At 42.9% G+C, this 71,018-nt stretch overlaps 3 protein-coding genes across 3 annotated transcripts; 2 read left to right on the top strand and 1 right to left on the bottom strand.

Annotated features, from left to right (window-relative positions):
• Positions 1–12,588: 12,588 nt before the first annotated feature.
• On the bottom strand, positions 12,589–28,213 carry RGR (retinal G protein coupled receptor; the record flags this gene model as incomplete). The annotated part of the gene is made up of 7 exons (XM_084289891.1): positions 12,589–12,732; positions 13,643–13,756; positions 15,287–15,404; positions 15,921–16,074; positions 23,344–23,465; positions 24,932–25,088; positions 28,135–28,213. 7 exons carry the CDS (start codon positions 28,211–28,213, stop codon positions 12,589–12,591), a joined length of 888 nt encoding a protein of 295 aa, XP_084146017.1.
• A 13,906-nt stretch (positions 28,214–42,119) lies between these two features.
• LRIT1 (leucine rich repeat, Ig-like and transmembrane domains 1) lies at positions 42,120–52,323 on the top strand (the record flags this gene model as incomplete). The annotated part of the gene is made up of 4 exons (XM_084290239.1): positions 42,120–42,241; positions 44,764–45,230; positions 48,504–48,809; positions 51,338–52,323. The coding sequence occupies 4 exons, from the start codon at positions 42,120–42,122 to the stop codon at positions 52,321–52,323; spliced, it is 1,881 nt and encodes a 626-aa protein (XP_084146365.1).
• An 8,574-nt stretch (positions 52,324–60,897) lies between these two features.
• LRIT2 (leucine rich repeat, Ig-like and transmembrane domains 2) lies at positions 60,898–65,082 on the top strand (the record flags this gene model as incomplete). Its single annotated transcript, XM_084290242.1, has 3 exons — positions 60,898–61,010; positions 61,333–62,114; positions 64,265–65,082. The coding sequence occupies 3 exons, from the start codon at positions 60,898–60,900 to the stop codon at positions 65,080–65,082; spliced, it is 1,713 nt and encodes a 570-aa protein (XP_084146368.1).
• Between the last annotated feature and the right edge of the window lie 5,936 nt (positions 65,083–71,018).

Raw genomic sequence — 71,018 nt, forward strand, 5'->3', positions numbered from 1 at the left:
GAGATCAGCTTTATTTCCCTTAGTATCCATATAAGGGAAAATGGCATGAAGAGACTTCATCCATACAGTGAAAAAGAATGTAACACCTGTAAAATAAGTCAGATGGTCTGTGATCAGAGCCAGTCTGCGCAGTGTAGTAGGCCATTGCTGGATACATCCTCCTCCTTCCCTGAGGAAGGGGCTGGTAGGGGAATTCATGCAGGTGATTTGTATTTTCTTGTTCAGAGGATGAAATTAATTTTGTAAAGGGCAGCCTGGCCAGGGCTTGTCTGTGCTGTGCTTGCAGGGAATGTGCCTCTAGTCAGTGGCCTGTAGAAATGCTCAGTTGTCAGGAAAGTTGTTTAATGGTAAGGAACGAGCCACAGATGTGTACGTGTAACTGCAGGTAATTTCATCTGCTACGGTCACATTTTCAGAGTCTGTCAGTGCATGTTTTGCCCTAATTTCTTCTGTTTCCCTTTCCAATAGTCATTCTACAAATGACTATGGAAAAGCTAGATTAAAATGTCACATAAGCTGCTTTAGCAGCCATTATTTTAAATGTCCTCAGTAAACTTTCATCTGCCAAACTGGTTCAGTAAACGGAGGCAGGTCACTGTATTAAATGGACCTACGGGTGCTCAGGACACCAGATCCTTCCCTGTGGGGACCATCCTCTCTTTAGCATTTTGCTCTTACTAGAAATGGCCTGGTGGGGTAATGATTTTATCATTATGTAGCAGTGGACTCGTTAGTAGTTTATCACAATTCACTACCTGCACAAACAGTTGTAGGGAACATAGAAACCATCAATACAAACCAGAATGGGCATACAGATGAAAACTGGTTTCCACCACAACTCAAATTTGCTTTATTCAGTCCTCTATTACTGTTACTATTACTAAAGAATACAGAAATGGCAAATTTTCACTGTAGAGACAATATTGCTGTTTTTGTTACTGGCATAGCTGGGAGTATTCCCCTGGGTAGATATGGGTGTCATTTATGGGATGGCACTACTTCAGTCTATCACAACTGCCCTTGGCAACACATTAACCCTCTGAGTTTAATCTCTTGTAGAGCTACTACAGCAATTTCTGTTCATGTTACAAATAGTGACATTTTATATCCTAGAAAACTACGTGCCAACTTCTTCAGGATTACAGGGAGTATCCCCACTTGCATGATAACATTAATCTCTTTCCACCAATTTCTAAAGGTGTTTTTTTTTTCTTTTCTTTTTTTTTTTTTTGTGATTGGATTTGCCTCTGGATGTCCCTGAAGCAAATTACAGAACCTGTAGGTATGATGAAGTCTGTTTTTCTAAAATAAATAAATGAAAGAGGGAGAGCAAAACATTTGGAGCTTCTTTTGTTTAATGTGACGTAATATTTTATGTTATAGCTATGCCCTATAGTACCATAATAGAGCCTAAGAAGATTAAACTAACCTGTATTTCATGAGGATATGATAGATAATTGCTTAACTTGCTAATCTCTTCAATGGTATCAATGTGCAAGTTTTAAAAATCCTGTGAAATGAAAGTAAACAAGCCTTTTATTTGAAAGGACCTAGTCTGTGAAACCCAGATGACTTCTTCTGAAGCATGTAACCTACCTGGGATGTTTGTCCGTCACCTGCTGTAGGAGACTTGATCTGAGTCAAAGAGGTTGCTGGAGCTGAGAACTGAATATGCTTCCAAATGCAAATATAGGGAATCTGAAGAAGTTTCTGAATGTGATCTTACCACTGTGCCCTTGTCCTTCACCTTTCCATCAACCTCCTTCCTATGGTGTCTGCTTCTTTCCTTGTGTCCCAGCAAAACGGAGTGCCCCTCAGGTAGCTGTATTCTTGCTGGGTCCATGAGCTGCTCACGCACTCTAGCTTCAGGAGGCTCAAATAATTGAAGCTTACATTTCCCCAGTATTATCTGTCTTGATTAATACCTCGCTTTTGTATCCAAGAGAAGCTGAAAATATTTTTTTCCTACTATGCAACTTGTCCAGAAGGCAAAAGAAATCTGATGTTTCTTTAAGGAAAAACATTCTGGAAGCAGCATGAGGGTTGTGTTCATTACTATGGGCTCTTGGTTTCATGCGTACAGCCACTTTGGTTCTGCTTTTGATGCAGAACCCCAAGACCACTTATTTCAGTGTGCTTATTTTGCAGGGGTGTCATTGCTCTTTGAACAGAAGCTCGTGAAGGCTCACAGTAATGGTCATGGCAGTTCACAAGAACATTTTCGGATTCATTATTTCTCCTTTGACCAGCCTTATCTCTACTCCCCTTCCAATCTGTGTTTAACAGATGAGTGTATCTCAGTAATGAACATTTGAGAATATCACAATCTGTGTGTGTGGCAGTTCTCCAAGTGAAAGAGGAAAACTCTGTGGGAAGAGCTCCTGGGTTCTCATTTTGCTGCTCAGCTTTAGGCATCTGTTTAATTGTTCACCACAAGCTGAAGCAAAATGGACAGGCAGACAATCAGATGTATTTTAATTTGCATTTCTATGACATTTCCCAGGGCAGAGTAGGGTTTGGTGATCATTTTCTTCCTAAGTATGAGAAAATGCCAGACTTGCTGAGGGCAGACTTCTCTCCATGTGGTGCCTGAAAAAAACAGAGTAAGATGGGGAGAAGCTTGCAGCCTTGTTAAACCCAGCTTTTGACACGAGCCTGTAACTTTAAGAGTGTTGCACCTGACAGTCATTTAGTTGGGTTAAGGTGATCTAACAATGGTCCTCCCCTTGCAAAGGGACATGTCAGCGCCTTGTGAGGGTCTCAAGTGCTGTTCTGGAAAAAAAACTAGCATGAATTTGATTCACAGGGAGGCTTTGTTCTGTTTAAGCCACTTGCAAATGTGGCCAGGATTAAGGAGCTGCATGAGCAGTCCCAGTTTGCTGTTGCGCTATTTGGGATGGCTGTTTGTGGGGTGAGTACTGTAACCAACCTACCCGTGCATAACAGTCTAACAGTTTGTATGTCCCGCGTTTCCAAAAAGTTGCTAGAGAATTTGCTACTGCTGAGGTGATCTGTTTACACGAACCGAGCAGCTTAATACCCTCTGAAGTGTAAGAATATTTCTAACTTGCTTAAAATGACAGTTCCTGTGTAGTTAACTGGAGTCAGCTTCAGGTGAGAGCTAATTTAAACTGGATGCTATATTTAGCATTTATGGCACTAAAGATTGTAAGAAAATAGATACTGCATAAGTGGCCATAATCTTCTCACTGTTTGTGATACTTGAGTGACAGAGAATGGGGTGCCAATGCGAGATTAAAAATCTAATTTTAGGGAGCTAATGAGTCACATTGAAGCAGAAAGGTAAAGATGGCTTACATTTTTGAGTACTTAATTTTTTAATTGGGCCTCAGACCTGCTTAAGACCTTGCAGTCAAAGCTTTAACAAAGCTTGTGATTCTAAACAATGCCAGTTTCCATACATCAATTTAGTAAAATCAGACCAGACACTTTGGTTCTACCCTTAATGGAACAACCAGGATGCATTTTCAGAGGTTAATTTTCTCCACTGCTTGAAGCTTGACAAGCCCGCTCTGTGCCATTACTCTGTTTGCTGGGGGCAGTACTTAACCAGCTCCTCCTCTGTGTTCCTGCCACCAGGACAGTGCTGAGAGAGCCCAGGATGTGTGAAGCAAATGCGGGCTGCAGCTCTGCAGCTTCAGCGCTGCCCCTGTGTACGGCACAGTCAGCTCACCTGAATGGACCTTGTTCGCTTCTCTTCCGTCACCTGGAGGGGGGGGAAAAGGGTGTGAATGGCAATGCTGTTGGCAGCCCTGGCCTTAGAGCCCTGTTAGGGGAGTGGGTTACTTCAAAAAGAGACACAAATATTGAAGTGGGAAAACCCCATCACTGCAGTGTAGATGAGCCTGCGGAGGGAAGCTGTCAGTGCTGCCGACAGGGCAGGGCAAACACTGCAGGAGCCTGGAGCATTGGCGGGGGGCAATGCACAGCGCTGGCTTGCTGGGGTTTGCTTACAGTAACTGGGAATTACTCCACCTTCTTTCAGTCATAGCTAATGGCTGCCAGCAGGAGGAGGGATGGATCTTGCATTCAGTGTGACCGAAATGTGAGGAAAATGGGCATCTGGAGGATATCTGAACCGGGCTCCCTTTTATTCCTGCTTGTCTGTAGGCTTTTAAATAACAATTAAACCCTCTTAATGGGATTTGTGTACCATATGGCACCTTCCCCCCAGGATTCTTTCTCGTTGCTATCCTGTCATTTGTCTGTATCTACATATAGTTTTCAGCCAGAAAAATTATATGCATCATTTCAAGTCACCCAAGGAGAGATCACCATCTCTTTGGATGATTATTTATATATGCTTTCTGGGGCAGAGTATTCTCTCACAGTGGTAGGTCAATGGACTTCAGTGGCAAGTGCAGGGTTTCTGAAATGTGTTAGCACAAGTAAGTTAATAAATGCTCAGTGCAAGAGCTAAACATAGACCACTTGGTTGTATGATGCTGACATGCTTTTAGTCCTGAATTCCTTCGTTTTGTTTGCAGTACTCTTGTTTCTTTTGGCTATGAATTCTCAAAGAACAAAAATACACTAATAGACCAGTTTTATAGTGTAGTTGATGTGATGCAAGGAAGGCTAATGGACTGCTTGTCCCAGTGATACTTGCAGTGCTTGCTTCTCTCTGCTTTCATCTTAATCCCATTTCCAAAGCACCGAGGTTCACAAAGCAGTAGTTACACAGCTGTTTGCTTATAGATGGACACTTTACCATGGGCATTGCTATGGGATTAATATTTCTAATTTCAGCTGCTGACTGGTTTTTCAATGGAATCATGAATGCTTTTTCCCCCCCGCTCCCCACTGGTGCTTCTGGTCTAAACTCCCTGCTGCATCACGTGTTGCACTTATAAGAGTTGCTGCTATGTACTTGAATTTCAGATGCCATATTTAGGTGATAGAGGTGGAGGTGCTGGTGCCTGCTGTGTGGTAGATTTGGGGCTGAGAGTGTCTCTGCAATGTCCTCCAGTGTGCAGCTCCCTTGCAGACTTGCTGCAGCCCACAGGGTAGCTGTGTGGTGCCAAGAGCAGGCTGCTGTGGCTGGTGGAAGGCACGGCCGTGGCTCGTAGATGGCTTGTAGAGCGTGTGGTGGCACTGCCCCAGGGGTTGGGCTGAGCGGTGCTCTGCAAGGACCTGCCCCTGAACAAGTAGCATGGCCATCGCGTTTGGTTCAGAACTGAACCACGTCCGTGCTGTGCTCTGCTTTCTAACTGCTCTCTGGGTGAGCTTGAAGGTAGTACTGGAATATTTCAAGGTAGTTTGGGGTTGCCCGTGATGGAGAGTTCTTGGCTTCTCAGGGGCTGAGCACTCTGCTGCTATGCCAGAACAAAATGTTACACTTGGTGTGTTTTGGTTTTAAATCCTGTCCCAGATACAAAATTACAACTTATTTTGGCAGATGGGCATAAAAAATGGAAAGAGTTGCTAATGACCACCCTGCTGCTGTGGCAACTGCTTATCCCTACCTTAGGAGTGCATCATGCTCTCTCAAACACCTGCCATCAAAATCCTAGCTGCCTGTCAGAGCTGACTGCCTGTGTCAGGCCAGGGCATAAGTGGAAAGAAGCTGGAATTCTCAGACAAGCAATTTTACTTAATTAACAGGGTTTCATCTTGTCTTGCTTACTGTCATGTAGCCTGGATGTTGCTGCATTCACTCAGCTACTCCAAGGGGACACCAGATTAAAACCTCATTCCAAACGAGCAACTTTTTATTCCATCTTTTCTTACTTCTGCCGCAGTGACCTGTGAGAGGAAGAGAAAACATGCTTGGAATAACAGAGGAAAGAGAAACAACTCCAGGAGCTGAAAGATCATTGTCTGACCTTCTCTGTCTAGCAGGTTAATTTGTTTTAAATTGTCATGGGATGCCTGATGCTTCTGGGACTGCAATATGGCAACACAGATGCATCTGTTAGAACAAGGAGGGTATAAAGAAATTTTTTCTTGGTCTAGCTTCAACTTTTACTTATTGAATCTTTGTCAGCAGGATTGGAAATGTCCTCATGTATCTTCCCAGAGTCCAATCACTTAGACAGTATGATCAAGGTATACCTATACTTTTGCCTCAATGAGCTGCATATGTGGCGCTCCTCACTCCTCATGTCAGAATTCTTGGGTTTTTCTGTTAAAGCCAGAGAATTCTCTTGTGACACTCACTTGAACTCTGTCTGGTGTCTTCAAATCCTCTTTAAAATGCAGACACCAGGATAGGATTCAGTAACCTAGCAGGGGGGTTGGCAGTGCTACTCAGACATGGTGGAATCCTTCATTATTTCTGCTTCATACTCCCCCACCCCCATACTCAAGAATCTCATTAGTCCTTTTTTGTTACAACATTGCCCAGACAGCTTACATTGAGGAGATTATCTATAATGACCCCTAAATCCGTTTCTGAGCGCTGTTTTTCAAAGCGAAGACTTCCATTGTGTAAATATGACTGACTGCCATTCTTTCATCTCAAACACTTGGTCTTATGAAAATGCAATGTCAAGTTACAACCACTAATCATGGTAGCTCAGATCATTCTGTGATGATAACCTGCTAATTTCTTAGTTTACTACATCACAGATGCTTGTGACATGTACCATAGAGAAGCAAGATCAAGAAAAAAATCTCTCTGGCTTTAAAAAAAAAAAAAAAAAAAGTACCCGTTCAGTGGCCTCTTCCCACCAACTGCATTTTAAGATCTGTCTGTGGCTTACTTTTTAGTCCATAGAATGTCCTGTGCTGATTCCATAGGAGGTAGAAGTTTCATCTTTTATTAATCCTCACAAGTATCTTGGAGAAATCAAAGTGTTCGATTAGCACATGGGAGCCTTTGCATTTTCATCCTGGAAGCAAAGATCATGATCCTCATGATCCAGATGTTTTCCCTTCTAGGCAAATACTCATGATCCCAGACTGCTCGTGCTTTTTTTTTTTGTTTGTTTGTTTAATACCTCTCTAGTTGGCAAAGCCTTGCATTATTTCCTGCAAAGTGTATATGGATGGTGTCAGTAGGCAAATGGAAGAGGTTCATAACAGCCTGATGTCTCTCCTAGAAGAGGTATGTTTCACTGTCATCAGACTAAGGACAAACAGTTTTGAATCCCTCCACTCTCACGTGAGTTACCATATAAAAGCATCTCTTCTGGTCATCACAGTGGTTTCTTTCTCATCTGAGAAGACATACTTCAGGTTTTGAATCCTTACTGAAAACAAGTCGCAGAGAAGTGGCTCAATATGGTGCCAAAGGACAGGCAGGATATGAGGCAAAAATACTCTTTTCAGTTTTATAGTCTAAGATAGTTTTCCTTCATATGTGGATGCCACTTTTGGGGGTAAGCTTATGTGTAGTCCTGTGGACTACCTGCCAGGAGCTGGACGTGTTGTACGTCTGTGCCAAGTGTATCAATATGGAGTCTCTTTGTAAATAACTCAGTTAATCGGTTCACTGTCTTGTCTGTAAGATTTTTTGTTAGCCATTTCAAGAGAGATGAGACCTTCCCAACAAGAAGAAAGCTGCTGGGCTCTCTGGGGAATACAACATTTGATCTATGCTTGGCGTGCGCCATATAATGAGGTATCTAGGACATGTTGCCACTCAACGTGTTGCTGGGTCAGAAGCTTAAGTACTGTGTGCCAGTTAGCTTTGCGGTTAGAACTGACTCTAAATAGCCAAAGAGTTGACAAATACTGTCATCAAAGTATTGATTTTTATCTCCCTCTCTTTTTTTTTTTTTTTTTTTTTTTTTTTTTTAGCAACACTTCCTTTCCCATCTGTGATTAATAGCAACCTATGCTTGCTAGCTTGCTTGCTAAACTTTTGCTTGTGCAGATGCTTCAGCACAACAGCCTCTCATCTACTCATGGAGCTGCCTGTGTTTGAATGATGGCTCATTCTCTCTTTTAGGGAGAGAAATCAAGAAAGCTGCTGTAGCACCTCCTTGTGTAGTTCAGTGGTACAAATCTTGGGGCAAGTGGGCACAAATCATTGAACACCATGAAGGAAAAAAATTATCTCACTGTTCACCAAGAAAATTCAGGCTTTTGCAGCAGTTAGAGCCTCCAACCGTTATCTACCAAAATACGGTTTGTTTTTACTATTAAGATCTAAAGCACATTGAAAATACAGCAGTCCTTCTGTTAGGACTTGAAGCTTTGTCCTCTGCTTCCAAATACATGATTTTCTCTGCTGGCTTTAAAGTATAAGTGAACTATTGCTTTCACTACTTCAGTCTTTTTTTTTATTTAAAACAAACAAAAAAACAACCAAAACTCTCCTGCATCTTCTGAAATAAAGAAATTTTGTAGCCAAGCAAAGTGCTTTCAGTCAGTCCCAGCTGTCCTCTGCTGACAGATCTACAATCTGATGTCACATTCTGAACCAAACCTGCTTTGAGAAATTTCATACATGGCTCGCACAGGGAAAAAAATATCCTGCCTGTGGAAATTCAATGCTGTTAAAGTGTTGAAAGCAAACACAACAATAACAATAAAAAAAAAAAAAACACAAACAACAAACTTGTCTTGCATGTACAATTTTAATTGTATTCATAATCATTCAAACTTGTATCTTACTGAGTTCAATAAAAATGTGCTTTTTAACTTTTATTACTGAATCCTTTTGTCTTCTAATGATACACAGGTGATTATTTTTGTTGTTGTTCAGCAATTTACTAGTATAAGGTAGATATATGGATGTGTTCACCATTTAGGAAGTTGTTTTGCTTAATCTTGATGGAACAGGAGCTTGCATACCCCTTTTTCACTACAAAAAATGGAATGCCTGTTTCCATAACAAAGCACCTTATGATTACTTATGGTTATCGTGTCTATGGTAGCTCATACAGAACCTCGATTATAAACTTCTGATGAATCATCTTGAGCTGTGAGAATGAATACAGTGCTGATGGTACCAATTATTTTTGGATTTTAACTCCAAAATGCAGACTCAGTATCACATGCAGGGGTGTGAGCCTCCACTCAGCCATCCCTATGGGTGAAACATGAGCAGAAACTTGTGAGTAACACTTGCCATCATCTTATCCTAAGAATCTTATACTGCATATTTTGTCTCCACATCTCAACTGGTTAAACCAAACCAATTGTTACTGCCTTCAATCCCTACTTAGGGATTTGGCAATGCTTTTTCTTCCACGTGACAAAACCAGCTCACTTTGTTGTTTCATGCTAAAGCAATTCAAAGTAGTATGATGGTAGACTGGGAACAGTGGAAATTCTTCACCTGACCCAATTCCTAAACCTGTTTGTAATGCCCCAATCAGATGTATGAGAGGTGCTAGGAAATACACATCAGAACCTATATAGAGCACATGAAGAACATGCACTGAAAAAAACTCAACTCCCTTTTATTAACTCGTAGAGTGTTTGTTGGTGTGGGCAGCACAGGAAAGTGGAGTCAGCAAGACCTTGATTTGCAGTGTTGTTGAGGACACAGTTAGTTCATTTGGAGTTGTGGGCGTTTAATGGCCTTGAAAACAGGACTGCAAGAGATGCTGTCTAAAGTGTGAGGCGTTTCTGTGCTGAAAGAAAACCCGAAGAATTTATGCTGGTTTTGCGTCTAGCAGTAAGAAGGAAAAAATACCTTCTGTTTCTTCTAAAGAAGTCTGTTTCTGATTAGTGTATCAAAACATTCACTTCTCTGACACAAAGGAGAAAAATTAGCAGAATTAGACTGTCAGTAATAGGGATAGAAGGGCGGTTTGGTAATATTGGGTGTAACGCTGCAGGCCACTGTGTTAAGAGTGGTTGGACACTGAACCAAATAATTGAATGCTAAGAAGAGGCATGCTTTCCTCTTTTGTTGAGATCATGGAAAAATTTCCAAACTATCCCCAACAAAGGACTGTGGTAGCTACCTAAGTAGCTACCTAAGTGCTACCTAATTCTTTTTAAAAATGGGTGGGTTATGGCCACTCTCATTTCTTAGTGACAGGTCTGGTATTAATAATATTCAAGTTACTTGTTCTAGCTTAAACTGAGTTGCTGAATGCATCCAAGGGTCATGCTTTTCTTTTTCGTTCTTCTGTTTTTATTTTGGATGATAGGCTGGATACTTGTATGGGAACGGTTTGTATGACCCCTGGGCTGTACTTTGGTTAGGATAATATAAATCCTGTATCTAGCCATCTGGGGCTCTCCAGTTGTTGAAAACATGATGGGATTTTTGTATGCATCAGCACACGGTACTTGAGCTATGGGACCTTGTTGTGACAGGTTTTCTTGGGATGGCAGCAATTACTTATTGGCAGGATCTGGGTGACCACAGGGCCAGAGGGCACCTGGCCAGTGCTGTTTTGGTGAAGGCTGGCTGTGGTAGGGATAACTGCGTTATTAACTGGAAATGTATTGGGCTTCTCAATGCTTGCTGTCAGACACTTTCCTGAAAGAAACACACCACACTTGTTGGTGCACTTGTTAGTGATTGTCAGCCAGTTCTGCTTAATGCTGGTATTTTAATGTTGAGAACTAATTAGAGCTAGAAGAGGATTTTTGGCTTGGTGCCCAGTTCCTGGAAACTTTCTTTATTTTATTTATTTATTTTTTGTGAGAGAGGGTCAGATTGTCTATATGATAACTGATCTGTGAAAAACCTCCTTTCTTCTACTCTTTGGTAGGAGTCAGCTTCTCACCAGCTACATCTCCTAAGTCAGCCCTCTCCCCCATCTCACCCATCAGGTAGAAGCTCCTCCTCATGTTTGATCATCCCCAGGGCACTTTTCTAGCTTTTCTATACCCTCTGCGAACCAAAATGCCCCAAACCATGTATCCTATTCAATAAGTCTGAGCATAGTGGCTTTCCTGTGGTGTGGGGATGTGTCCTCTTTTGTTTTCTATTTCTTTTTGGCAGTCCTTAGCGTTCTGCTGGGATTTGTCAATAGGGTCACAGTGACAAGTGAACTGATGATTTTAAGGTCTGTACAGGTCTCTTTCCAAACCATCCCCATGGTTTCTTTCTGAATCACAGATTCAGAGTCTGTCTGTAGATGCTATAGATACATACTTAAAAATAACTTCTGTGCCTGTACGCATTATTTTGCACTTATCAGTGCAAATATTGTCATCTACTTAATATTATGTGTGCTTAAGCTGTCAGCTAAGACTTGCATTTTAAGATGTGACTATTCTGAATAATTTTGTCACAACACTATTCTCTGCTCTGTCAGGTAGTTTGTGACAAGACTAAACCTCAGAAGTCCCAAAACACATCTCTGAATGGGATCCTGCTAGTAACTTGCAACAAAATGACATTTATTTCCTATCTTTAGCTAAGAGGGGAACATTTCTTCTATCCATTGATTTTTAGCTTCTGGGATTGCACCACCTTCTCTTTTGTAACCCATACACAACTGGCTTTCCATCCAATATGTTGGAAAACATGACAGGGACAGATCAGCTTTTTCTTTAGCTAGCTTCAAAAGCTCTTACACTGTTGGTATTCAGAAATGAACCATATGATCCATGTAAGAATTGATTAGGTGTGGCTTTTTTATACACAATCTCTCATTTTGTCATGCACATATTCTTTGCAAATGGGTTGTTCTAAGACAAATCTTGCAGTAACAGGCAATGCCAACTGACAGCTTTCCTTCCTGTATGCAATGTGAGCAACATGAGCAAATACAAACATTTAAAATGGATGTTATTGATAGTTTAAATATATATTAATTCTGATCATTGTAAAATAAATGGCTTTTTAATTGTTTAGACTCCTTTGTCACAACTGACTCAATGATTGCTCTCACTCATATAGAGCCCAGGGGAATTTAATAGCAGATGTGAAGTTAATTTTTATTCCTAGAACATTTTTAGAACAGAATCTGAGACCAGATCTCCCTTTAGTTTTTGTTCAGTGACTGATAAAAATATGAATGCTTCAATGATGGACTGTGAGCTTGTTGATTGTCCTGGTAAGCAGCAGCTGCAAAATATGATGGGGTTTATTGTGTGACTAAGCTGAATGTCACACACTAATTCACCCGAATGGGAGCCAAGCTAATATTTTTTATTGGGGTAAAATACCCACTGAAGTGTTTTGATGGAATTAGGATGGCACATTTGTTGTGGAAATTTGGGAAATCCCGTTTTGGGTACGTTGAAAATGCATTGTTCACATGGATGAGCTATTTAAACAGATGTGGTGTAATTCTGGATACTCCTTTAATCTTTTAGTAATCCAGACATTACCATACGGACAAACTGCACAGACTGATTTGGGGAGGCTTCACTGGATAAATGAATACCCTACTTCAGTTAATTTGCTGAGCTCTTATGTTGTTCTATCAGGGAAAAAAAAAGCACTTTCCAGCATACAGTTTATTTGCAGTGACATACAAAATGAACTGATGGCAACCAACACAGGCTTAAGGCAGCTTGTTTGACAAGCAGCTTGTGATGGTTTTGGCAGTTATCCATGGGGCTTCCTTCCATTGGTGTAGCCAATGCACGGCATTTCCAACGTGGAACTACCTTGGCATATACATATCAGAACGCACACGGGTTCCTCTACCATGTTGCTCTCAGCGATGTACCTGCGTCAATTTGGCTTAGTGCTGTAATGGGTTATTTAGCTTTGTTATCAACCTCTGCTTTCTCAATCTTCTGTCCTGTGAGGAACTGCCATATTCCTCCTCTGTAGTTCTCGTTGCCCAGGGCATATACAAAGGCATCCACCATTGGCACCGTCTTGGCAATAACAGCAGGGATCTGTTAGGAGACATGATATTTATTAACAGGGAATGTACTGGGGAGCCGATGGGCTGATTTCATCCCAGGCTCAGTTTCCATCTGTCAGATAAATACCCTTCTCTGATGCTGCCCCTGGAGGGATGAGAGGTAAAAGTAATTTTGGTAATTTGAGCCCCTTAACCTAAATGGAAGGAAATTGCCCCAGGAAAGGACAGTCTCTGGGAGAGAGAAGTTAGGCCAGCATCGCCTGAAACCAGGAGATTTCAGCCAAGAGTGAATACCCATGTGTGCTTAGGAGGAGTAAAAGGTACGCCATAGACACCTGACAGATACATGGGCTAGTATTGCTAATATGTTTTATGTGGGATTCGAAGTACAGCAATGTGGTTAGTGAGCTGAAACTGGACTGATGAATGAAAGCTGAAAGGTCCCTTGTGATATTAGTGAGTCCCAGAGGCAGCCTCAGAGTCAATACTTGGAGGAAAGAAAAGGGGGGGGGGGAAGGAAGCACCATAATCTTAAGAACGATCAGTTGCAGCTTCCCTTAGGAGAGAAAAGAATTATATTTTAAAAAGTCTCTTCAAAACTAAAAATTTTAAGCTGATATTTGACTCTGGGAAGAACACAAAAAGCTTCTACAAATCATGAAGAAGTGTAGGCAACAGTTCTCTGACTGATGAAGGAAAAAAAAATAACTTCCTAAAATGTAGTTTGATCAAAACACTAATTATAATGCCAATTATATCATTGTGCTTAGTTGTTTTGCCTTGAAATGGTAGACTAATTGAAGGCTTTGTGCAAACAATCTACTTGTAACATGTTTTAACAAGTGAAACTATTAGTGTTCAAGTTAGTATTGCTTCCTGGGAGTGGAGAGAAGAAAGTGAGAAGAATGCCATTTGAATTCCCTCGGGTGGCATAGACATACCATTCGGTACTTTGGTGAAATGAACATCACATTTTCAACTGCTGCATAGAAGCATAAAAGGCAATAGGGTCCCCAGCAAATGACCAGTGTCTTCAATGGTAAACTGGTGTTAAACTGGAAAACAAGAGCAACACATTCTTTTGTTTCACAACCACACACTGCAACAAGTGGATGGGACAGACCCTGTGAGACCCTGCTGGCTTGTGTCCAGCAGCAGGAGAGCATCACCAGCAGGACACGCGGTATCGTGGCTGCTTTGCTGCCAGTGTAGGAGGTGTGTGAGTACAGGTCCCTTCGTGCCAAGGGCTGTCTGTGCAGCCAGCCCCCAAACCCTGCCCCTGGTGGGGACTGGGGGAGGCCAGGCATTCCTGCGCCGAGGTGACAAAGCACCTTATGGTTGCTCAGTTAAATCAGCGTAGTGCTAAGCAGTTATTGCTGCTGGGGGGGGAGGGCAGCATGTAAATTTACAGATAAACAGATAAAAAGGAATGATGTTTTGTTGACTTCTTAGAGGGTCTTGCAGACACACAAACATGAAGCCACTGCCACCGTGCACCAGATGGATGTCAGGGAGTCTGTGTCATATTAGGATTCCTGTGCCCTTCATGCTAGGGCCTTACCCATGCTGTTATTGGCCAGCTGTTCCTAAGTATCGTGCAAATATTGATGAATAGGGAGGTGATATTTTCAGCCTTACATTTTCTGCATCGTAACTATTCTGCCTCGTAACTAGGCTGCACAACTGCAGCATTATTATAAGAAAAATCACACCATTGCAAAAACTCACCCATAAAAAGTTATAATAATGAAACTTAAAAACTTATAATAATGAAAACTGTCATTTGTTGGAGAAATATGTAGAGGGCACATGTATATTCCAGACAACTTCAAACCAGTCTGCCTGCCTGTCTCTTTGCTGTTATAATGTCCCCAGTGAGAACTGACAGTCCTTACTAAGTACAGGGGTTGGGCTGTGCCCATCAGCCATGCTTAGCACCCCAGACTGCACCTAAAGAAACAACTCATATAATCACCACATTACATTCCCATAAACCTGCCACACCAGAGCAGTTCCTTTGTTTCCAGCTCATAAAGATTTCTGAATTTCCTCAGCCAAGTGTAAACGTGGCACGTTTAGGAAGGCCCTTCTCCCCACAAAGCATATCTGTGTTTTCTTCTGCATGGCTTCCTCAGCCGTAAGCTAAGAGCCTGTAGCAAATAATGATCCTTTCTGAGCAGAGTTTCTCTAGATAGATATTGGTGTGGTATTAGCACATACTCTGTATGTCGTGTGTTAATTTTGTGAGCAGAATGGAGCTGTTGTTGATGGAGGCGAACCTTTGGGGTCACTACTCTGACTGCCTCCTCCAAGGGGGGCTCTTCTCAGCACTGGGGCAGGAGAGATGTGGTTGTCTCCTGCCAAATCTAGAAATCTCTAAGGATGGGGTTTCCTTGAGCTTTCTGGGAGGCTCCATGCCCTACTGTGCTACCCCCCAACTCGAAGTACCACTAAGGAGTTAAATAGCCCAGAAGGAGCTGAGCCAAAGCGTCTGGGAATGAAGCTGTGTTTTTGAGGACCTTCTCCCCTCTGGATGCATTTCTGTTTTAGTAAGGCAGTTGCAGGGGCTGAGGAAGCTTTCTTACCTTATGGTGACCAGTTTTCTTGAACTTCTGGTGAATGGACTGATAGGCTGTCAGCATGATGAAGCCCGGGATTACGAAATTGAAAATGGACAGAGCGAAAAGGAACGTGATATAGTTTCTGGAGAGGGTTAGAAGGGAAGAAAAAAACTTTGTTAATTCCTCCCTAACGCATCTCCATAAACTTGCTGTTTACTTATTCATTCACTTATATTTTTAAAATTGCCAAAACCAATTTTATAAACACACTTTAGGTTCAGCATTTGCTGAAGGTGGGCCGTACTGTTGCACGTGGGATGGACAGGATTGCAAAAAGTCACAGCAGGTGCTTGATTTCCAAACTCAAGCACCCCTCCTCAGACATCAGGCCTGGACTGCATAAAAAGAGCCATGCAGAGCTGCAAGTCCTAAACCCCCAAAGGTGCAGGTTATAGATGACTAAGGAGGAAGGGAGTAGCAAATACCCGAGTGCCAGCTTCTCCCACAGAGGAAGTTGCCTTTGGCCATCCCTGCGTGCTGCCACATGAGAGGGAGCAGCTTCGGGTTGTGCCCACCTTGTCCCAGCACGGCGCTGGGTGGCAGCTGGGCTCTGCTGTGCCCTGAGACCACCCCCTGGGGGCCCTGCCCCAGCCCTTACCTGTCCCCTTTGCTGTAGTCCAGCGTGCAGCAGGTCCGGAGGGGCTCGTAGCCATACTCCCCCCACCCCAGCAAGGGCATGATGGACCAGAAGGCAGCAAAGAGCCAGGCGAACACCATCATGGAGATGGCTGTGCTCCACTGCAGCTTGCTTCCTGCAGGAAAGAAAAGGGCTTGGGAAGGAGCTCTGCATGCCTGGCATAAAGGCACTGGGTGAAGCTGCCCGGCTCTGTGCGGCCGGGGCAGAGTCCCAGCCTTTGGGATATTAAATGTACTCTGTTCTAAAAACGCTGCTTGTCGATATATATGTGAATGTACATGCTCAACCTGACAACAGATCCTGTTCTAAAAATACTGCTGGTGAAATTACTTTGCCCTTAAGATCATTGCTTAGCCTGGAACAGGAAATGAGAAGCTCAGCATCAGTAATTTTTTTTTTCTAATTTCATAATACAAATTAACACTTGTGCCCATCTTGTCTAGTTCCATAAAGTACCACTGGAATAGGTCAATGAATGAAATGAAAGATTGGAAGCTTTGGACACAGGAAGTATTTCTTCATGGAGGAGGCAGGCAGGCTTCCCTGCTGCTGCAGGACATTTTGTTAGGCACGCTGCCTGCATGCAGAAAGGCCTGGATAATTTTGTTATCGGGGCTGACGTCCATCATCGTGCCTGGGCTGAACAGCCCGTGACGCCAGCTGTACCAGCAAGGAGCACAGTGCCTTTGCCCACTACTCCTTTCTAATCAAGTTTCCCATTAGAGAGAAGTAATGATGCAATTTTCACGGAGGCTGGGAAGCAATCTTCTCCTCTGCCCTTGACAGCAGCATCACGCCAGCAGGCCAGGAAGATTCAGACTGGCTCTGACCTTTCTTGGGAAGGTGAGGTCCTGGAGGCGAGGTGGAAGCAGGGGATCAGCCCGGCCACCTGATCGGACATGGGTGAGAGGGATGCACGTGCTTAGGACTGGTGATGCTCATAAGGCGGCAGCCCCAGGAAGGACTGCAAACCCTACAGCAGCTATTTTGGGTTGTGCTGTCCTTGCTTGTTTTAAGGAAGAATGATAAAGTAGGTGTCTTAGTGAAAATGCCCCTTTATAGGAATGGTGATTCTACCTCTGTTCTTACTCATATAAGTGGGTCTAATAACCTACTTATAAACTCCAGAGGTTCTTGAAGGAAAAGAGGGGTTTGAATGGCATTAAAGATCAGCTTGGAAAAATGGGTGCAAGTGTTCCAAAACTAGTTCTGAGAAAGAAAGGTATACATGTTGCAGTTTAAATAGAAAGGAAAAAATAAAATCCTTTTTATTAAATACTTTGTTTTGATGTGGTAGTTAGTAAAAATCTATTGATGTTTTTAGTCATTTAAGCATTTTTATAATTATTTTTGATGATTAATAACAATTAATACCTGTCTTTTGATTCCTACATAGAAGATTCACTTTGGCTGTAAAGGTCAAATCATGGTTTGTAATATTGACATAATGTGATTACAGATCACATCTGTTTAAAAAAGGAACAGCTTCTGATTTAGGGGACTAGAGATTTGAGTCAAACTTTTGAGAAATTTGTAATTATTCTTAGCCTCCCACTCCAACAAAGCAATGTAGCATTATGTGGCATTCATTCAGAACTGCATCTTTCTTAGGTGTATATTCAAACAAGCATGTTAGTGTTGTAACAGATCTCAGTTCCATTTCCATTTGTGTTCTACATAATGGTTCTCGTAGCTTGGCTTTACACAGTTGTAACTGGAAATTCAATCAGGATGCAGCTTATTACATGAGCTCTCGGGTTTGTTTTGTGCTTTACACGTTCTAGCAACTTTCTTAAAGGCATTATCAAGAGCAGCTAAAGTGAAACCTGGGTCTAAAACAAGTGTGTTTTAAACCAAGTTCATTGCAAAAGTAGCTTTATTGTTTTGGGAATACGATTTTGTAAATGGTAGGCCTTCTTGGTAGTCTTTAAAAACCAGCAACAGAACATTATTATTATTTTTTCCCTCAAGAAGTCCTATAAAAAAGTTAATGGCAATTATTTTTCATTGTATCTTGCAGCAGAAACTTTGCTCTCTCTGCACCCCATCCTTTCATTTTGTGGACTATCACAAACGTCTCAAAATATGATGGGCCCTGACTGAGGCACTGCAGTGTCTCTGGGCTCTAAACACATGGCAGGACCTTGGGGATCTCTGCTTTGAAGGAAAAGATCTTTGCACTGACAAAATTTGCCCTCGGCTGCTTGGACAGTGTTGGTGGTGCACTTAAGGCAGCTTGGGGGTGTCTACACCGCTAGAGGGTGAATGATCCTGCTGCATGCATGCGTGTGCTGGGTACCTGGTGGAAATTTTACCTTCCCCGCTGCCACCTTGCACAGAATCACAGGCGAAGCTCTTGCTCCACCAGCTCCTGCCACCTCTGGCATCGGTCGTGGTGCTCAGTCTCTGGGTGCCACGTCTTTCCTCTGGCCCCAAGTGCCCCCTGCCGGAGTGCATGTGGGCAACAAGAAAGTTGTGACGTCTCTTTCTGAAATGTCTTTTAAATATTTTCTATCAAGAGGGGCTTTGAAGAGGATTTCTGTGTTTATTTTTTCTATATTTTAAAATACCCATACTCAGGCTGGCTGTGTCCTGTCTTGGTAGCTAAAACTGTGTGGACATACAATTAAACAACCTCAATATTGTTTTAATTTTTTAGAGTGTGCTTTGCTTGGGAGCTCATGAACTACTACTTTCAGAGCAAGAATGGTGAAATTACTGCACTCGGTTCACATGGCAAAAATGGCTTCTGAGAGGGCCGGCAGCAAGAGCATGTCGAGAGCAGTCTGGTTGCTCTTGTACAGAGCAGGCCATTGCTTTACCTTAAATGCCTTTTGTGGCCTGATAAAATTCAGCATAATAGGCATGTAGATCCTAATTCAGTTAAATGTGTATATATGGAGTTCAGCATATGCTTAAAGATATAATTCGTAATTAGGGCTCAGTGCTAGCAGTCTGGTCCCATTAAGGCTAATCGGTCTTGTGCTTTGGCTTTCTCTCCTTGAAAAGCAAGAGGGAAGTTTCTCTTTTCCGTGCAGAGAAATATTAACAGGGGGTTTTAAATGTTTTCTGTAAGATTGCTTTGGAACAGAAAGTGCTCTTATAAACAAAACGGAATTGTTAAAAGATTATTAAAGTTGTAATGGTAAAAGCTTAAATTTTAGAAAGTGCTAGATAGAGCGTCAAACCTTAACACTTTTGATTATTCTGCCCGGTCTTTAGTGATATAATCATGAACTATTTCTCCATCCCTAGTCTGTGGGGACATTTATGAATTTAGATTTTTGGAAGATTTATAAATTGGCCAAACATTAAGCTGATTTTCACAGAAAGAGCAAAAAATACATCTCTGACACAGTGGCTACCTTTCAACTAGATTTCAGACTGATGTTCAAAGGGAATTTCTCAAACAAAAGGTCAACAGGATTTTCTAAGATGGAGGGGAAAAAAAACCTTTTCTTTGTTCTTGCAAATGATTCCATTGTAATAGCTGAAATATTCCAGAACAATACAGCTTGTGCCAGACTTCAAGCATGGCATGTATCCTTAAAATCAGGGAAATTTCTCAAAGACAAAAATATCTGAAACAGTCTTAGAAGGAAAAGATTTATCAATCATAAATGAGACAGATGTTGGTACCTGCTTCATCTGCACTGCAAAAAGCGCCAGGGACTGTTGCTCACAAGTATTCATTTGTTGTAGGAATAAGCAAGCTGCACTGCATAATGGCTTCTTTTATGCATATTATTAGAAAAAAACTCTTTAAAATAACTTAGTAAAGGGATTTTTTTACTTTTTTTTTTTTTTTTTTTTTTTTTGGCTGTGATTCTCAATGACTATAAAGCAGTCTTGGCAGTTATCTTCTGCTTCAGTGAAAATGCAAGACCAGTATAAACACTGGCATTTTGTCTGGCAAAACTGATGCAGGTGCAAGTCTAGATGAAGAAAGTGTGACAGGGTGGCTGCAGCAAGTGTGACAGGAGGTAAGGGCTTGCTCCTAATCCAGCAGAGCTGACAGCTGCAATTGAAGCAAATGACAGTTTGCTAATCTTTGAATACTTGCTATCACAACCTAGATTTCTCTGGATGTTCAGAATTAGATAAAAGCCTGCTGCAATCCTACTTCTTGTAATTGCATGCTGCTGCAAAATCCCTCTTGTCTTTTCTTTTGTAATATTGAAAAAAGTACTGACTTAAACCACTTCAGTTTTTCCATTTCCCCCTAATTCTAAAATGCAAATGTAAAATTGTCAAGATTTTTTTTCTTTTCTTTCCTTTTAAAACTGCAACCATTTGCAGTGGCAATGAAAGGAAGAAACTGCCTGGGATCCTTCCCACCCCCTCCAACTTGCTGACTCAGCTGCTGCTCTCTTGCCAAACAAACTCTGTGCCGGACTGAAACGGCTTCACCAGAGACATGACTAAAGTTCAAACCCTTCAAACTGCCCTGACTTTTCCCTTTAATTGCCTACATTAATTAAATCCTCAGAGATTTTTGTAGTCCTCCTTGCTGTGAAAGTAGTATCTCATAGTCCTTTAGAAGAAAATTATTTGCTTGACCAGTAACTTGGAAAAAGGATGGGCCTGCTTTCAGGCTACCTGTCTTATAAAATGCAGATGCTGCTGTTCTGGTTATGAACATACTTTGGTGTGAGAGAACCCAAATGGGATTACATCCAATTTTTAGCTGTTTTCTCTGTACTGGTTGGATATTAAAATAAGATTTCTTAATATGTTATATGTATCTAATATTTTAACTTAATAAATAGCCCTTTTAAACCAAAGCCCCCTTTAGGGGATGAAAAGAGCATTGTTTCCTAGGAGGAGAGAGGACATTTCCAAATGTCTCGAAACTCTAACTTCTCTCTCATATCTGATGGTCATGTTGTTTTCTTACATGTTGCAATTGATACCAACCTGGTTTCTGATGAATGAGCATGTGGTTATCAATAGACCCCATGGTCTGTCACTGACTTCCAAATTAATGCACCAAATTGTACCACCTTCCAAATTAAAAAAACTTGGTTAAATTTCTGGACATTGGTGAGCAGATTTATGTTATAAGAATCCAGAATGGTTGAAAAGTCCTTTTTTTTTTTTTTTTTTTTTTCTTTTTTTTTTCCTCCTCATCATAGTAATCTCTCACATTCTCATCAGCTCATTCTTCCTCAGAAATATGGATTTTTGATATTTGAGTGTCAGGCTGAGGAATGCCACAACAGAGGCTTTCTTGGAAACTCTTAGGACATAATAAAAACATTAGGGATGATGTAAGTGAGTGTGAGAAGAGAAACAGTTCCCAGAACGAAGATAAAAGATTGGTATCTTTGTTTTTTCTGGAAAAGAGGTTTTGTGTCTTCTGTATAGGCACGCTGCTCACACCAGTGTCAACAAGAGTTTCATGTATGGATCGAGAAGATGGTATAGCCTGCAGGCTTGGTATATCAGATCTATGCAATGTGATTTTATCTTTCTCACAACCAGCGTGTGCCGGTTGGAACTGGGAACTGGATGGGTTTACTGGAATAGCCACAGAGCATGAGATTTGAAACCACCTGTTCTTGTTTTGCCTTTTTTGTTCAAATCATCCAGTAATAGCAGCTTGTTTGGTCTGCAGTAAATAACAATTTGAGCAAAGTGAAGAAGTTTGTGCCCTCAGGATGTGTCTGCCTGTGCTCTTAATGTACTCTGCTCTTGGCTGGAGGAATGTGTGACACAAAAGCATTAAAGGCAATGTTGCAGAGAGTAAAATGTCTTTCCAAAGACATGCTTATTTTTCAGGCTCGCTCTCTTATACAATACAGATGCTATTGTTCTAGCTCCAAACATATTTCAGTGTCCAAAGGGTGTTGGTATGGATGTAGCTTACCGGCTGCGTTATTTGGGGCCTTTGTCTGGACATGAAGAAAAGCCATTTCCTTGCCTGAGCTGAGTTCTTGACAAAAATTGCAGAACAAGAAGTTGGCAACCTCTCTGACCTCTGCGATTATCAGATAAAACACGTTTGCTGTGAGTTCTGGGTGTGTTTTACCACTCACTGCTTTAATCAAATATGGAGGCCATGCCTTAAAGGCTGCATGAATACTAAAGGTGGATGGTATTGAAGCACTGCAGCTCAGCAGCTTATTTCCTGGCCAACTTTTACACTTTTATTTAGGAAATATTCTGTGAAGTAGTCTGAGCATCTTGTGCACTAGCACAAGAAAAGGAGAACTGCATTTGTGTTTCAGCACTGCCAAAGGAACACAATGGCTTCAGGAATGGTGTGGTCAGGTGGGGTGCTCCAGGCTTCTCAGTCCTCCGGAAAGGATCAAGCAGTAGCAGAAAATGTGAAAGCTGCCAGTTGCAGCTCAGCACCCTAATTCAGCCGAAATTTCCACTTGTGTTACATGAAAGTAACACAAATCCAGTACTGCCACAGTTAGGAGATAGCTTTGTGACACAAGACAGTGCCTGGCTATCTCCATAAATCCATATATTTGACATTCCTGTAAATCCCTATTTCTCACCTAACTCAAAATGATGTTTTCATAAGTCCACAAAAAAAGGCAAATTTATTTTCCTGTGTCAGCCTCACAGTGTAATATTAGATTTCCATTAACTGCAGCTAGGGCATCAGAGCTAGTTAACAACTGAATTGTTAAGAAAAGCAAAAAACATCCTTCACTAACAGAAGAAAAATAATATCTCCCTTCTGTTATCAGTACTTAAAAATATCTCTGCCACTTTTATTGAAATTTGCAGGTAATTCGTTCTTTGCTTAGGAACGGATGTACTGAGTTTCAGCCTCTGCAAGGGGGCCTGGAATATAGCAAAGCCCCCAGAACAGCTCGTGCCCCAAAGTGCCTGTGTGTTGCTCAGTGGGGCTACTGCGCTCTGTGTGCCCCTTCGTTCCTCTGTAGAAGTGCTTCGCTGTGGGCTCTGTTCCAGCTGCTGAATCTGCAGGGGCAGCTCTGTGGCTACACCGAAATTATCTGTGATTAGTAACCTATGTGTGGGCACAGAGCTCTGGCTGGTACGCAGCAGGATGTTGGATGGAGGCCCAAGGTGCATAGGTTTTTCTTCAGCATGAGGTGTTGGATTTTGTTTAGGATACCCTACTGATTACTTATGGAAAAGGTGAAAGCATGGCAAGAGGGGCAGGATTTGGATGTGATCTAGAAGAGCAAGTATCTCCTGAAAGTGGTTGGTTAGTGCCCCGTGTATGGGAACGCGTCCCTTGGAGAGAGGGTTTATTTATCTTAGACACTAGAGAGAGCAAATGTAAACATACATATAAAATACACAGAAAATAAATATCTGCTTGTTTGGATTCTCTAAAATCGAAACAAGCTGCTATCTAACATGCTGTGGGTAAGGATGCTAGGTAAATGATAACCCTTACTTGTACAGTAGTGATGATACCGGTCCCAGGCAATGGCAGCACTGGAGCTAATGCTGGCGAGTGCTGTCAAGAAGCCCTGGAATCCATGAATTTGACAGCCATCAGAGCCGTAGGGCCAGTACCTGTCAACAAACAAGCAGCCTGTTAAGAAAATTACAGAAATGAACAAAGGCATATTTGGAAATTGCATTAGTGGAGAGGGGAAAACTGATAGCCGGTGCACGTGCTTTCCAAGTCTGAGAAACGTTGTGAAGGACGTTACCGAGGTCAGTTTTAGGTGTCTGCCAATATTTATCTTTCTGCAGTGCCTGATATACTACCACAGCTATTTTTACTCTAAATTTGGAGAAGAAACTATGACCCTGCATTTATGTGTTGGAAAGCTATTTGCTTTACATTTGGAAGTTACATTTTATCCAGTTATCCATATCTGCAAAATTTGCCCCAGGGGGAGTAGCCAACTGGTCAACATGTGAAGGTAAGTGCTCACCGCTCGACACAGAAGAAAAGCTCACAACAATTAAAACCACTCCAGATAGCAAGTCTGAGGCCTCCACATATTTTTGCAGACATAGAATGAAAAGGAACACAAGGTGGTCTCACATAGCAGGCATCTGCTGGCGTGTACCTTCAATATCCTGGTCACTCATAGCTTTTTTTCTCTCTGCCTTCATCTAACCTGACTCTTATGCTTATAAAGTTGTCAGTGAGTTGGAAATCTTCAGCAATCTCTTTTCTCACGTCTTATACAACACCGGCATAATTCATTTGGAGATTACCTCTGCAAGTCCCTTTGAAAAGGAGATAGCTGACTTCTTTGGAGACTGGGAAACTTCTGCTCCCATTTTTTTAAAAAAGGGCCTGGAAGGGTTAAAACCAAGCTCACTTTGATGTACTGACCTCAGCTTTTCAGCTTCAGTTCAGGAAAGGCATCTTCACTAACTTTAGAGTGACTTAAGTGCCTGAAAGGAGAACAAGCTGTACACGCGGTAAACCAGCTTTGAATAAGGCCTCACTGAAGTGTATTGTTGACTTGTTAATTGGCAAAAATGTTTTCATATCCATTAAAAGGCAAGTAAATTGTCACAATTCTTGAAATGTTTTTGTGTTCTCTATTACAGGTATTTCCAGAGTTTAAAAATATGCTAGTTAAGTGGAACTATTCATCATCTGGTTTATAGGGTGTATGTTTCTAATACAGTTTGCTTATGATTTGTGTGTTGTAATTACGCACTGAAATGCTTGATATTGGTTCTGCCCTCTAATTAAATGACTGACGTGAGAAAGTGTGGAAAATAAAATGTGTCATAACTGAATTGAACTCCCTGCACACAGATCTGCATTTTTCTTTTCCACAAACTTCTAAAATAAGAGCCTTAATGGGAAAGTTCATTAAAAAACCTGAAAGGCTTGCAGATAAATTTGGGGTCAGTCTGGAGGTTTAGTCATGTAAATGTACAACTACTGCATTAGTCAACTACTTTCTACTGTAACTACTAGTAAAGCTCTCTGGTTAAATGGCTAAGCTGCAAACTTTTCTGTGGTTCTTCTGAGCATCCTTTAGGAAAAAAAAATAAAAAATGCATACCTTAGGAAGCTGGAAAAGGCAGCGATGAATGCATTGATGCAAATCCCGCAGTCAGCCAGGGCAATGCTGAGAACCAGCAGATTGCTGGGTGTTCGGAGCTCTTTGATTTTCCGGAATGAAATAATTGTCAACCCATTCAGACAGAAACCAAGCAGGGCTGAAAAACAGAAGTGTATGGCATGATTCAACTGGAAATGGAAAATATCTACAATGCTGCTGCTGTTTTCTTTAATGAGAACAATAATTACCGTGAACACTTATGCACAGGAAATATAGCTGTGGTGCTCACAGTCTGCACGCAAGTTACGAAGACTTTCAGGAGAGCAGTTATAGGTGCCAGCTGAAACCAATGCTTCAAACTGCATCAGGGATGTGGCCACTCATGCAGAGCAGAGATGGTTTAATTTTATTTGTACTTCTGCATTTTGTGTTAATGGAGAAACCTGACTGCCAGGCTCTGTTCAAGGACCCCTGGGTCAGAGTGAGGGAGCTGCAGAGGCAGCTTCAGGGGGGCCCACAGACAGCACACGCTGCCGGCACACATGTCTGCAGGCCTGTTTATGGGAGAGAAATGGGTCGTGTTTAATATCGGTTGTAACACACTTTTGTGTTTAAGCACAGAAATCCCTCAGCCATCTTACAGTCAGCCTGCCTCCCTTTGGGCTTCTGCCTAAGGTTAACCTAGACAGAGCTTGAATCACACCAGCTCAATCTTATTACTGCCCTTCGTCAATAGACTATACATGGAAAGGGAAGGAATAATCTAATTATAAAAGCAGTCCCTGATAGATTTAAAAAAAAAATAAGTTAATGCTAGTTGTCAGAGAGGAGCATTCAAGCAACCCCAGCTATTCACTCAGAGCTGTTCCACCCTGAACCCCATCCTTCACTGCTTTAAACTCAAGCTTTGTCCTTTGATGTCCTTTTCAAGATGACCTGAATTATTATGGCTCTGATGAGGCTCTGACTCAACTTCCCATCTCTAAGTCTCAGTTTGATGACAGGCAGTATGTCTTTTTCTTTGTGGTCTTCTTGGAAGAAGAAATGATGTAGTGCAGAAAAAATCCATATCCCCTAATTCTGTAAAGCACTGTTGTTACTTGCTCTCATTGTCTTAATTCTGTAGTTACATAAGATGGATAATTTTGTATAGTCAGAAATTCTGCTCCTACTTTAATTACGTTAATGGCTGATGGCATAACCATAGTAACAGCTGATGTGTGTCTTTCATTACACAACAAATAACAAAATATTTCCAGGAGAAATATTTGGAGCCATTTGAGGTCAGCTGTTCTCATCCCTTCCCTGCCGGCTTACCTCCCACCTGCAGGGTAAAACTGCTGCCAACTCTCCCCAGTGCTGTCAGGCCTTTAGGAGAGGTATGTTGTGGCCATATTTAGAGAAAAGCTGAAAAGTTATTACTATATTAATTTTTTTCTCTCTCTTCCCCTCTTTTTGAAGTTCCAGGCTTTAGCGCACTCTGCTTTCTTAAAGGCTAGCAGGAGTGTACAAATAGAGAACTTACTAACTTATAGCTTTGAGTTTTAATTTTAAAACAGCCAATGTTTGACACTTTTATAGTTAGTAAAAGTGAATGCAAAGTTTTCCTCTTCCCCAGCACTTTTTTGCAAACTGCACTCACAAGCTGCAGGGGAAAAAAAAAAAAAAAAAAGGAAAGAAAAAAAAAAAAAGGAGACCTTCATTGCTTATCTCTCAGAGTCTCTGAGAAGGTGAATTAATCTTTAATTATCTGGTTTGATCTTTTAAGTCAGATAGCAAAGATTACTGGCAATCCATCGGGCATGTTCAGCCTAAAACCCTACAGAAAATACCGAGCAGTCAGATTGCCCCTAGTGCTTACTAAAATGTAAATGTGCTGGGCCATTCCTAGCTGTAAGCGAAGGTTGCCAGCAGGTACTGAGCCTGGGCTTCAATAGGTGCGGGCCTCCAGCCCGTGGGTGGGCAGGTGAGGGCCAGCATGGCTGTGGGACCAGCACCGGCCATTCCCCAGCAGGAGCCCAGCTGCGCGCCTCCACCAGCACATGCCAGAGTCCTTGTTCTGCTGCTTCCCGCTCCTCAGTACTGAAGGGCAAGTTCACACTGGGAACCGCCAGGCCCTGCAGATGGCTCGATGGCTGCTGGCCAGGTTTAGCCCTGAGCTCTCTGTTTAGGCAGCAGCTGGCCCCTGGGCCAGGAGTAGAAGCTTCTTCTTCTCTCTCCCTCTTTTAAGGAAGAGTTTCTGGCACAGCTGTTGCAGGTTTCCTTTGCAGGCAGATGTGATGCTGCGTCCCAGCTGAGCTCGTCTGCAAGGAGAGGGCAAGCATCCTTCCTTCTCCTGTGCTCCAAATCCATGGGGTGAGCTGGTGAGCATTTACCCCCTTCTGCTAGTGCTTCTTGCTCCTTCTCTTCTGCTGTTCAGCCCCATGATCCCTGCACCCCAGCTGGGCAGTGCAGGGATACAGGGATGAGGCCCAGGCCCTGACTGGGATGCAGCTCAGAAGGGAGGCCAGTGACTGACACCGATGTATTCCTGGCTACTAGCATGTCCTTCCCTAGCGCAGTACATACAAATTCCCAATTTTGTTTGTCTCACAACAAAGTGGCACTTATTAAGAAAAGCCTGTGCTGGCTAAATTAAATGAAGACTGTCTCCTACCTCAAATTTTATTTCTTAATGCTGTAAAAGCTTTTGAACCTCATGCGCCTGTACTTCAGTTTGTTACTTTTACCCAGCAGCCATTAATTTCAGTGCTAGCAATGCAATTTGGATGTATGCTAACAGTTAACAAGCTATTTTGGATCTATCATCTTTGATTATAAAATGGCCATCACAGCCAACAAAACAAGCAGCCTGGTTTTATTGAAGGATCATGAGTCATTTCAACATCCTTCCCTGGGGAAGCTGAAATTGCCTTTAAAAGTTGTCAGCAAATTCTTGCATCCCAAATTCTCGATAAGAAAGCTAAGTAGCAAGTCCTTCCCTGCCACAGAGCAGCTCTGGATGCGGAGCAGATCTTCACTGCCAACAGCTCACAGCCCACCAGAGGAACTGGTGCTGTAGCCGCAGTAACCACCAAAGGTCTGGGTCAGCATACCACAAATGCTGCTGCTTGCTTCAATTCCCCCCCCACTGCTGCCACACCAGGAATAATAGAGGCAAAAATCTTTTTTTTTTTTTAGCTGAGGTCCTAAACCAAGCTTACCTTCTACCAGTAGGGCAGTGCCGATGGCAAACACTTCTAGTTCAGTGAAGCCTTCAGGGAGAGGGTATGCAGTGACCATACTTATGCAGTGACCATAAAAATGCCAGCAGATTTAACCTCTGCCCTCTGTTATAGCCGTGGGGCTGCCTTTTCCCTGGATCACTCTTCTTCCACTAGCCCAAGGCTTCTTAAAGGAGTAGCTCACGTGCAGACACATGCTCATTATTATATAAAAGCTTTGGGGTTTTTACTCCCACCAGTACAATCCCTGCAAGAATGTCATTAATGATGGGACTAGCATCAACCCATACCCCTCCTTCCCCTGCAAATCTTATTTCAGACACCAGCAAAATGAAAGCATTCATTGCAATTACAACAAGTTCTTTGTAGAGACAAGATTAAGAACCCTGTCCAGTTAATTCTGCAACACTGAAAAAGAATTAAAGGTTGTGGAACGAAAGAAACATGTAATATATAATTGGGGAGTGACCTGAAAAACAAAGGGGCATTCATTGAATTGGTAATTAGGGGAAAAGTATGAACTGTGAATTTCTGAGGCATATAGGTGACCTCTCACCCTTTTTTTTTAGAAAATGGGCAGCGTATTTTTCTGGCAATGACTATTCTGTACATTAACATCTCTTCTCTTAGTAGCTGAGGCTTAAATTAAGGTGCACACTGGCACAGCCTGACTAAAGGCAAACACTGACTGCTTTTGGGTCCCAGACATACAAGGACATGTGTGAGTTGCCCAGTGGTGAGTGCTTGAAGAAATTACCTTACTGGCCTTTTGGAGATGTTTGAGGATTGGCACCCTGGTGTAGGCAGGCTCTGGAGTGTGTGCAGCTTGTCCAGACTCCAGGTCCTTATCTGCCAGCACACTTGTCCCCCTGCCCCGAGCAACCCACACAACTGATCTGAGGTGAGCACAGGCCTTTACCATATCCCAGAAGCATCAACAATTTTCCTTTTGTTTCTTGTCCTACTGATCGATTAGCTCTCGGGGAATTTGCATGCTTGTATACTGCAGAGTGGAAGTCAGCTGCTTTCAGAGTCTAAGTGAAACAGATGGATTTTTTCTTTACCATGACACAACAAATGACACTATTCTTTGTGTCATTTTCAGTGCCTGTCCATTAAAAGTGAGCAACTTGTTCATACTTCTCAAATTTTAACCTACATTTTGAGTAGCAATAACTATAACTGTTGAATATATATATATTAATTTAAAGTTACTTTACTCCATTCTTTTTCATGCATTTTTTTCTTCTTTCTATTCTTTCTTTTTCTTCTTTAATTTTCTTCACTCATTCTTCACTGCAGAACAACTAGTGCTTTTCCACAGACCTACCCATCTCCCTGACTAACAAGCATGATAATTTCTATTTTGATGCATAACTTTCTTCATTGTCATAACCCTGCGAAAAAGGGAGCTGAGGCACAAGGAATGGTGGCTTTCCCCAGCTCAGGTTCTGCACTGTGCTGACCTGGCTCATGGATGGTTGAGACATCAGGCAGAGAGAATTTGCTCTAGATGTGGCCAGTGCTTCTTTAAAGATCTCTTGAATACACAGTGGAGGTGCGTTTACAATCAGGGGTCTTGGCTGAAGCCAGTGGTACAGTGATTTTTTTGCAGTTTTCCTGCAAAAAATCTGAAGCAATCAGAGCTTCAAGACGGTTATGAAACCATTTTGCTGTGTTTTGTGATCTCTGTTATTCAACGTACAGCTATTTTTGGTGGACGTAATTGCCTTGATGGATATGCTCTTGGATTTTGAAGTAGCATTCAGGAGGGCAAGATATTTGTTTGGGTATTCAGATGTTTGGCTTAAATAGAGTAAAATTGCATTGCACCACATAAATCCATCGTTATGTTTGTCTTTCACTCACCTACATGTCTTGATGAAAAAGAAGGTGACAGCCCTGCTTCCTAGTGTGGCAAATGACTGATTTAAGCCCGTGTTTTTAATAGTGATCCATTGTGCATTCTTGCAAAAAATTAGTGCTAGATCTTGCGAATGTGCTGTAAATCTTTTTAGTGTGATGGTTTTGAAAATAGATGGCTCATTATAATGGTTGTCAACATAAAGCTGCACAGCTCTTCCAGACTAGGGATAAAGGACACGGGTGTTGTTTGAACTGCCTTCATGAGGGCTGTCAGGTGCTTTCGGTTGCTTGCCACTGTACCTCACCCTCTCTGCCAAGCAAATGTGATATGCTGCTGGTACTTTGTGTGCTGTGTATTCAAGTCTGTGGTATATTGTTGCTCATGACAAAATTATTTTCTCCAGTAAAGTAGGTTCCTACCTGAACACCTTTGCATTTAGCAGGCCTTTATTAGAGTGAGTATTGTGAACATGTTTTTCTGCTTTTCTTTAAGTGCCTTAAATATTCTCCACAACTAACCTTGTTCACTTCATCAGTGATGAATCAGTGCAAATCAGTCACAGGCAAGCTTTCCAGCAGTGGTTCAGCATCTGACTCAGGTGCAATTGGTATAAATAGGAATCTTATGCATCAAACCCTCAATAGCCATTTTGATGTTGAGTTAAGCTGCCTTTCTAATAGTTCACTGGGACAGTATGGGGTGATGTATGGCTGCTAAGTTTAGTTAGCGATAACCAGTTCTCTTCAAGCAAAGAGGAGGTGAAAATGGGGAATAATGTAATAAGTTTAGTAGAATTAAACAAACCTGTATTCACTTCCTTTCCCTCTTTCTTATGTAAGACACGACCTCACATCATGTATTCCAGTAAAGTCAGTGAAAGCATGCAAAAGATACGAAGTTTATCAAAGGCATTTATTAGCTCCTTAAATTATGAAGTTGTTTAACGATCCCTTTCTATTTTATGCACTGTTTCAATAGCTACTTGCTGTTTCAAAATCCAGGGAAAGGTCTTTCATTCAATTCGATGTTATCTTACAGCCTCACATTTTGAATTCCCAGCAATCTCCTCTCTCCATCAATAAAACATCCATGTCATTATACCTTCTCATTTAAGAATAATTCACTAGTTACTAATCTCTTTGCAAGGAACACACAGAAACAGATCTGATGTATTCTTGCCAGATGTCCCTATGGATTTCATAAGACTCTATGGATTTGGTAGGAGCATATTAATCTTTGTAAAATATGCATTGGTACAAGCACAACAAAAAAGGTGCAGTGCAAAGATAACACAGCACTCATGCACTCTGAATTTTCTCCAAGCAATCAATGCAGATTACTGACATACTTTTTTATATTCACAGCAAGAACTTCACTAAATTGACATATTATTATTCCTTTGCCTTCCTAATCCTTTCTTCTGATTCAGGTTTACCCAAATCATCTTTGACTTCTTATATTGAAAAACACCTTTTAAATAAATATATCATTTCAGCATAAGCAGGCTCGGAGTATCACCACATGGGGCTCCAGTTCAGCATCACAGAGATGTGGGTAACCTTGGTTCTCACTGGAAATACTCCTCAGCAAGTGAAGGAAACCAGAAAGGATGCTGTCTGGAGACCTTCTAGTTGAACTGCTGCACATTTGTTTTGATCTGGAAGCAGTGACTGGGAATACATCCCAGACTGTAAATAGGCACTTGGTGCTGGCCACAGGAGGCATGATGAAGGGGATGAGCCCACAGAGCAGTTTGCTTACAGGTGTTAGCCCTTTGCCTGCAGCAATGTACCAACCTTTTTCCCAAACACAGTCCCACAAACATGCCCCAGAATCTAATTTTCTTGGCAGCACTGTTCGGACAAAGAAGCGGTGATGAAAGCCTGGGGATGGCCAAGGAAGCTTGGGGCGGAGGCAGGAGACAGTGGCCATGCTTGTGGCAGCACCAGGGCCGGTGGGGAAAGCCAGCATGGTGCTGAGACAAAATCCATTCAAGAACATACAGCTCCCTTACGTCAAGGGTGCAATGTTCCCTGGGTGGTGCAATGTTCCCTGGGTCTTTCGCACCGTGCCATGGCCTGGTCTCTGCACCATGCTTGGGACCAGGCTGTGGCTGGAGCCTGCACACTGCTGCACTTCAGGCATTAGAAGGATAAAAGTCGGTGAAGAGTTGCGAAGCATCACCTTTCTTTCCTGCGGTTTGTGTTGTCTCTCTAGAGATGGGTAACTTAATTCATAGCAAATTGAATACATATTTGATAAACATACATGTATGTATTCACTTAGGCTAGAAAATTAACAATGTTACAAAAACATTAATCACGTCCTATCTTTATGAATCTTTGCTGGATACAACAATCATGATCCTTACCAAATATATGTAATTGCTGCCTTGATCTGTTGGCCATCTTTCAAAATGCATTTTAGGCACCAAGAAATTATATATTTTGTTTTCAGTTAGTGTGCAAATTTTAGGGTCATATGCATATTCACAATATAATGAAATACGCTATCGCTGCATGCCGAATAGTGGCAAACTTCAGGGCTTTGAAGGAGGAAGCAGTCCTACACAGTATAGGATATACCTAACACCATTTTTTAAGCTTGCCCTGCAGATCTCAGGCCTTCCCGCAGCATGCAGAATAATAACTCTTTCAGGAATTATAGCTCAAAGATCACTGCCCAGTTCTCAGAAGAAATTTGGCTTTCAAGAAGGGCTTTAGTTGTATTGAGAGGATTTGCACACCAGCTCTCCTTCTGCATACTGTTGCTCTTGTAAAGGAAAAACAACGATCTGTCTGGATCATTCCTCAATGAGTTTATGCAGGTATGTAAGTGGATTTCTAGGCCATGTATGGCAAAACCACCTCATTTTTTCTGTCACTGTGGTCTTGTATATCTTGCCTGTCTTATCAGTCTTCTACCAGCGTGTCTCTGTAGGGATGTCCCAAGGGAACATGCTTGGGGGGGGGGGGGGGGGGTTGGACCTGATGATCTCTTGAGGTCCCTTCCAACCCCTACAATTCTGTGATTCTCTCCCAGATTAAGCCTGAATTCTGCATAGCTTTCCTTGACTTCTCTATAAGACCTTTTTACAATGAGAGGGATTCATCATATCTGAATTCTTCCACATAAGAAAAAAAAAAAAAAAAAGAGGAATCTGCATATCATCTAGTCTAAACTAGGCTTCCTCTACTGTTACCAAAGGCAATGGGCAGCTCCCAGCATCACCAGTCTCAGGGCAGGACAAGATGTGCTCTGGAGACAGATCTTCCTCTTCACTAACTGTTGAGAGGGCCCAAGGGCTGGTTCAGATTGGTGCCTACCTTTCAGAAGGTTGTTTTAAGGAGAAGCCCAATCATTTGTACCAAACCATAAGAGATTTGGGGCTTTCCACTTCTTTTGAAGCCTGAGGTTAACTTCAGTCATTGCCAGCTTCTGTCTTCTTTAGGCTTCTTTCTTCTCCTGGAGGTTCCTGCAGAAACCTGACCAAATATGCATTCTTTACAATGGATGTATCACGGCCTTTTGTGTTATCTAAGTGCACTTTTTAGTGCATGTTAGGGATGATCAATAGAATTATTTGTAAACCACGCTTGTTTTCTACTACATTTCCCTAAAATAAATGTTATAAAAAAAAAAAAAAGATTGCCTGATTGTTTTACTTTCTGTTATCCAGTCCTTTGAGCTCAGTCTAATAAGCAATTTCTTCAAGTTGAGTTCTCTTTTATAATAGAGTGGAACAAGACATGTAAAAACTACATTATATTATCTCACAAAACTGCATTAATCATGATGAGGACATAGCCTTTACAGGATCATTTGTGCTCTTGTTGTCATCTCTAATGTGAGAACATTGCTGAATTGTTTTTTGGTTTTTGAAAACTTGGAGATTTCAAAATGTGCCATTTCAGAATGATAGTTCCAGGCCCTCGTATTCAGCTTTTGGTTGCTTTACTCCTGATTTTTTACTCCATCTTTTTATGGGAAAAGACAATTCCTGAACTGAATCTTTAGGTTGAATCTCTCCATGAAGGGGAAACCTTGATTGGGAAATTACTTTTCAGACAGGAGAAAAATAAAAAAGAACCATAGAGGTGTCTTACAGGTAATCTATCAAGTCGGAGCAAGAGAGAATGGGAACAAATTGTTTTGCTTATATGCCTCCAGCAGAATGAAATAACCTGCCAAACACTTTACATAAGGCATTAAAGCAAACATAAATGTTGATTTTAATACTTTAATGGATGTGTTTACTTAATAGTGTAGAGTTGCCTGGAATTGTTGATATTAAAATACAGGCTCTGAGGAGTAAACCACCAAGAAGACCAGAAGAGGCACTTCGTATCTTTTTCCCTATATATTGGTAAAAAAGCTTAATGTCCATTATTACAGATGATTAAACTGTCCCCGGAGGACAGGGTCCTTCCAAAGACCTTGCACGTACCTTCACTCTTGTGCGAATTTCTTAGGGAAAGCCCTAACTAAAATTTCATCTCATCGTGTATTTTCTGCAGTCTGACGCACTACTACTACCTTCTGCTGTTGTCCTTGGAGCATCAGCCTTCCCCATGTTTCTTCTGGTCTGAGTGCGACTGTAGGGACAATTGCCCAAGCAAAGATCCTTGAAAATAAAATGAGTTTTTTTCTGAAGACAGATCTGCACAGATTTAATAGTACTCTATCTGTGATTGGTGTCAGGCTGAGAAAGTCAATGCTTAGAGGAAGCTCCTGATCATTGTAGGCTTTCCTCATCTTCTGAGCTTTCTTTCTCACTCTTGTTTTGGTAAGGATAGGTCAGCACAATTAGGCTGGTTATATATCTTCAAGGGTTTAAACAAATGAAGGATGGGTCATAACAGAAATCAGAAAGACCAAAGTGCGGTATTTTTCCTTCTGAGCTGGTACCTCCCCCTGTGGGTCAGTGGGACAGTTGTGGGAGTGAGGCACTACCTGGGGCATGCTCTCATTTTCTGCTGTTATCATCCAAAGACTCCCACTCTTATTTCATACAGCTGTAGTAGGTAGTTAAATGACTGTAATGACTGTATTTGAAAAAAAAAAAGTATATAATGAAGTATTTAGTTCAAGAATGATCAGAGTACTGTAATTACATGAGAAATTCTCCTGTTACGATCCCACCAAATGTGTATATATAAATACCTTGCATCACTGAGTAGACTGAGTGGAGCTTATTGCTCTGAGAGGAATAATGTGAATAAAATAGAATACTCCAGGGCAGAAGCTTTTATTTTCCCTTTCCTCCTACCTTTTTTCCCTTCTTCTGTTTTCTTCTTCCTTTTTTTTTTTTTTTTTTTTTTGTTTTCTCTTCTATTTTTCTTGGTCCTTGTGTGTAAGACTCAACTTACAGCTTCCAAGAAGTTTACCAGAACTGCCGCAAGGGCACGTACTTGGCCTGTGAAATCTCAAGACTGTAGGCAGGTAAATCAGAGTAGGAAAGCTGGTGTTTATCAGACTGGAAAGAGGGCAGAAGGTTGCTGTGTAAAACATATTATGCTCCATCTGCATTCAGAAGCCAGATAAAAAGTGCAGGAAGTTTAATTCTTTTTGCATGCCTGAGGAAGCAAAATAAAACAGGCACTGTTTCCTAAGCAGAGGTGACTCTGCAGGGCTTAGACTAATGCTATTAAGATCCAAATCAGAAAAGGTTGTTGCAGTCAGCAACATTACTGCAAGACCCTCTCTGTCATGCAGCTAAGGATACGAAGTCCAAAGTTAGATGATTTTGTTAAACTTCAGGAACCTTACTGGATTTTAGGGAATGCATGTACAAGCTAAAGAATGGGGACCAGGAACATAAACCTAAAAAAATTTACTTATTTTAGATACATATGTCAAATACAATTATGGTATGTCCAGCCATCAAAACAGACTAATGTGGAATGATACGTGGCTGCTTCAGCTCAAAGAGGAATAGTAGGGTTTTTGTGAGGGAGAATAATGCTGCTAGACATCACACTTATGCCATTCTAGGTTTATGTTTTGGTTATTCTATATAGAGCATTTCTATTGCTTTTTCCGTTCATGATAACTAGAAAGAAGATTTAAGTCTAGATGTTTATACTTTTGTGTGTATGCATATATATATACAAATATATCTATATATATACATGCAATCAGACAATGATATATTTGATTTGTTTGTATCTTTCTTTCCTTAATTTTGGTGTCACGTGCTTCACCAGAGGTACAGATACCGATCTTAGAGTGCCTACACCTCGCTGGAGCTCCCGGGCATTGTTTCAGTATAAATGTGAAAGAGTTAGCACTTTGTAAACTATAAATTCCAGGAGGGAGAATTTGCTGCAATACTTCTCTTTGCCTGTTTTTCTCTCTCCCCTGCTGCTAGGTGTAAAGTCAACAAGGCTGGCATAGCAGAAAGCCAATAGATGCCTATAGCATGTATGCTCATTTTGAGATGCATAGGTCTTCCTGTGAGCTTAACAAACTAATCAGAAACACTGCTATCCCCAGAAAGATTCACACTGTGCAACTCAGTTGTGTTGTCACATTTGGTGTTTTTCTGTTTGTTGTTTTTGACAGTAGGTGGGTGGGTGGTATAGTAGCTGAAGCTTTTACTGATACAGAATTATACATACTTTCTGGCTGTTTGTTTGTGGGTGGAAACATCTTCCAGCTTCCATCTAGTGGACAAGACAACACATTCACTCTCTCATCAGCTCTCAGACTAGTAGCTTTGAAGACAGCCTTGCAGAGGGCTTTTAAGAAAGAAATACTTAGTTCATCTGGAGTTCTCCCTCAGCGAATGAGTTCACAGTTTCTCCCTGAGAATTTTGCTCTGGGGTCCTGTATGCCTGAAGCAAGAAGCATTTGCCTGTGCCTGTGGAGCCTTTGGAGAAGAGGAGTAGAAGAGCCATGGCTGTAGTGGCTGGCCCTCTCCTCCCTTAAGGTATCACGTCCTCCACACAGGGCAAAGCTTGCCTTGCGGGCAACTGAGGGCTTGAAGGAATCAATTTCCTGTTCCCAGAGATAATGCGTGTGACAGGGACAGGGACGCCCACCACAGTAAGTCTACGTCATGACAAGACTTACCTAGGTGTGCGAGCCCAAAGTGAAGGGGGAGATGCAAAGTGAAGGGGAGATGCAAGGTTTCTTGGTGAGTCCCTCCATCTTCTGCTGGAGTTCACTTCACTGAGCATTGCTGGTTGTGATGTGGCCTTGTGAAGCGGCTTCTGCACAGACAGAAACGGGTCAAATGCTGCCTTCATGAGGGAGGTCCCCCCCTGTGTTTATGTCCCCCTTGGGTTAGAGGTCTGCTGCTCTGTACTGGCCATAACACCCAAGCCAAACATTCACAATAGAAACACCACCAGGAGACTTTTATCGCCCAATGCTGGAAACCATTTAGGTTTCTTTTATTTCTTCAGCAAGCCTAGGGATCTGTTAATGACTTCAGTCCTATAGGTCTGGAGAAGCTGCCTTCATTGGCATTAAGTGCAAGATCCAATTTAGAATGACGTAATGCATTAACATGCTTTCGACTTGCATCAGTGGGGAGGATTTTCCACTTTACAAGATATGCCCTGCCAGAAGCTTCTTGGAGATGCATTTATCTAATGAAATTGATTTAGCATCTGGCCTGTGTTGCCTGCTAATAAAACCTTTCAGACAAAATCATGATAATAAGGTATTTTATGGCTTTCATTTATGATAAAATATGCTGTTTTATTTGCTTTATGCCATCTTTCTCTGAGTATATGGAGAAAAGAAATAAATTCTGTCCAGTGGCCATATTAAAAAAGAATGACTCAGTAGAGCATGCTGAGCTTGTCACTTGAGTGTTGCTCTTGAGCTCCTGAGCAAAATCAACTGGTAAAACATTTCTGGCTTCAGAAAATCTATATGGGGAGAAAAAGTGTAAACTGTAATATCAGGTAATTAATTTTACTAAGAACAAAACCAAAACTATTCTCTAAATTACACCCCATACAGTTTTGAAAGACAGGAAGGATTGACGTATGCTGAACTTCTCTGACTGTTACTTGCAGTAGGTTTTGACCCCATTTGCTCTGAATTTACTGACACCACAAATTTAAGCAGGGGATCTGGCCATTCTCTGGTGAATGCAAAACAAATTCTTAAACCTTTGCAGAATGACATCTGCTGCTTCTTAGAACATTTTTTTTTTTTTCCTAAACCATATTTTTAGCTTGAAGCAGAGAGGAAACTCTTTACTTCCTAAGTAGCAGCAAGGATAACTATTTCTGTCAATTGGAGAGCATAACCGTGTCCATGGAAGTGAACAGCCATCGCCTCACCTGATTAACTTCTGTAGTTTCCTTGTGGTGAGGCCCATCCTACTCTCTTGACCACTCAGATCAAGGCTAACGGGGTTGTATCCATGGCTTGAAGTGTAAACCATCATTTGCATAGTGGTCATGTGCCAGTGAAGGAATATAGGGGAATGTAGCAAATGGAGAGGAAGACCTTAAGTGTGATAAAACAGAACTATGTTGTTAGTTGACTGGTCCTCTTCTCTCCCTTTTCTACATGTCTATGACATACCTGCACATACACTCCAAGGTGAGAAACATGCTAATATTATCACTTTTATTTATCTTGTTTTACTAATCTTTCAGCCTACCACCAGGTCTTTCTCTTTCTTGTTCAGAGGCAAGTCGGTTGTGTTACCTAAATAGCAGCTTTCTTGACAAAGTACGTGGCATTAGCAGTTGCTAATGCATGCTTTTTTGCTTGCTCTTGTTTATTATAAATTAAGTTTACTTCTACTGCTCCCAGTATCTCGTTGTAATTTAAGGTGTTTCATTTGTGAGGCAAAATTAAGGCTAATGAAAGCAAATCTTAACCATACAGTCACTGGTTACTATCTACAAGGTTGTTATTCCAGAGCTGCAGTGGAGGGAAACCACTTTGTCAGATGCATGGAAGACACTAGAGGCAGGAGGTTAATTATGTGGTATTGCTTTTTCAAGTAGAATTTAACTTCAGTGGGAAGAGAGATGTTTCAGTCAATGCTGCAAATATTGAGCTGAGGCAGTCCTGGGCAGCAGGGCACACTGACCAATGAGTGCACTAAAAAAAACAATGAGCTTGGTCTGAGCTTGGAGAACATTAAGGGAACTGAGAAATCATTAAATCTAGAAATGGGACCTAATGGAAATAGATGAGAAAACAACTATGGATATTTAAAGAGCAGCACTGCATCACATTCCTATCTCTTCAGAAATAAATAATGGGACACTTGAATATCTCTTTGAAGAACAATAAATGTAGAATGTGAAAATAGTATGGAGACAAATAATCTTTTGGGCCATCCTCTTAGTAAATGATTTCTACAAGCCTTAATTAATTATTGGAGTTACTTGTGAAACAAGCTTATGTGAAACTATGGCACCATAAAATGTCTGTTTAATATTTAGCCCCAAACCACATCTAGATTACCTTGAAACTCTGAGAGTTCATTACCCAGAATTATTGAAAAATTGCCAGTGTAATTTCATTCTAATGAAAAACACGGGATGAATTCTGCATAACAACAATACGACAAAAATCATGGTAAGCAACCTCTGTTAGGACCAATGCCTTATTCTGCTGCTGTAACACTCAGATACTCGTTAACTTTCGGGCAGTTCGTACGTTGGAACAGGTATGTGCAGGTTGCTGCACTTCTGACTGTTAACTTCTGTTCCTGTATTTGAAAGGAAAACCAAATCAACAGATCTGCAACAGGGAACAGCGTTGGAAAGGACAGGTGGGAGGCGAACTCTTGAGCTGGAGCTACCTCAGCCAGTTTATCCTCCATGCACAGGCGGATCCTCAGCCCAGGCAGGAGAGCAGGTGGCGGTGGGGAAGCGGCAGAGACTTGAGGGTAGTTATACCATGTAGCCTTCTGCAGCCAGCTTAGTCAAAGAACTGGGCTCTTTCAATTTTATGTTTCCAGTGGGAACAGAGACCAACTTCAGCAACAGGCAGCTCAGGTTGTCCATGTTGCACTTGCTCGGAAAGATCCTGACCATCTTTACAGCTACCTAGGACCAGTCAGCCTAGTTAGGGATCTAAGATGGCTGCACAAGGTTGGGTTGCATGAGTGCCTTACTTTTCCTCTGTGGGACTGCAAGTTAGGAAGACTAGAAAAAATCTACACAGAGATCTGCGTGGTTGGCAAGGAGATTTGAGTTTTGAGGAGTAACACCCACAGCAGATCTTCAAAACACATCTGTCTCTCATAGCACTCTCAGGTGGAAGCTGTACCAGTTGAAATTTCTCCCTCCCTCCTTCCCTTATAAAATGTATTTTGAGATAGATTGTTCCTATTTCCTCCCTGGCTTTTTGGCAGTTCATATGATTTGATTCTTCCGTGCATCTCTGCAGAAGGGCAGCTGTATGTACAACCAGACTTTTAAAAAAGTGCAGAGCTGTAGTTCTTGCCCTGGGAAATCTGAATTTGGATAGTCACCTATATTAGGAGGGCAGAAGAATCTGTGATGGGCACTTTTTCTGACCAATTTGACTATAATTAAGATCCAAGAAAGCCTAATCTTTAGGGAAAATCTTTGTGGTTGTAATTTCTTTCCCTTTCTCCTCTGACCTTAGGTGAAGAAGAGGAGGGAAAGCAGGAAGTGGCTGGTGCTGAAAGGCCAATGGGTTGCCAGGTGGTTTCTGCCTCAGCCAGCTACATTTGATCTCACCCCCCCATTTCTTTGGGAGAATCTGATAGCAGAGCTCCTATTGATTTAATGGGGTCCAGGATTTTGGTCGAGTTGCGCTTGTTCTGTGCTGGAATGAGGCACCTGGGGCTCTCCCCTGGAGCGGTGCTGCGCACTGTGGCTTTCCTGCACTCCAGAACTATAAGTGAAACATTTTCCTAAAGCATCTCTGAAGAGCTGTGTCTGGTTAGTGCTTTATTGCTAGCTGTTCAGCTCCATTTAATCACTCCTCACTTCTGTTATGTTTTTAACCTGTGCTTGCTGTTTTGTGCTTGACGTAGGGGTCAGTTTTTCTGCCAAAGCTGTTATGCAGTCTGACTGGGAAGAGGGGGAGTAGCAATCTGATCCGGTTGAAAGTAATCAGCTATTAGTTTCTCCAGAGGTTTTTACTTTTAAGGGAGCGTTGTGCATTTGTGGTGTGAGTGATTTACATACGTTCACACTCATCAGAAAATAATAGCCCTTGTAAGCGTTAGATGTCCTTGCTAGGATGAATTCTGTTCCCACCTCAAATAGCAGCCTCTTAAGCTTTACATTTTTGCATATTTAGGCTCCATTTTTCTCACACGTAGTGGGTTCTTTGGAGTCAGATGAAGACTGCTGAAAACATGGGTCATCTCCATCAGGACAAAGTAGTTTGATATCCAGACATGGGTTGTCATTAAGATAGTGCTGAGTTTTTCTTCCTATTCCAGAAGCTGTGCCATGGCTCTGCATTGGGTGGCATTCCTCAAAATGGTCATCCAGGCGTTGCTGTGTCAGCATGTCAGAGCACAGTGCTCAGCCCTGCAGGCCTGATAGGAACTGAATTATGTGGGTTATTCATTGTTTATTAACATCAGGCATGTTGCCAACAGCTCAATAATTGTTTGGTCAAACTCAGATTTTTGAAAAGAAAATAAAAGCTTTTAACAGTATCACTGCAGAATATTTTCAATATTCTTCTATGCGAGACTTATATTCCATAAGCACAAGAAACTGTTCTTACATATTCCCAAAGACACTGTGAGGAAGTACATTATTCCTAATTCCTGGTCAGATAGCAGTTATCTTGCCACTTCTGCAGGTCCCCAAAAACTATGTTCGCTTTTTTCTCAAGCAAGAGCCACAGATTTCCTGAGGAGTGTGGTTTGATGGGGCTTCCTGAGGGAAGCAATGCTGTCAGTACAGTTCCAGGAAGCAATAAGCACCTTCATGAAAATAACTCAAGTCCCCATCCTTAATCCCTGCCTATCCTTTTTTATCTGATGGACTCAGCGAGGGCTGGAAGATCACAGCGTGGCTGAAAACGAAAGGGAGTTAACAAGATGTGAGCAGTCAATGGATACCATAGGCGAAACCCTGCATATTGCCTAGTGCCCAGGTGTCCTTCCCATGCACAGGTAGCCATGTGGATCGCGGTGAGTTTGCTCTGCTGCTTAATGCTCGGAGGGCTGCCGCGGGCGGGTGGCTTGTGCCCATCACAGTGCAGCTGCGCCTTCCACAGCCTCAGCGAGGGGACGAAAGCCAGGTATGCCAATATTCTCCCCAGGGGGTTGCCGCTGTCTTTGTGACTGTTGGGGGTTTTATTTCTTCTCTGCAAGGATGCTTAGAGAAGAAAATATTGCGTCCAGACTTTGTGTCCATTATTTTTCCAGTTGCTTTGCGCTCTAGCTTTATTTGCAGAGGATTAGCTTCTGAAAACGCAGTAAGCTGATTTCAGAGAAAGCGTTTGGGCATCTCCTCTGTGAGAACAGAAGCGACATAATTACTGCTCGTGCAACAGCAAAAAGAAATAAAATTTAAGCAACGTTTTATTTTTTTTGCCCGTATGTTGAATATGCTGGGTAAGGCTTTATTCTGCTCTGCTGGTCTGTTTCTAAAGTATAACCAGATTTGGTTTATATTGGGTACCAACAACTGCAATCCCTTCCATTTACTTAAAAATCCTTTGGTTGAAGATTTTAGGCAAAGTGATCAAGTCTAGATGACAGTGAACACAAAAAGTAGATAATAGTTATAAAAATAAAATAAGACTGTTCTCAGATTGGAAACTTTCAGTTAAAAAGATAAGACCAGAAGGGCACCTGCTTGGAATGCAGTGCCATTATACAGAGATTTCACTGGAGGAGTGTAATTAAAAAATCTTTCTGAAGTGTAATCATGAAGCAATGATCTGACTTAATGAAACACAGGCTACATTTTTATAAGGTGTGGTTCACAGTAGAGAAGGTTTTGTGGCAGAGTATTTGATAACTCCTTTGGAAGAAATATTTTTTCTAGGCAAACGACAGTACAGGAATTAAAGGCTGTCCCCTTTATTTTGGATCCCTATGAAATGGATGTGCTTTTTTTTCTCTCTTTTATGGTGTTATAGATTCAATGCCAGAAACTTTCCCAGTAAGAAGCGTGGTAGAGACGCAAATAGTCTACGATTGTTAAAAGGGAGTATGATAGCAGGAGAGACTATTATTGCTCTGTAAATGTCACAGTTCCCCAGTTCCCTATGGAATTTTCTTTCAGTGACTGGAAAAACCTAAAGTGTGTTTTGGTAAGATACATAACAACACAAATGCTCATTAGTCCCTTAAGGAGCATAATGTCACTTTTTTTGTTTTGTTTTGTTTTGTTTTGTTAATTAAGATTCCTATTTCTCACTGATAAAAGGAGATTATCCTATAGATTAATTGTTTAGTGCTCACTGACATAGTTTGGGGACACTCAGAGCACACCGTTATACTGTGCTAGTGGCTCTGATATCAAATACTTTGTGTCATGCCTACACAATGTTTTACTGAAAGAAAATTTCTGGCTTTTCCTTACTGGATGTCTTTTTTTCTTTCTCAAAATCTCAGCTTTCAGCTGAGGCTGGGCAGGATTTAATGCCACAATAAAAGTGCTGGATGACAATGATATTTTGATTATAAATTAATAATTCTAACTGGTGGCTCAAATACCATTTAACTCTGGGATGTTATTTATTTTTGCTGATAGTAGAGGAATAATTACTTTCAGCCAAAACCAATCAGGTTTTGGCAGTTTTGTAAAATACTGTTTATCAGCCAAGCAGTGTGATAAGAAAATGGTACTTGACTGATCACATTACATTTCTTGAAGTATTTTGTTTAGCATGTGGAGTGAGACATGCCTGTCTAACCTATTACCTTTTGCGAGGTGGTTTTGTGTTTTGTTAAGAACTTGCCTTACTCTTTTTGCTGGTAGGCAAATTAAAGTGCAGGCTGAGACACCTATTTTGTCTCCTTTCATATCTCATGGTTATTCACAATACCATATCTTAGCAAAGTCAAAGTCACAATTTTTTCTTTGAAGACTGCAAAATGGTAGCATGGGGTTTTCGGGGACATTCTAGAGATGTGAAATGGGAAGGAATGATTAAGACCCGTGAAGCTGTCTTGGTTTTAGTATAGTATTTTCCAAAGAGTTAATTTTCTGCGCTTTCACTCTCATAAATTGTACATGCTTGCAGTGAAGTGACTCTTGCCATCCCTACAAATCTCCCAGTTTCACAGTAAAGCAGAACTTGCTGTAGTATATTACCAGTGAGTTGACTTTCTTATCCTCGCTTCATGAGCAGAGATCCTATGCTGTATTTAGACTATGTTACTTCCTTCCATCCCATACTTTATGCACCAGCGAAGGCTTCTTTTCATATGTCTTTTAATGTTCAATTTATGGATCCTTGTATTTTAAGATACATTAGCATCCTCTGTTGTGCATGACTGTTGACACTGCTGTCTATCATAAGGACCCTTGAAAAACGGAAAGAGAAAAAAGCAGGAACACTACATGGGCCAGAATCAGATTCACAGCACTCCAGGAGAGTGCTGCAATCTCTGCAGTCAAAAGCTGTGTGTACATATGAATTACTGCAAGCTGATGTACTTATGGCGATGGCTTAGAGATCAGCAGCAAGTAAGAAATTACAAGAAAAAAGCTTGTGAAAAAAAGGCAGATAAAGTCTTGTTTTATAATAAACTTTCACAAATGTCTCAAAATACAAGAAAGTTGCATCTGTGTTTCTTTCCCCACCAGGACAGTGCTGTGTAATGACCCAGAGATGACTCTCACCCCCGTGAACATCCCTGTAGATACGTCCAAGCTTCGAATAGAAAAGACAGCCATCCGCAGGGTGCCGGGGGAGGCTTTCCATGGGCTCCACAACCTGGAGTACCTCTGGATGCCCTATAACTCCCTGGCCAGTCTCAGCAGGATCACCTTCAAGGGTCTCCGTCGCTTGCAGGAGCTGAGGCTAGATGGGAATAACTTAGTATCATTCCCCTGGGAAACCCTGGCTGACATGCCACAGCTAAGGCTTCTGGATTTACACAACAATGAACTTACCTCAATACCCCCGGATGCTGCTCGTTATGTAAAGAATGTTACATACCTGGACCTGTCTAGCAATAAACTGATGACTCTTCCTCAGGCTCTCATTTCTACCTGGGCCAACCTGCAGGCTGTTCCTTACTTCCCCAACGATAACTCCAAGATCATCTTAGGTAAGTGACTGATTTTGTAGGAAGCAAGATGATAAGAGCTCCACATCTTACCATAGCGTTTTTACCCGCTGTGGTTACTGCAGCATATACACTGCTAATTTAATGCTCTATATAAAGTGTGAAAATGCATTTACACATTAACAAAATCACTTCATTACACCCTAAACTTTATCACTGGCTTGAGTCTTTCTAACACAAAACCGCTGACCCTTTGTCAAGACTTTTTATTTATCAACACTGCCTTTTTTTGGCAGGCATACAAATGTGATTAGAGCTCCACATCATTCATGTGCTGTTTTCTAGTAACAGCTAGTATGGAGTTGATCAGTTTTATGCAGCATTAAATAAGAAGATGGATACTTATTAAGTCCAAATTAAAAAGGAATACTGCTGAGCATAAAATCTGGGTCAGGACTGCCAGTTTGCCCTAGCGTGTGCCTCCTTCCAGAGTCTCTTTTCTCTCTTCACACAGAATTAAACCCAAGTCTCCCCAAAGCCACAAATGTAGTGCTGCCTCCGAATACAGTTATAAAATCACAAGAAAACACTCTTTGGTGGCAATTCTGGGCTCCTCAGAAGTATGGCTCCAGGGCAATAGTGCATTTTTGTGTCAGAGGGTAATACAGGTGACTGTCTTGAATCCTCTGAGTTGCAGTATCCCCAGATGAGGTTTTTAGTACATTTACTAGTTCAGGGGATTACTGCTCAGCCTTTTAGCCATAGTATGCTATTTCAAATCCATGTCGGGTTGATGATGATGGTTCAGAGTCGTTGCCATCTGCTGTCTTCATTTGCCATGAGCTGACCCAGTTCCACTGACTGCATTTGATCCATGGGGTGTGTGCAGCTGCAGGAACTGCCTCTACAACTATGGATCTGAGTTCAGGCACTTGCTGATAAGCTCATCAGAAACGTTTTCTCTCATTCTAAAAGTACCCACTGATCATGTTCTCTGGATAGATTTCAGGGAGGTGCAGTTTTTAAAACTAGACTGCAGTGGAAAGAGATACAGGACTTAAAAAAAATAATCTTTTAGTGTCCTGAACGGATGTTGTTTAAGATTTGACTAGTGTCAGGAAAGAAGCAGGTGTTTCCCCATTTTGTTTTGCCAGGTGTGGTATCAAGATCTTTAAGCCAAAGCTGGCTTTTTGAGATTGCCCATTTTCATCTGTGGCATGTCAAGACACCGCCTAGATTATAGTATTTTCTTTGTTTATTTTTCAGAATCAAGTTACATGTAAAAGCATTATTCCTTTCAATATGGATGACAAAAGTATTTTGTTAGGAAGCACAGATCATGATTTGATGTTCATGGCCAACCTGAGTGTTTGCACAGCCAGCTGCATACAGGTTGTCTGTTCCAGAATCCTAAAAATTTCATGTGGGCAAATGAGTTTAATGCTAAGCTTTGTACGATAATGTATAGACATGGCACCTCCTAGGTCCCATCCAGCTGACACCCACAGGGACCATATGAAACACATGTCCCTTGCAGGATTGGATTGGGAGGCCACAGCTGCCTGTTTCCACTTTGATCTGCTTATGACTGTTTCTCATGGAGGCATAAAAAAATCCATGAATAATAAAGAGTCAGCTTAGTCCCTTCCTTCATCTAAATTGCATCATTGTGAATCCTCTTCAGGGACTGCTTGTAGACTGCTTCAAGAGAAAGCAGTTTCAGCAGTAGCTTGCTGGCTGATAGTCTGTGCCAAGACTGCAAGGTTTTGTGTGTGAGAATTGCCTGTGTGAGCCGCCTGTGAAAGAGGAAAAGTAGATCTCAGAGTTAATAATGTAAAGTGTTGTGATGGATGGCTCTCCTGATTATTTAATCCATGATGAGTTCTGCACAGTAACTAAAGTGGCAGCAAAGAAAGTTAAAACAATTATTTCACCAGAATATCTGGAGTAAATTGTTATCTAGTGCACAAAGTCAGAAGTAAACAGCTAGCAAAAATGCCATAAAATAACAAAGCCAAACTCTTAATTTTAATTCTTTTTTTTTTTTTTTTTTTTTTTTTTTAATTCCCTTAATATGTAAATATATTCATTTATAAGTAGTATGCTCCTGCTAAGGCCCACCACTTTCAGACTGCCTTCTAAGCCAGGGGAGGATGGTGTGCAATGGCCTCAGCAAGAGATTTTTGTCAGCAGAATCTTTAAAACTATTTGAGGCATCAGGGGTTTTTATCTACCCTGTGTTTCTGTTGACTAGCAAAATTCAAGCAGACTCTCAGTGCTCTTGGAGCCTTGTGCTGCACCCACTGTGCTTTTGTCAAAACTTGTGTCTTTCTGAAAAGCTAGAGCTTGTGTGGCTACTGCTGCTGTGCTCCAGGGGCCAGCAGAAGTGGGCGCTGTAGTGTGGGCAGGTGTTTCTGCTTGCTGGGAATCAAGGGGATACATAGATAGCAGTGCTCCTCACTTGCAGGCAGTTGCCAGCCCTGTCCTTGGGCTGCCTGCAGAAAAGAGGGCGTGAAGCCCCCTTGGAGGGAGGCCTGGACGCTGTGCTCCTGTCTTAGGCTTCAAGCACATACCTGGCGTCAGGCAGTCTAAAATCCCTAGTGCCAGTGCTGCTAGCTGAAGTCATTAGAGGCCAGAAACTGTCCACGAGACTGGCAACTGCAAATATTTGTAAGTAGGTTGATGTACAGATTTAATCAGAATGCAGCAGCTTCTCTTGGTGGATATGCATTGCTCCAAGCTCCAATCTCGCTTTTCCAGTACCATTCTTCACAGATTTATTTTTATTTTAGAATTTGAGTTCAATAGGCACACACTGAAAGAGCACAAAAAAGAGAAGCATTGTGAGACTCTGAAACAAGAGTATGTTCTTTAATACACCCACCCCTTCCTATGTGTATATTCTTAATATAGGTATTGTCTAATAAGTGTCTATACACCTATTGTAGGCCTGACATTTGGCCTGGCTATATTTGGCTAATATTTTAAAAATACCTGGTGAGAGGGATTTTCTAAACTGTGTAAGGAAGAGATTGTGTAGTATCTTCCTGGGAAACCAAACCAAACGAACCCATCCCCATGACTCCAGATTTTGAGATGCCTTGACAAGCCATATTTTCTACCCTGTACTGACCAGCTACGGGGGTGCATCAACCTTGGCCAACAGCAACGGGGTGCTATCGTACGACCCTCCCTGCATTCCCACAAGCAGTCTGTGCAAGGGGCACACCAGGAGCCTATTGCAGTTTGTCCTGCTGAAAAACAGAAACAAGAAGTGCTGTTGGAGTGACTTAGTGCTCTGGTTTCTTTTGACAGGTTTGCAAGACAATCCTTGGGTGTGTGACTGCAGTCTGTATGAAATGGTCCGTTTCCTAAATTTCCAGTCTCCTAACATAGCATTCATCGAGCCCAGGCTGAAATGCTTCACCCCCCGCAGCCTTGCAGGAATCTTCTTCAGCCAAGTCGAGCTAAGGAAGTGTCAAAGCCCTGTTGTACACACATCTGTAGCCAAAGTAAAGACCATCCTGGGCAGCACCGTGCTGCTGCGATGTGGGACAACAGGAGTGCCCATTCCTGAGCTCAGCTGGAGGCGGGCTGATGGGGCACAACTAAATGGCACAGGTATGTTTGGCTTAAGCTTTTCTCCCACGTGGATTGAGTGACATAGACCTGCACCTTTCTTATCTACAGGCTGCACAGCAAATGGAAGCTTCTGTGACAGCAGCTCCTTCCTGCTGATAAAAGACCTGAAAAATAAATTAGTTCAGCATTAAGATTCACTATAGTAACGTGTGTAATTCACTATAGCATTGTGATTTTCTATAGACTATAACATTTTCCGTGTTGATGTAAATCTTATCAGATAAATATATGCTATTGCATTAGATGTCAGTTTTTGTTGTTGTTTTTTGTTTTTCTTCACAATTGTGGTGGTGGTGAGATAACTCAAAGGCTTTTCTGCAAATCTGTCAGACCTGAAGAAATGAAATATGTCCAGCTGTAATAAGAAGCTGTCCTAAGTTAATTAGTTATTCAGTCACTGAGAAGAATTCTCACTGACTTCTTTCATCGGTCTTTGAGAGTAATGATGAGCTACTATTAATCAGTTGGCAAACATCTCTGGAGGAGGGATATATGACATGAATTCAGCAGGGATTCAAATCTTCTGTGGCAAAGAAAGAAGGTAGCAAACAAGCAACATTAAGGCATAGATATATTAAAAACAAAAACACCACTGAACTGCTGAAGGACACAGCACCAGTAAAAATGTCATGCTTCTAAGAAGTGATTAATTTCTGATGGATGGACAAGGTCTCTTGGGAAGATGTTCTGTAAGAGAAATACTGACCAGCTTCCTCTTCTGTGCCTACCCTGCTTGTGGGGGGAGTCTTTGGATAACTGCTGCCTTTGTGAGCCACATTTTCATTTTTTCATTTTGGGGGTTGGACCCAATGATCTCTTGAAGGACGCAATGATCTCTTGAGGTCCCTTCCCACCCCTACGATTCTGTGATTCTGTCATTTTCATTCACAAGAATGGTTGGACCCAAAATTGCAAAGTGAGTTGATATGTTAGAGTGTGGGGAATTCAGGGAAGAAATTTTTGCTACATTCAAGGCAGTTGTCCTTAGCTTTTTGAGGTTTTACCTCAGGTCCTGAACCCTTATTCTTCTAATCCCCCCCAAATGCTACTGTCAACCTGGGCCTGACTGGGAACTGTGGGGTTTCAATGCCAAAAGGTTACTGGACTCCTTGTTGCAGCAGAAACAGGGAAGAGAGCATTTTTCTTTCACAGCAGTGGAACCACCTGTAATAAATATTCTTTTTGGGGGGAATCTTCACAAGTCATTGCTCTTTTGCATGATGTGCAGGATGTATCAGAGCCTCTCCTCATAATGACAACGTCTACCCATCATGCTGCAAACATCCTTCCTACACTTGAAAGACAGCTGCAACAAAAAGCAAAACAGAGAATGCTTTTCTGAAAGCATATGTTGAGTTTACTTTGAGGTACAGCTGAGAATGATGTATTTTGTGCCCCATTAAGCCACTGTAGCACCTTTCGGTAAAAAGCTGGCTGAAAATATGCATTATTTCTCAGCAATGGCAGCTTCTGTGCCAGTGTTAGAGTATCACTGAAATGGTGGTGGTCTGAATAGAGGGGAGTGAGACACAGCCCGCAGCCTACATATGTGAGGAAGTGCCATAGGAAGACCAGTAGCTTTATGGTTTTTAGTATTCCCAAACACTGAATAACTAAATGGAAAAGGTAACTTTTTGCTGTTATTGTATTACATTGCCGTTGAAACGTGCCCCGGTTGCCAGACTGGGCCCTGACCCACACGGGCTTGGGAGAGGTTTTTGTCCTGTCTTACCTGTCCCTTTCAGACGTCTCCCTTGTTTACCTTTCAGTGGGTAGTACATGCTCATCCTAAGGAGGCTGGTTAAATGATGGAGAATGTGCTTTACCCTTCTGCATGATCCTAGCTCTTTTTTTTCTGCATAAATAGAAAAAAGCAAAAAAATGCTTAGTTTTAGCCTTCTGGTAAACCAGATGAGAAAATTAACACTCATCTGTGTACATATTGCTCACTGGAGCTGTCTACTTTGGTGACGAGACTTCCCTGTGTTTGCCTTGATATAAAAACCTGTCCTAATTTTACTGTAAAAGGGATATTATTTTTCAGCTACTTTGCTTCATATATTCTAGGCTAGTCCATATATGATCATAGAAGAAAATCTAGACTGCTTTTACTTTCTGTGACTCAGAGGAGTGCATTTAGGTCATGTTACAGCCCACTCCCTTCGCTCTTTTAAATATTGTACCTGCATAAGAGCTTTTAAACACTTTTTAATATAAGAAACTTCACAGTTTAGTTTTCAAGTTACACATCAGTTGGAAGGAAACAGAATGAAATGCTTCATATCCATTTGCTCTGAAGCAGTGTAAATCCTGACATAAACTAATTTTAGCGTTAATGTTATTTTCTTGGAATTACTTGATTTTGTAATGTACTTGGTGGCCAAAATAAATGATGATTCTACTGGATCAAGCAGACATTCAGCTAATTGGATCTTAATATTTCACAAAACATGTTGGTAGTTCTATTGAAGATCATCTATTTATTTTACATTTTTCCTTCCTTGCAGTGCACCAAGAGATCTCTAGCGATGGGATGAGCTGGTCTATCCTGGGCCTACCTGTAGTCTCTTACCTTGACTCTGGAGAGTACATCTGTAAAGCAAAGAACTTCCTGGGGGCAACAGAGGCGTTCATATCCCTCATCATCACAGACTCAGAAAGCACGGACGACCCCAACTCTGGTGCCAAAGGTGCATGGAGTGGGAAGGTGAGCGGGATGGAGGCAGCTGCCTACAACGACAAGCTTGTAGCAAGGTATGTTATCACCACCTCCACCATGCCTACTCTGGGAGATGGAGCAGGCACTGGAGAGGGCCTCCTCATCCCAGATGGGGCACAAGATAGCAACCCCCAAAACCTGCTGGTGAGCCCACCTACTGGTCAGCAGGAGCCGGAGCGAATTGTAAGGTCTGTCAGAGTGATAGGAGACACCGACCAGAGTGTCACCCTGGTGTGGAAAGCACCTCTGGCAAGGAACACAACAGTGTTCAGTGTCCTCTATGCAGTCTTTGGAGAGAGAGACATGCGGCGGATCAATGTGGAACCAGGGAAGACCAAGGTCACCATTTATGGGCTGCTGCCAAAGACCAAATACATTGTGTGTGTCTGCGTGAAAGGGCTGATCCCCAGGAAGGAGCAATGCATCATATTTTCCACAGAGGAAGTTGCTAGTGCAGGAGGGACCCAGAAGCTCATCAATGTGGTCGTCATCAGTGTGGCCTGCGTCATTGCCGTTCCCCTGACACTAGTGGTCTGCTGTGGAGCACTGAAAAGACGCTGCAAAAAATGCCTTGTGAGGAAACCCAAGGAAATTCAAGAGTCCTACGTCACCTTTGAAAGTCTTTCTCCTGGGGCCAAGGCAAAAGGAGTGGAAGGAGAATACTTGACTAGACATACCCCTGATGAATCTAATAGGCTGCTGTCTGCCCGATCCAGTGTGGATTCTGAAGCAATATCAAAGATAGAGGGGCAACCTAATGAATACTTTTGTTGACAGTAACTAGGCTGGTCATTGTCTCAATAGATGGAAAGTATGTGGCTCTATATATGACTCTCTGCCCCAACACTGCAAGCTGTTGTGTCAGTGTGTGTGTCTCTGACATGCTCCGGAGGAGGATGCAGGAACGTAGATGGTGCCCAAGCTTTACAGGAATGTGTTGTTTGCCCCACTTGGGGTTTGCTGTTTTGTACTCAATCAAAAGCTTCTACACTAATGGACTCATTCTCCTGAACCACTCTTATTTTCATAAAATGACACATGCACACTGAGTGTGATGACATTAAGCAACAATGCTGAGCGCACTCTGCTCGGTTTTGTATAGTACCTGCTCTGCAATTTGTTAAGTGTTTTAATCTCATCTCTTTTGAGGTTCTTTTGGTTTACAAACAGGAGAGCATTCGATAATTTTAATATAAATATCTAGGAATGTTAAGATTGAGAGTCTTACCTTTTGCAATCTGATGCTTATTAGCTAAATGTGGGTGTATAGCAACCGTTTATAGTATGTCCATAACAACAGCTTTATGCTCTCAGTTCAGAGACATGTGCAAAGAGATATGACTCAAGAAACAAAAAGCAATTCACTTAAGAACACATAATAGAATAAGTTTGGGGATGGCATTTTGGCCCTAATTACTCTTATCATGTACTTGAACAGGACCACACAGGTTTTTCAGTATCAGGCCTAGCTGTCATTTTCTAGCAGTGTTGCAATTAGTAGTGCAATTAGTATGCTTTGTGTCATAGAATCATAGAACTGTGAAGGTTGGAAAAGATCTCCAAGGTCATCTGGTCCAACCATCCCCCCACCACCAATATCACCCACTAAACCAAGTTCTTAAAAATCATACAATAGCCTACCCCGAAAACTGTGTGCTTTGTAACCATATTGAAAAACCTACTTCAGACGGTTCTGCAGAAAGCTCCCAGAGCAGCCCTGTCATTGCTGCTGGCTGTACTGGCACAACTGGCAGTGAAGACCAAAGGGCTCAGCCAGGCACTTGCGGTTTGGTTATGAAAATACCTTGCTCTGTACAGGGCAGGGGTGTGGGAAGGGGTGGTAGCACTGCTGGCTGGGTACACTTTGGCAGTACTTCCAGCAGCGGCATAGCCTCACTGCTAATGTTTGGGTTTCAAGCCTTTTGCACATTTGAGAACCTTGGGAAACAAACAAACAAACAAACCCACAAACTAATATTTTTCTAAATGTACTTTTCTAACCAGGGTGAACTAATCAGTTCTTTAGGTTCTGCAACTATACAGGAATTTTGATCTGTGTACTTATCACAAAGCACTTCCCAGCTGTATAATTTTCCACTCTAGTCCCTTAGGTTTTAATACCGTATATAGTGGTTTTCTATATATAATAAATATTCCTCATGAAGAAAATGATGGATGTTCCGCCAAATGTTGAAAAAGAGGGATCCAGCCAAGTTGAAATGATAACTGATAAAGCCTCAGTCTTTTTGAATTGTTTTGAAATGTCTGTAAATGTGTTGGAAGGTTCTCCACTCACATTCATGTGTACATACAATGTGGACTAGCAAAATCCACTACTTGGAATGGCACTCTGTATGATATCTGTTATGTCAGATTACTTGGCCTGAAGGAAAAAAACAAGTCGTTTGATCTCAACATAACTACTAGCAACAGGGAGTACAGTACAATAGTTTCTGGTTCTCTCTGTCCTCCTTACATTCATGATAAGGAAATTCTCTTGTATTGGGAGATTTTTTCAATCCCTGTATATAATAATTAATGCTACTCCTCTCACTGGACTGCAGAAATTGTTAGGATTACAAATAGCATTTTGCAAAATTATGTATTTTAACTCAACAGATTAACTGATGAAATAGGTAGTCTGTAATAGATCTATTTATACATTTATTTACATACATATATTTATACATTTGTGTTTCCTAGGATTGCTTTTAGTCTCTCTCCTCAAGGTGGAATGAAAATTTTCTTCCAGTAGGAGTTTTTGGTATGGGTTGAAAGGACTGTTGTTTTACTGAACCTGATTCATGCCCTCATGCACAGCAGTAGCACTCTGGGCTGTGCAGAAGTCAGCAAAAGGTGCCCAGCCTGACATGGGCCTGGATGGAAAATTTAGCGGTGAAGAATCAAGGCTGTCCTAAAGCTCTCATGCAGTGAATGGAGTGGAGCTGCTGTCCAAGGACTTTCACATAAGTGAAGTTTGCAGGAGCCCACTGGGAGTGAAATGTACCCTTCAGCTGCCTGGAGGCGTAAGCTGGGCAATTTGCCACATTCAGTCCTGGCGAGGAGCAGCACCCACCTGCTCCAGAACAGCCTGAAAGTCAGCAATGGGAAAGGCACTGGCTGGGTCAGCGCTGCCACTCTTTGCTTGTGGGAAGGGGAGGAAGACTAGGTCTTCCTGTGACGTTCACCATGGATGGGTTAAGTTTTAGACTCTACTGGATATTTTTTGCACTTTGAAAAAATAGCAATCCCAAGTAGAATAAATGTGATTTTCCTTTTCTATTTCATATGGTGATTCTCAGTGTCTCAAAGGTGAGGCAAAATATTTTAACAGCTCAACTGCTGCTGCTGCTGCTCCAAAACAAGCCTTCTGTACCAGACTGGTGAGTCATACAGGATAGGCAATAGGTTGAAATAGGTTTGTATAAAACCTGTGTTCCGTGGTGTCCGTCAGAAGAGAAACCCTATACTTGCTAAACTGCATGTGAAATTTCAAACCATTATAGGTAAATTGATTTTCTGCTGAATGCATGGAATGCAAATTTTGAAGCTTTGGGCCAGATTTGCAGTGGTATGAGGCATGTAACATTGCAGATAAAAACCTCACTGCATTTTGTTGTTTTAACCTACAGGGTGTTAGGCACCTCCTGTCAGCAGGGTTAGTGCAGGCAAGTTTCGTGCTCTGGTCACGATGTGCATGAAGCTGGCTTAGAATTAAAGCAAGGACAACACTCATCCCTGGGAACAGTTTCTTACTTGGTTAAAGTCAGTCCTTGGACAGAAGTGCTGTAAGAACTGATATATGTATGTGTATATATATATATGTTTTTAACACTTCATTATGTTTTCTTTCTCCTTGGAAAATATTTCCTCTGTTAATAATCTCTTTGTGTCAGCTTTTGAACTGTTTGTTGCCTTTTGGGGTATTTTTGAAATGTTTTGGCACTAAGACAAACAATGTATTCAGGAATGTCTTGGAGTTCAATATTCACTACTTTTACTATTAAACCATTTTAAAATATCTTTTTGGGTTAGTTTTGGACCACTTCATTAATACTTAGGAATAAAGTTGCTGTCCACCTGCACTAAACAGGAGGTTGTGCTGGCTGTCTGCTGCCGCTACCGGGGCCTGGGATGAGTGCTTTGGAGAGCAGTACGAGACACTCCTCAGTGGGCATTTTGTGTGACACAAGCTCTTCTTTCTCTTTTGATACTTAATTTGTAAATCAGATTGGTGTAAAATTAAAAACAAACAAACAAAAAAGAGATAAGGTGTCAAAAGAAGGTAATAGTGTTTTAAAAATGGATCCAAATAGCTCTGAACTGTTCTGGAAAAATAATTATTATTTCTTTTTATTAAAAGGATCTTGAGAAAAGCAACTATCAAAATGAAAGGAAGTGATCAGAATATAAATAAAACAATGTGCCAAAAGTGATTTTAAAGGAGTACAACAAGCAGTTGAAGTGCATGAAGAAGTGTAAAAAAAAATATGTTAAGGCTTTTAAAAATAGTTTCCAAAACATCTTCAAAAGTGTTCAGGTTATCTGGTGAGTAGGTCCAGCCAAAAGGATAAGGTATGCTCTGAATTATGTCTCTGCAAATATTTTGAATGGAACATATGTGTAAAAATTCCACAAATGCAGAATAATGTCCAGGTTGACAAATACCTTATTTCCATAACATGATTTAAGCATGTTCGAAGGCCTATAAGTGTGTTAAATGTGGTCACTTACATGTTTAGTTTTGTGTGCCCAGAAAAAAATAGACTAAATGGTCTTTAAATAATTAAAAAATCTAGGACATACATACATAGAAGTATGCATGTGTATACTTACATTCTTGTAGAAAATAGAGAAGAATCTCAAAATGTCAAGAAGGACAGAAAAACATTTTAAAAGATATTTTCAAAAAAGAATTGATATTGAAAAATGACTTTGAAAGTATTTTCAAATACTTTCATTTTCAAATATTTTCATTGATAAAGCAAAATCTAAAGGTTAAAAGGTCCTGACAAATGTGACATCAAAGTCCCCCTATGTCAGAAGTATTCTGCAAATAGTTTCAGGATGTCAATCTTTATTCATGGCTACACTAATGTGGCTTAGCTTCACCAGTTTTTAAGTCCCTGAGTAGGAGATGCAAACTGTTACCCAAAAAAGAGCAAAACAGTTTCCCCCAATTTACTTTCATATTAATCTAAATTAAAAAAGAAGGAATTTAGAAACTGCCAACAAAGGTTTGAACTGAGCAATAAATATGTACACCGTAGAGAGAGGGACCAGGGGGTGAGCATGGAGCAGTGCCCATGTATCCCCAGGGGCCGGGGCTGGCAGCAGTGAGGGGTGGATGCAGGCTGTGGTGGCACCCTGCAGAACAGCGTTGGCTCTTGGCTCCCTGGTTCAGATCCTGCCCTGAGACAGAGCTTGAGCCCTGCCTTCCCCCCAGAGGGTGAGGGGGTGGGTGGCCTGCATTGCCAGCTGTCTGCGGGACCTGAGAAGGTCAGGGATGTGCTGGGGCTCTAGAGGGACCCTGATGGGGACGTTGGGTTACTGAAAATATTGGGGAAAGAGCTGCAGGTTTGTACAGCTGCTGTTGCTGTTGAAGGATCATGGAGGAAAAGTCTTATTTACCTCTTCCTTTTCACATCACTCACCTCTTTTTGAAAGCTGCTTTTTCAGTCCTGTACCATTTGGAGTAACATGCACCTTATCTGAAATACCCAACTGCAGCCTTCACCTCGTATGTCCTCCCTAGCAGGGATTTCTAGCTGTGATAACCCTGGCAGAGGGGCTATAATTCTAAAGCATAAGCCTGGACTAGATTCCTTACAGACCTGTGTGCCCACCGTTTCAAGACAGCATTTGAATCCCCTGCCATTGCTGGGAGCATGCAATGGGCTTCCCTTCAGCATTTACTTTGGCAATGTGCGGTCTCCTAAACTCTACTTCCCATAAATTAGCAGACAATTTCTCTATGGAAATTTATTTTGACAGCTTGGGTTTTAGACAGCTTGTTCTGCATTTTGGCTTCAATCACGATGCCACATGATATTAAAAAGCAGCTGAACTGAGTGGACATCTGCTGTCACAAAAGTGACCATTAAATTTAAAGGCAGACATAAACTCGGCTGAATTGAAGAGGCAACATAATCCCATTCCAGCAGGGAACATAAAACATACAGGCTGCAGCTAACACAGTTTGGAGTGAATATATACACATATATATCCATATATATGTATATTCCCTTCCTTCCCCCCTCTGCCCTAGAAAGTATGTACTCTACCCACCAATACATCTGATTTTGATATATAATTTACCACTAGTTTCTCAGTTTAATGCTGAATCTTCTAAGTACACTTGGAGTCTGGGAATATTTAGAGAAATAGCCTCTCAAGTAGCAAACAAATATCAGCTTGAAAACAGCCGGAGCATTGGCCCATGTCACTGACAGACACCACTCTTTGAAAGGCCATTTTTCAGCCCTGTAGAAGATAGATGGGACTGGGAATAGAGCTCTTGTGGGAAAAATGGGGCCAAGAAAACAACTGCAATTGTTACCTGTTAATTACTGTTAATCACAGAATCACAGAAAATTTCTAGGTTGGAAGAGACCTCAAGATCATCGAGTCCAACCTCTGACCTAACACAAACAGTCCCCACTAATAAACTCATTTAAATTAACGTGTTTCTTGCTAACAGAGAAGCCTGGATTAAATTTTACTTGCTGCATTCCAGGACATCAGGCAGTACCATGCACCTGTGCTATGGCCAAAGATGTATATAGGGAAGAAAACCTCTAATAGTTTTTACTCTGTGTATAGATGCTCTATACACATATATAGATACCAATCTATATGTGTATATCTATACACATATCTACATGTGTATATCTATACACATGTATAGATACCAATACTCTGCTCTTTCATAAAAGATCTTTTTTGAAGACATGGCTAGGCTGTCATGTACTTCAGGCCCCTCTCTAGGCTGCAGAGCAGTGTGATGGTGGCAAAGCAGGGACCTTCCCTGTGAGTGAAAGCTTTTGCAAGGTTGGGCCTTGCAAGTGGTGATTCCCTCCAGCTGAACCACATGGTGATGGCTCATCAAGGACAACCAAACCACCCCCAGCCCAGCTACCTTAGGGGTGGTGCTTGTGTAGATTATGAAATGGGCATTTTTTAGAACAATTTCCTCACAAGCCCCACTAATGAGCATCTCCATTGCCTCATGTACACCCAGAGAATGTGACTGGACAAGCCAACGACCTGGGTAGACTTCATCCATTTCTCCCACCATGGGAAGGTGTCCCATCACCTCTAGTGCTGAATGCCATCAAGACATTGGTTTTCTTGTGCTTCATCTGAAAGTTTTTCTCTCATGGCACATGAAAAGGCAAACCCCAGGTTTGCTCCTGACGCCCAGCTCTTTTCTATGTATTTTCTTTACTGCTGTCATTACTAAAATGTTATCAGCAGTTATAATAATGTGTAAAATTACAAAATTGTTATTATAAAATAACAATATTGTTCTGTTAGGGAATATTTTCATGGCAGACTACAGAAGAGGCCTGAAAGCACAGGTGTGCGTGGCATTTGCCTGCCCAGAGGCCCATGCCCACACAGGGATCCTTGAAGCCTTCTGCTCCCGTGGCTGAGGGCTGGTTGGGAATGACAGATTACAGAGCCATAGAATCATAGGATCCTCTCATCGCTGCTGCTGGTGTCACTCCTGGAGCATTCCCAGTTTAGCCAGCCAGCTCCCTTTGCTGCTTAAGCTACACTGAAAGGGGGTAAGTAGTGCCTGCCTTGGCATGCATGTGGGAGCTGTGCTGGTGCCAAACTGCAAGAGCTGCTGCTTCACCAAGACTCTCAGGGATGTCCCCAGAAGCCACCACGCTAAAAATAATAAGCCCAAACTCTTGTGGTTAGATGCTAGGCATAGGTAGCAATGGCAGCCCAACAGGCCCACTAATCATGGCCCACCACTTGTAAACTGGAAGCCACCAAAAAGTGCTGCAACGGTCCTCAGCAGTTTCTCTACTGGTTCATTTTGTTCACTTTTATCCTTGAATTCAAAGTGCCTGCTCATTTGAAAGCTGCAGAATCAATCCTATATCTTCTTTAGGCTTACAGCAGCTGCACTAGTGCATGTTCCCTGAAAGCCATGTATGGATCTAAGCTGTTGCGCAATAAATATTTTTCTATCCTGGTTAGAGGTTAAGTAGGTTCAGGCTAATCTTGACTTGTGACCCAGCTTCACAGGTATTGGCACTGAGGTTAAGCCCTTTTCCACAACTGGCCTCTGCCTTTTGTAGGTTGTGATGCAGCCCATGCACACTAGATGGCCCCAGGAGAACACAGTGATGCTTGGAAATTCTACCGGAAAACTGCTATTTTCGAATTAAAAAAAAAAAAAAAATATATATATATATATATATATATATGTATATATGTATATATATATATGGTCACGCTAAAGTCCTTCTCAAGAAATTATTTAGACTGAGTTTTTCAGGGTTACTGAAGGGCAATTGGCATACATCTTATAAGGGAACCCTGAGAACTAAGAACGTTGAAGTAGCACTGCTTTTATACTTACACAATAAAGATGAATGTCATAAATAGTCATTCCTAAGAGAAGCCCACAGACTGGCTATAGCTAGGTTGCTGTTTTCAGTACTAACATGTAAAAATGGAGATACCAGTGGGAAAAAAAAAAAAAAAAGAGAGAGAGAGAGAGAGAAAATAAAATTTGTTTCAGTGGAAAATTAGTGCAACGTTTCCATGACAGAATGACTAATGTTGTGTAGGTTTCTTACCCACCATGTCTAATAGTAAACCCTGCAAAGAACTGTGAGCAGGTTTTGGGGCCTGACAGATTGTACAATAAAGCACTAAGCACTGCCAAATTACAACTGTGACGTCTGGCCCTTAATGTGGTTTTCTGTCTTGATGAATGCCATTAAAATATAGGAGATTGAGTGAGACTTTGTAAAAAAAAAAAAAAAAAAAAAAAAAAAAAAAAGAGTCTGCTTGTGTGGACTTGGAATCAGAAGTGGTTTTGGCTTCAGGACCATGTTGAGATTCATTCATATTAACATCCAACTAAATACTAAATGCATCTGTCAAAACCCCCAGTGCTGAGCAGTAAATGCCAGGAGTGGTCCCAGGGGTGATTTTTAGCACTTCGACACAGACTGTGTACCATACTACATGTCTTCTTTAGGGTCGGGTCCCCAGCAGGATTTATTTCTGCGTCAAGGAAGATTACAGCTAATAGGATTTGCTTCTTGGAGGCTGTTGGCATGTTTGGTGCAAACCCTGCACAGTGCTTTCTTAAAGGAGAATATGGACCCTATTATTCGCCACATTTTTCTTCTTCTTCTGGCCTTCCACAAGATAAGCACTTCATTTTCATCTTGTGTCACAGGATGCTCTTGTTCTCAAGACAGTTTCGGAAGGTAAGAAAGCTAGTTACCCTAGATGTAGCATCAAGCAGCTTGGAGATTCCCAATATATATTTGCAGCTGTGGTGAGGACCAAAACCAAACAGATGGCCGCATGATATTCCGCTGCTAATACTTGCATATTACTAGCTTGAACATATAATGAGATCTCTTTTATTATCCTGGGATGTATAGTTGCATATGTAGCAATTTTTAACACTTACTTAATTGTATTTGTGGGAAAAATGGGTGTAAAACCAAACTGAAGGATCAATGTATTGCTTATGTTAGCCATATACATGGTATGTGACCTGGAGAATTGTGTTTTCCTCTTTAGGAGTTTACTCTGCATGTCTGCACTGCTGAGGAAGATCCCTGAAAACATCCCTCAAGACATACGAAAAATTAGAATAGAAAATTCTCACCTAACAGAATTGCCTCGCAGGTCATTTGCAAACGTTAGTGCCTTGGAGTATCTCTGGCTCAATTTTAACAACATCACAGTGATGCACATCAAGAGCCTGGAATACCTGCCGGCTCTGAAGGAGCTGCGCTTGCAAGGGAACAAATTAAGTTCAGTGCCATGGACAGCATTTCAAGACACCCCAGCCTTGAAAATCCTGGATCTGAAGCACAACCGGCTGGACGTCCTTCCAGAACATGCGCTCCGCTATCTGCCCAACCTGACCTATTTAGATCTATCCTCAAATCAGCTTACTGTCATATCCAGGGATGTCTTCTATAGCTGGCCTATCTACCAGAGAAGCCAGAGGGCGGAGGGGCAGTTAGAAGCTATTTCCAATGCTGTCCTGGCCCTTCATGACAACCCATGGATTTGTGACTGTCGCCTGCGGGGATTTGTCCAGTTTATCAAGTCAGTTGGCCCACCTATTATTCTGATGAATTCCTATTTAACTTGTTCAAGCCCGAAATTCAGGGCAGGGAAATTTTTCCATGAAGTGGAGCTCAACAGCTGCATGAAGCCACAAACCTCAGCCCTTGATACCAACCTGACAGTCCCTGTGGGGCTGAACGTCACCCTGACCTGCTTTGTGCAAGCCAGCCCTTCCCCAGCTGTCTGGTGGACCTATGCACTCAAACTTTTAAGAGCATTTAATGGTAAGCAATGCTTTTTTTTTTTTTTTTTTTTTTTTTTTTTTTTTTTTTTTTTTTCCCTTCCCTTAATTTGCATTTTGCTATTCAACTAACATAGGTCTTCAGGCCATCTAGTCACCACATCAGTTCTCAGCCCCTATGGAGCATCACAGTCAGTGTGGTTGCAATAATCCAAATAATCTTAATCATCCTAGTGGGTCAGACAGTGTGTCTAAGCATGTCTGACCAGCACGAGAAGAGCTGCTTCATGCGGGAAATCTGTCAAAGATGAAGGGAGCAAGTCCTCATTTTCATGCAATTATTTTGTGATATGTGGATTTTTATTAATAGCTCTTTCATCATGACACATGATGTAAGAACTATCAGTAGTGTCACAGCCATACAAATATTAAATATGTAGTTATCTAGACATGCATATATAGAGAATATATAGTATATACTACGTATATATGCACACTTCTTATATATGTGTGTGATATAGACAGGCATATACACTCTATATACATGCTAAATATATACACTCTCTCTATATATACACTCTATAAATATATACACTCTATATACATACTATATATTTTTTCAGGCGTGTGTAGGAACACACACAGACACACACACATACACAGACACAGACAGACACACCATACACAAATGACACACACACAAGACTGACACGAACGATGGACACACACATGACGTGCACATGCATGTACATGCACACACACACATACATTTCTAGCCTATTCCCATATGTTTTCTTGAGAAATATCCATGCAAACCACAAAACCCTGAAGCTACGTTGCCTGTCCATGCCCACTCACATTCTATGAGCAAACTAGATGACATTTTTCTCCATAAAACACGCTAATTTGTAATTTGTCTGCATTACGGAGGATCTCATAATAGAAGGACTTTTCCCTTTCTCCTCGTCCAGCTGGAGGTCGTTGTGTCCCCCCCCCACCCCCCCCAGTTATTTTTGCTATGAACAGTCAATAGGGCAAGTTGCTATTTTCATAAATTCAAAGCTAAGAAGACTTACAGACACTACACAGATTATGTGTGTTCCTAATATGCCTGCTATCTAAATAAGATAGCATTACCTGTTAATCTTGGTCTGCATTTCAGCATTTTAGCAGCACTGGTGCATCTTTCTCTGGCCATGGTATGCCCAGGCTTTTTCTTTTCATGGCCCTGCTTGGGTAGATTCATAAGGTTATTGGCTGTTTCATACGGTTATTAAAATTACATTTTGCTTCCAGCCCACTCCCTGACAGCCATGTGCCTTTTTTTTTATTATTATTTTTTAATTTTTTTTCCTCCATAGCTTCTTGAGAATGAAAATTTTCAATATCCAGCCTAATAGAGGCTGGAGCATATGTCCAAAATACAGAGGTGCCTCAGGGGCTCTACTTGCTTTCTTACAGCCTGAATGTGCCAACAGCAGATGGCACCTGGGCGTCTTTCTCCCTGCCCTGCCTCCAGGCAGGTGTCTCCAGGCATTTAGGGGCTATGAGGTAAAGCGAATGGCACTGCAGGTTAGAGTCATAGAATGTCCTGAGTTGGAAGGGATCCATGAAGATCATTGAGTCTAATGCCTGACTCCACACAGGGCAACCTAAAGGTTGAACCAGGTATCTAAGGGCATAGTCAAAATGCTTCTTGAACGCTGGCAGGCTTGGGGCCATGACCACTTCCCTGGGCTTGACCATCCCCTCAGTGGAGCACTTTTCCCTAACATCTGACTTTCCCCAGGTGCAGCCTTGAGCCAGTCACTTGTCCCCCCCAGACCGTATGTACATCCAGGCTGACACTGATCCAGGTGCAGAATCTGGCAATTGCTTTTGTTAAATTTCATAGAGTTGGTCATTGCCCAGCACTCCGAGCTATCGAGCACTCTGTAAGGCCTCTCATCTCTAGGGAATCGATGGCTCCTCCTAGTTTAGTATAGTCTATGAACCTTCTTTATTGCCTCTTGGCCTGGGTAACACTTCACCCATGAGCTCTGTTGGGCTTGGTGCACGCCCACACCCCAACTCCCTTTTCCCCTGGACAGGCAGATGCTGCTCGGCCCCCTCACCTTCACCCCTTTCTGGGACAGTCTTGGGGCTGCAATGTGACCACCTTGCCCGCTGATTCAGCTCCCCTCTGCCCCACAGTGTCCACCCAGCCCATCAGCGAGGAGACCGTCCGCTCCGAGCTGCTGATCCCAGCGGCAGGGCCAGCAGATGCCGGCAACTACACCTGCACTGCCACCAACTTCTTGGGCAATGCCTCGGTGGCCATCGCCCTCCACGTAGGCACCCTGCCAGCCTCTGTCCCTGTCCCAGGCTGGGCCCCTGCTGCCCCTGCAGAGCCAGGCGCCCACGTGGAGGTGCGCATTGCCAAGCAGACAGTCTACGGCATCACCCTGGAGTGGTTCGCGGCGGCAGCGGTGGCAGAGCCAGGGGAGACCTGGTACACGCTGCTGGTGGGCCGCTATGACACTGCGCAGAAGGACACCATCTACATCGGCCCTGGCGTCAACACCTACTCGGTGACCGACCTGCTGCCTGCAACCAAGTACGAGGTCTGTGTGGCCATCCGCAACCAGGCGCCTCGCAAGGGCCAGTGCGTCATCTTTGTCACGGGCAGCGATGTCAGCCAGCTGGAGCAGCGCGAGAAGCTCATCCACATCGTCGTCATCGTTTGCGCCATGGTGCTGGCCGTGCCTGCTGGCATGTACGCCTGCACCGCCGAGGCCCGTCCTGGCTGCCTGACACGCTGCCCCACTGCCTGGCCCCACCGCCGCCGTGGGGGCCAGCCGCCAGCCGCAGGCAGCAAGGAGAGCACACTGGACAGCCTGCCCGCCGGCAGCCAGGACGGGCTCTGCCACCCCGAGGGTGGCCACAGCACCCGGCGGCCCCCAGCCCGTGAGGAGCCCGAGCGGCCTGGTAAGGCCCGGCCACCCCACAGGAACAGCGCTGACCTCTACTAGCTCGGCCTGTGCTTGCCTGCAACTGCGGGAACATGGCCTCCATCCTGCTGGCTTTTTTGAGAAGGAGCAGTGAAACTCCCCATGTGTCATAGACCTGGGGCATGGTGGGGTGCACGGCCAGCATACCCAGTGGGCTCCCAAAGCCCCAGGCCTGGGGGCCTTAGGGTGTGCGGCTGCACCCCAGCACCCCCAGCACTGCCATGGAGCAGCACACACACGTTGAGGTGCCCTTGATCGACCTGAAGAACAACATCACCAAAATCCTTTGTAGTAGTTGCTTAGGAAATGTTTTAGAGCTACTACTTGATGGCTTCAATCTGAGATGAAAGGAAACAAGCATTAACAAAAGTAACAAACCCAACAACCAAACAGAAATGTGCAGCAAAAGGTCAGCGCTGCCTGCTGCCTGCACATGTGCATCTTATTTTTAAAAAATATTTCTTTAGCTTTCCCAGCCAGGAATGTGGTTGATGGGGAGGTGTGTTTGCAGTGCTGGACTTCTGTTGGCTGCCATGTGGATGTGTAATGTCACAGCAGTGGAGGGTTTCATGGGTTTGTTTTTTGTGGATTTGTTTTTTGATAGGAATGTGTTTTGTAATAGGGAGGGAAGGGACTTTTACCTGTGTCCAAAATATGTAGCTTAGATGACCAGTTTAGTTTACCACATAGCCACATGTTGTGTTCAAGATTAAAGTAATTGGGAGCGATGCCCAATTAGTTGTTGTAAGTCTGGTTGCAGTCAGGGTACTGGAATATCACTATGACAGATGCACGAGTAACGTAAGACACCCCCAGTCTAGTTGCGTTCCATGAACTACCGTGGCCACACTCCAAGAGTTTGGGTGTGCTCAGTGAGAACTACCACAGCTAGATTTAATGAGTAGTGCAATTTATTAAGCAACAGGTACACAGGTTCTTTGGATTGCCAGTGGTAAATTCAGTGTCTGCAAAGCACATACAAATACCAAAGTTCAAGTAACTCAGCCTGGCCGTAAATGCGTTAAAAGGTATAAAGCAACTCTACAGAGATGTCTGAGTTTCCCAGGGAGGCACTTTTGGTGTAACCAAGTGTTCAACTCTTACCCAAAGGCATCCCAGTGGTGGGAGGGGAAGAGAGGCTCAGCCTGTCAACTGATCCCAGAAGTCAGAAGGTATCCTTCATGATGGTATCTTCCGTAACATTCTCTCTCCCTTAGGCTAATTTATATCATTTTCTATCTTTTAGGTGGAGCTTGAGTGACTCTAGTCATGCATATCTTTGTTACAATTGGTGCAAAATGTTCTCTCTGCTTTAAAATTATAGACTAGAAAAATTTTAAAGTGCAAACATGTGAGGCATGGTTACACCTTGAAGGCAGGTAGCTTTTGGGATGGAGGTGTGTTTTGGTATTATAATGGGCAATATTCACCAAAAGGACAGCATTTTGTCAAAAACATAGGCCATTGGTCCAGGGTAGCAAATGTGCAGCTTATCAGTTCCAGTGTGCACAAGAACAACCAAGTTCCCATCTTGTCACAGAGCCTGGCCACAGTGTCCCCACTCCACTCCACACTCTGTATTGTTCCTCTCAGAGGCAGCACACCAAGTACACCCCGCATGACCAACATCTAAGATTGGAGGCCTAGGGAACCTCTAAGGTGCTGGGGCGCTTGGGGTCAGCCTTCTCTCACAGATAACTAGTGACAGGACCAGAGGGAATGGCCTCAAGTTGTGCCATGGGAGGTTCAGGTTGGAAATGAGGAGACATTTCTGCTCAGAAAGAGCAGTCAGGCACTGTGATGGGTTGCCCAGGGAGGTGGTGGAGTCACCGTCCCTGGGGGGTGTTCGAGGAAAGGTGGGACGTGGTGCCTGGGGACATGGTTTAGTGCATCATACTGATGGTAGGGACATGGTTGGACCAGATGATCTTGGAGGGCTTTCCCAACCATAGTGATCCTGTGATTCCATGACGCTGGGCCTAACCCCTGCCACTGGGACAAGTGGCTGCTTGCACTGAGCGGGCACATCCCTGGGGCAGGGGCCAGGGTTTGGGAGCTGAGGAGCCATCGCTGCGCCTGCTGCCAGGCTGGGCAGCCAGCCAGGTGCTAACCCCAGACACAGGCGCACTGCCTGCACAGCCTGCTGCTTCAACATCAAGGCTCGCCACCTTGCCAGAGGCAGAAAAAAACAACAAACATATATAGGAGAGCAACTGGCCCAGGCTTGTAGAGCAGCTACCTTTTGGGGGGATAAACATACTTTTTTTTTTTCCCCTTTCTTTTTGGCCTTGTTCTTTTCAGCACAAAGCACGTGGCTGACAGACCCACAGCCCTTGTCATGTGTGTTGTTAGAGACCTCGTCAAAAATACCAAACCAGAGTAGAAACCTTGGCTATAGCCAGAGATAATGACTACCGCGACCTTTACTGTGTGGCAGTTTGCCTTTTTAGTTGTGTTTTGGCAACAAAAGCTATGCTTTGTTGTGTGTTTTCCATGCTGCACAGCCTCAGGCCCCTTTGTTTCCTTCCCCAGCACCTGCAACTGCTGCAACTTACTGTGTGGCTTTTAAAAAACATGTTTTGTTGATGCTTTTGATGTTATATGTAAAGAGGCTTGTTAGTGTGTTAGTGTTAATGTGACACAACAAACACAACCGATTTTCACAATGTGCAATGTCCTCTGCTTCATTTTTGTTCTTTTACTGTTACAATTTGCAAAAAAACCTGAGTGCTGAGGAGCAATGGGCACCACTGCAGGGAAGGGCAGCTCCAGGCCCTCCTTACCTGTGCTCCCCCAGTGAGGGCCCCTGTGGCCCTTCAGAAGCAGCCAGCCCAGTGGGGTGACAGCCATGGCCTGGAGAAACCCCTGCGGGGATGGAGAGCACCCAGCGGGACGAGCTGGTGCCTCCGCTCCTCATCCAGCACTCGGCGTGGTGGCACACGGTGCTGCCGTGCTGGGAGCCTTCAGCTTGGGGGCTGAGCTCACTCTGGTGATTAAAGCCAAGGCGCTGAGGCACTGAAAGTGCTGCTCCAGCGTTGGCAATGCTGCTGACAGGACTTCTGCTTGATGCAGTCAACCCCCCCAAGGTAAGACTTCCTTTCCTCTTCATGCACAAATATAGAACTTTAAAATAAAACCTGACTTTGTGACCTTGCATTTGCTACGCAAATGAAGACAAGAAGTCAAATAAAACCTTCCTAACAACCGTCCTAACACAAGCTCACCGTAAATGAGTGGGGCTCCCTATCTAAACAAGGGTGAGAGATGGAATATCAAAAATGAGGCAGGCTGATTATTTCCCACCACTGCAGCCTGATTTCTCAGCCCCTGGTTCAGAAGAGGAACCCTTTCACAGCGCCCTGCAGGAAGGAGGGCACTCTGGCTTCCTGAGCCAGTCGGAGGCGGCAAGGAACCGCAGCTGCTGCGGGGATGGTCTGGGGGCAGACTGGGGATGCACACAACAGGGAGGGAGAAGCAAGGAGGCTGAATCACAGCGAGGACATGGCCAGGGAAGAACAAAACCTCTGATGACCACGCGCAGGATGTGAGTACTTTATTGCATGCCCGGTGAGTGCTGGCATCGAACCAAAACCTGCTGCTGGGTGAGTAGCATGCCTGCCCCAGGGCTGTGCCACAGTCGTGTGCTGGGCATTTCTGCCGTCCCTGGCAGTGGTCACGCAGCAAGCAACCAAAAAGGCATCTCTGCCAGCAAAAATACACCACGAGAAGAATCATTTGTATTTTTTTTTTAATTTATAAAAAAAACAAAACTCTGAAGTTGAAGTACAAAGTAACTGGAAAAGTCTCACAACATAGTAATAAAACAACTTTATTCCCTCTTAAATATAATGTCTAACACTAAGCCTGTAATTCCTGCTAAATCTCACTTAATTGAATGGTCTTTACAGGCTTTCCTCATCCGAGAATGACCACTAAATACTGGCTTCAACACGACATCAGGAAAACAGTAGTATGGGGAATAGATCACAAGCCTTTGGTGCCCCCATGAAACATTGCAGAGCCTGCAGGAGACACAGCCAGTGAAAGGAGCCTGTGGGGCTGTGGGAGTGGGACCGGGGCTGAGCAGCGGTGACAGGAGCTGTGTGTCCCCTCCCTCCAAATGGCTCAGGGCCGGAGGATGAGGTGGACGCAGTGCACAATGCAAGGGCCTGGGAGCCAGCAGCAGGGGTAAGCAACGGGCCCTGAGGGAAGGCGAGAAAAGGGTGGAGAAAATGAAAGACCTGGTGGAAAAGGAGCCATTGGCACCAACATGGGCTGCCGTGCTGCCACGCCCCTCCATGCTGGGCCCTCATCACTCCCCTGCCACTACTGCCTCTGCTCCCTGTGAAGCCTCTGCCTGGTTCAGGGCACGGCCCTCAGACTGCACTGTCCTTACCAACAGTTCTACAGCTGCACGGCTCCTCACGCAGCTCCTCGTGCAGTCCCATACCAAGGGGCCACCTCAGAGAAACGTTCAAGCGTGCATTTTATGTGTGTTGCTCCCCACACCCAGCAGACTGCTGCTCCTTGCTGCTCTGCAGCCTTCAGTCCCTGACCTGCGCGGAGATGGGGCTGAGCCCTGACACAATGCGTGCCCGGAGAGCTGGGCCCAGTGGCTTGCGCTGCAAGGAGACCCAGCGCAGGGGCACGGCCCAAAGCCCGGCACCACCAGGGCTGGTGCCAGTTTATGCAGCAAACTCGGGGCAGCAACGGGCCCTGCGGCCCCTCTCAGCTGCAGCTCCTGGCTCAGCCCGTGGGCGACAAGAACCACAGTCACCCTCTGGCTGCTGGGTGGAGTAAATGGAAGTTAAAAACAGAGGATTTTTCTCTCTGTTAGTAGGTGATGGCTCATTGAACCAGCTATCTGCTAAGGTGATGAAACCCTGGTCCGGCTGAAGGAAATAAGACCAGCTAATGGGGTGAAGGAAAAGGAGCCCCAGAGGAGCAGGTCCGCTGGTCCAGCTGAAATGACAAAAAGCAGCCCTCGAATGAACACAGCATCCTGTCACTTAGGGTTTGCTCCCCAGCCTGATGCTCATGGTGTCCACCCACAACAGCAAACCCACGGCAGCCGGCACAGCTGCCTTACGGGGTCAGGGCTTGGGCACAGGGCGCTGCTCCCCAGCTAGGCCAGTGCACACTGCCTTCTCCCCAGGCGACAGGAAACAGCCAGGCCCAGCCGAAAAACAGCTCCTCAGAAATGAACACAAGAGAGAAACTGTGGGGAGGGCCAGTAAAAAAATCTGCTCTGCCTTCAGTGCCTTTTTACTGTCACCTAACAGGAAAAAATTGTCATCCTCCCCACACCCTTTCCAGTTAGCTGTTGCATAATTCAGTCAAAAATGCTGCTAGGACAAGCCAGAATATTTTATGGAAACTTCCTTTTGCACTCACCAGTCCCTGGAGCAAGCCAGGAGAGGTGATGAAATACATTCCCTGACACCTCCTGCTAGCAGCATAAAAAAAAAAAAAACAAGTAATCTTTCCAGACACATTCCTGACCGACATATGTGACTTTCTAGCACTTATCTCTATTTTTCACTTATAATTTTTCTCTCGCCTTTACCTTACCTTCCCTGCTGCTTTAATCAAGTCCTCCTGCTGACCTGCCTCTCATTAGGAGATGCAGTGTCGGAAGGAGGCAGTATTGAGCGAGTGCTGCTACTGAGTTTCTGTGCTTGCATCCTGGCCTGGTTGGTCCTCCCATCCCCTGATTAGCAGGCAAGTCCAGGGTGGAAGCGAAGCTCAGCATCATGCCAATGTGCTCCGGCAGAATCCAGCATAAACTGCAGGAAAATGAAGAACTTCTCCAAGCCTGCCTGCTTACCTGCAGGATGAGGGGTACCGAGGCCGTCAGCACATCGTTCTGCCAGCTGCTACCCTGCACATCGTGCCCCAAGGGCAGCAGGCACCAGCTATGTGCAGCCCCCTCCCAGCGTGCCGTGCCGCTGCTCCAG

The sequence above is a fragment of the Netta rufina genome, assembly GCF_964035555.1.
Source record: "Netta rufina genome assembly, chromosome: 7".
NCBI lineage: Eukaryota > Metazoa > Chordata > Aves > Anseriformes > Anatidae > Netta > Netta rufina.